The 72,089-nt window shown below is 31.6% G+C and overlaps 5 protein-coding genes and 1 pseudogene across 5 annotated transcripts in view; 3 read left to right on the top strand and 3 right to left on the bottom strand.

Annotated features, from left to right (window-relative positions):
• The first annotated feature begins 2,391 nt into the window (after window positions 1-2,391).
• Window positions 2,392-3,739, top strand: LOC114753289 (putative transcription factor bHLH086; annotated as a pseudogene).
• A 15,523-nt stretch (window positions 3,740-19,262) lies between these two features.
• LOC114753292 (U-box domain-containing protein 4) lies at window positions 19,263-22,827 on the top strand. Its single transcript, XM_028941966.1, has 2 exons — window positions 19,263-19,648; window positions 21,570-22,827. The coding sequence occupies exons 1-2, from the start codon at window positions 19,326-19,328 to the stop codon at window positions 22,423-22,425; spliced, it is 1,179 nt and encodes a 392-aa protein (XP_028797799.1). The 5' UTR covers window positions 19,263-19,325; the 3' UTR covers window positions 22,426-22,827.
• Window positions 22,828-31,459: 8,632 nt separating this feature from the next.
• On the bottom strand, window positions 31,460-33,628 carry LOC114753294 (uncharacterized protein At1g66480-like). Its single transcript, XM_028941969.1, has 2 exons — window positions 32,839-33,628; window positions 31,460-31,798 (listed from the first exon to the last, which is right to left on the bottom strand). The coding sequence occupies exons 1-2, from the start codon at window positions 33,442-33,444 to the stop codon at window positions 31,736-31,738; spliced, it is 669 nt and encodes a 222-aa protein (XP_028797802.1). The 5' UTR covers window positions 33,445-33,628; the 3' UTR covers window positions 31,460-31,735.
• A 12,601-nt stretch (window positions 33,629-46,229) lies between these two features.
• Window positions 46,230-47,956, bottom strand: LOC114753293 (transcription factor MYB8). Its single transcript, XM_028941967.1, has 3 exons — window positions 47,716-47,956; window positions 47,232-47,361; window positions 46,230-46,978 (listed from the first exon to the last, which is right to left on the bottom strand). Exons 1-3 carry the CDS (start codon window positions 47,912-47,914, stop codon window positions 46,582-46,584), a joined length of 726 nt encoding a protein of 241 aa, XP_028797800.1. The 5' UTR covers window positions 47,915-47,956; the 3' UTR covers window positions 46,230-46,581.
• Window positions 47,957-55,817: 7,861 nt separating this feature from the next.
• On the bottom strand, window positions 55,818-60,014 carry LOC114753295 (stress response protein NST1-like). Its single transcript, XM_028941970.1, has 2 exons — window positions 58,415-60,014; window positions 55,818-56,148 (listed from the first exon to the last, which is right to left on the bottom strand). Exon 1 carries the CDS (start codon window positions 59,940-59,942, stop codon window positions 58,761-58,763), a length of 1,182 nt encoding a protein of 393 aa, XP_028797803.1. The 5' UTR covers window positions 59,943-60,014; the 3' UTR covers window positions 55,818-56,148; window positions 58,415-58,760.
• An 11,213-nt stretch (window positions 60,015-71,227) lies between these two features.
• Window positions 71,228-72,089, top strand: part of LOC114753291 (pyridoxal kinase-like) — a gene marked incomplete at its 3' end in the record, with an annotated part of 3,739 nt that continues 2,877 nt past the window's right edge. The window contains exons 1-3 of the mRNA XM_028941965.1: window positions 71,228-71,423; window positions 71,531-71,633; window positions 71,803-71,980. Coding sequence (XP_028797798.1) covers window positions 71,566-71,633; window positions 71,803-71,980 — 246 coding nt within the window. The remainder of the gene's footprint in view (window positions 71,424-71,530; window positions 71,634-71,802; window positions 71,981-72,089) is intronic.

Genomic DNA, 72,089 nt, shown 5'->3' with positions numbered 1-72,089 from the left:
ACCCATCTTCTGTAATCTATATACTTTTGATGAATGAGGTGGCCGTTACATTATTTGAAAATAAAGAATGTCATACTACTCATAATTTGCATATAATAGTTTATACTTAATGTTACTAATAATATTGATGACAAAATCTGTTTTTTAATAATGCAATTTCATTCTTATCTTAAGTGGCATTAAATTTAATTTAAATCTGTGGGTGTGTGTAACATTTATTTCTGTACGCATGGATATCATTTTGTTGAAAGCAATCTTATTTGAGATATTATTGGACAGATAGACATTAATGTGAGTACATCTCCTAACAGGGATTCGGACATTGGTTTGCTATGTTGTGAGGGAAAATTAGCCCCTTCCAAGCATGTGTAACATTATATTAATAAAACTCAATAAATTATTTAATTTTAATAAATGTAATATAATCACCCAAAAATACTCATATAATATTAGATTATATATTATTTTATAAGTTAAATAAATTAATTTTAAAAAATAATAAATATGAAAGATGAAATGGATTAAGATTTTACATTCCGTATTAAAACTAACTAGCTCCAATAAGGCCGGGAATCCCCTGATTACTAGCATGAATATTTAGATGAAGAGATCTTGAGCTGAGCTAAAGATTGAAGTTTTCTTTCGTTTTTGGTTTTGCCATTGAAATTGAAGTTTACTTATTTAAAATTTTGATTGTTGGGCATGAAAATAAAATGGAAATGAGAATGTTAAGAGAATGTGAAAGAATTAATCACGGTTGGGCGGAGAAGATTGTAAGGAGGCACAATGAAGATAGAAAACAAGAAGCAAAACTGAACATAAAATGTGCCATGCATTGCATTCAATTTGAAATGGTTTATATATGAATATATATATAGAAAATTAAAAAAAACTACCCCAAATCAACCGTAGTTGTACCAACTCTCATTTGATTACGTTAACATTTCCTAAGACTTGAGATAGAGGAATGAGAATCATCTTGAGTTTGCCTACTTAGATTTTTTTTTTAAAAAAAAATCGTCATGAATAATCATGCGACTTCCTGAACAAGTTAGTTGACCATCTTCAGATCCTAATGAGAAGTAGACAGAGCGGCACCAATGACAATATGACATGCTGCTGAACAAAATCGGTCAATCTTAATGTGTTTAGGGTGCTGATGAAGGACTCACTATAAGCAATTTGGACTTATATTACCATTAGTGCATTTGCTCCAGTTTACAGATATTAATGATATTAGTTAAATTAGTTATTTATAACAATGTATATTGTCTTTTTTAAAATACCTTTCATAATTATGTGCATTATAACTATTATTTAATGGAAACCCCCTTACTATGTGCAATCAATAAGAATATTTTAAGGAAAGAATGAAATTTAAGAGGCAGATTTATATCTTATATTTAAAACCAAAACAAACTCATTATCTAATTCCTATATTTAGGATGGGAGATAAAATCACAGTAGAAGGCAACGGGGAAGGTTTGTGGTATAAAAATGATATTCATATTTTTATTTGAATAATAGTAAAATAACATAAATAAAATTGAATGACGATAATCAATGAAAGGAGATGGAGAACTTGTGTGAGGGGCTAAATGAAGAAGAAGCATATCAGAACAACTTGGATGATATAGGGGGTCACAGAGGATTTAGAAATTGGAATTAAGCTCGTATATGCATATATATACACCTACACATACGTACATAAATACGTAGCCAACGTTTAAAATATCTTTTGCTTTCATATCCAAAAAAAACATACATATAGATTTCAGTGAGCAATCAAATTGAAGGAGACAAAACCCTTCATGTCAATCAGTGTCACATAAACTTGTTCCTTAAAACTAGTTGAGAGACAGCTGCACAGAATGTACCATTTGATAAAATAAATTCAGAGTCTAAGTCCACGTGCTTAGGTATTAGAATTAGAATCCAAACGAAGCATGTAAGAAGCCACACCACCACCCCGAAGTTTGATCATCAAAGCGAGACTTGAAAACCTCAAAATGGGAATCAAAAGAGACGTGGGTTTTGCGAATGATACGGCGGCCCTTTTGCTCTTTTAATTTTATCTGCTCTTCTGCTTCTTCACTCTCTGCCAGCTAACAATCCCAATGAGACCTCCATTAATTAATGATTCTGCAAATTGATAAAACCAACTCTAGTATTTTACTATTAGATTTTGATTTCTTGTTCCCATTAGTTTATTGGATTTCTTCCATAAAGTTGAACTTTTTTTAGTTGTCTTAACCTCATCTTCCTTATTTAGAAATTAGAATTGAGTTGAACTCTTAAGCATCTACAAATAGCCCTGCTTTACTAGCTCTCTCTCATGCATACATATTTCAAACCCCTTCAAAGCTTTTCTTTTGAATTGTGTTTCTGACAATGTCGCTTGAGTACCACAACTCTGTACGCGGTGAAGAACATGCGTTTAGCAACGATTCTGCCATAACCCAATATTCTCCTTCTCCTCCTATGAGTGGGACTGGAAATGGGTTTGTTTATAAGGCCACAAGCAATGATCCAGAGGAAACAAAATCTCTCATCAACTTCAAAGCCAATGGTGGGTACAGTGCTGTCATTAATGGTGGTGAATCTTTGCTTAGCTTTCAGCAGAAAGAGTACTGTTTGTGGGAGAATAGTGGCTTTCATCAGTGGAATCAGATCAGTCACAGAAGCAGCATTCAGACCCATCAAGACTGATTCAGGATTTTAATTGCATTCAAACTGCTAGTGGCTATGGAGGACCAAAAGAGCAGCAGCAGCAAGGTGAGAGTTCATCATATGTGGTGGCTATACTCTGAACCAAATGTTCCTTCTGATGGTAGCCTTCAGGATTCTTCACCAAGAGCAAAAGAAGCATCCTTCCATAAGCGCCCTTCAATGGTATTTCTTCCAGAAAAGAAAAAAACTGCATTTTCTGTGTTTGAATTATCCTGACAGAGAACACTAATTAGATGTTACAAATGATGAATTCTGAGATCAATTTTTCTGTTTTTCCAGGGAGAGAGCGCGCAAGCCTCAAAGAAGCAATGCACTGCTAGTGGTGCTGCAAGTAAAACACCAAAACCAACAAAGTCAAACCCATCTAAGGATCCTCAGAGTGTAGCAGCCAAGGTTTGCTTGTCTTCTAAGCCAAATTAACTATGTTTCATCTGTACAACGATTTTTTGATTACAGATTAAGCAAAGTTAAAATATGTGTGGTTCATGGTAGATAGAATGTTTGTCTTGCAGAACAGAAGAGAGAGGATAAGCGAGCGACTCAAGATACTTCAAGAACTAGTTCCTAATGGCTCCAAGGTTGGTATTTTCTTTTTCTTTTCAACTTCTCCGAGATGCTTTCTTCATTCGCTCCTTTTCTTGCAGAAATACTTGGAACTTTGCATTAATTTTGTAATAATGAACAATATTAACAGGTTGATTTGGTGACCATGCTGGAGAAAGCCATTAGTTATGTGAAGTTTCTTCAATTGCAAGTGAAGGTGGGAGTTAAACACTCTCTTTCATCTTCTTCTGTTTAGTTTTGCAGTTCCTTCAAAATATCTTTCTGTGTGACACTGACTTGGTAAATTTGTTTCTGGGTGGTGCAGGTACTGGCAACTGATGAATTTTGGCCAGTCCAAGGAGGAAAAGCACCTGATATTTCTCAAGTAAAAGAAGCCATTGATGCCATTCTTTCTCGTCCCAGAAAGACAGAAACTCAACCTCCAAGCACCAGAAATGATCATTAAGATCAGATCATGCAGATGCTAGCTATGTCTTCAAGATCGTTAATCCATGTCTGACTAAGAAAAGCCTCTATCCAGAGAAAAGTTGGTCGTTCTGAAGGGCATTTTTGGGAATTCAGAATGAATGGCCTTTCCCTAATACCTTATTAATTACTTATCTAAATATTAAGATGTAGCAGTGAAAATTTTAACTTCATGTATTTTCCTAGTAGCATGTACTGGGCCTGCAACTTATATAATCCCAGTTTTATTGTTCACAGAATATCTTCAATTATATCTTCTTTGTCTTTGCTCTCTCTGTAATCTCTGTGATTAACAACTTTTGTTAGATCGAAGTATCTGACTTCTCTGGCGAAGACAATCTAGCACATGGGTATTTATACATATGCATGCACAGCTAAGCTGATATAAATAACAAAATTATCGGAATGAAGTATGAACACAAATTAATGATACGATACAAAATGACATTGTTCTTTGACTTTTTTTTTTCAAACTGATTATTAATATCAAGCTGTTAATAGCAAATTTCATCTGTCAAGGTGGGTCTCAAGCCGTTAACATATATATTCAAGGAATAATATGTACTGTCATATCAATTAAGTAGCAGATATGTTAAAAATCATTTCTTGTAAGAAGTTCAAAGGGTCTTATTGGTCTTTTCATTAAAAAAAAGGGAAAAAAAAAACTGCATCTTGGGTTATATATGTGTAGTATATACTTGGTTTGAAGTTGAAAGGGCAAAGAATCTCTCCTTTTAATACAGTGTCTAACATATAGCTGGTGTGTGTGCGAGAGAGAAAGGTTAAGAGAATCTAATAATTAAGTTATGTTAATTAAGCTAGACTTTATTTATTTGCTTTAGAGTAGGAGTTTCCATGCATGTCAGATGATTAAGCTTATGGATTATATAATCAATTAGTAGTATTAATAATTAACACTCAATAATTGGTGTGGTTTGACTTTTTCCTCCGACACATTACAAACGAATTAAAACAAGTGTACGTGTTCACAGATTAACAAAGTGTGATTTCAGAATCCTAACATTACCCCCAACACACACACACATACACACACAAAGTTCATTAATATTTTCTCCTCATCGTCAACCCTAAGTATAAACTGACCAAAGATTCTAAAACTGATAATAAACCCATCTCACCTTAAATTGCATTGGTTCAAAAGTTTTGTCTAACCGATTGTTTTGGTTTGGTTTGGTTGGTTCTATTCGGTTTTTAACCCAAATAGAACTAATCAGAACCCTTGAACTTTGTTTCCAGTCGCTTTTCCACAAAACTATAAGTTGTCTAGCCAAATATAATACTCCTCTGCTCCTTAATGTAAAAATGTAGTTGAGTAGTTAATATTAGTTCTATATATAAGATTTATTTCATATATTGATCACACACACCGTGCCAACATGTTCTTCAAAATTAATCACACAAAATGAAAAATAAAAACCAAATATACAAAATGAATATTATTGCTGAAGAATAGTCATCAAGCTAAACTCAAATAATGTAGAAAAGCCCAGCAATGAAGAATTAGCAGTATAAGAATTAACGCTAATTAATGATCCATTAAGATTAGAGTGAACAAGTTTGGATGAGTACAAACACACGTACACATGCATGTACGTACGTTGCATGTAGAAGCTAAGTAGTAGAACCAGATGTGAATAATAATCAAGTACCGGTTAAGTTCCATGCATCTACGCTTGCAATATTAATTGATAATATGACAAGTTTTCTAGGCAAAAGTGTGTGTTTGTATTATTATATATATATGAAATATATTACCTCCAATCCTAATTATAAGAGCCAGTTAATTAATTTGAGAAAATTAAGAAAGTAAATTGAGTTAGTTATTTGTTCTAAATAAATGTTGTCTTTCCTAAAATATCCTTGCTAATTAAGTGTATGACTAGAATTTTTATTATTAGAAGGGCTACTTTGAAAAAAAAGTATAAATATGAGAGACAAAGTGGATTGGGATCTTATATTTAGGACCAAAATAAAAATCAAACAGGATCTTATATTAAGGACCGGAGGTAGTAGAATTGAGCATGCTTCATGCTTGCATGTGTGTGTATGGGTGTCCGTACATGCATGCATGGCGTTCCTTTTGTGAACCGAATTGTTCAAGAGAATATCATCATATTCATCGAAGGCAGATCGATCTAGCTAACCCCTTAATTTAATATCTCTATTCAATATAATGATATATATTATATAGTGCCTCTTCTTGTTATTTTTTATTTTGATATTATTGTGTGTGTGTGGGGACCATTAATCACGTGTGAGTTTTAATTAGGATCACATGGCTTTGCCTCATCACATGCCCAATCCCACAAAAATCGCTGCTTGTCCTTCCTACAAACACACATACATATAAATATGTATATGTATATTTATATCTATACATTCCCCATGAATATTGCTGTTCCCATATTTATTATGTGTATATTTTCTTTTAATTTGCTGATGTGATGTGAATTTTTTATATTGAAATCATATTCCCTCCCATTTATTCCAGAACATATTGAAATCAGGTTTATTTAATTGTATAGTACATCATTTTCTCTGTCGTCGTCTCTTCCAAGTTATTTTATATTTTGATATCCATGCGACAGTATGTTATAGGTCTTGAGATACCTGTAATTTGGTTGGTTACAAATTTGAATCGATTTTCCTTGTATAATTATGGGTTAATTAATCTGCAAGTCCTTATAGTTTCAACGAATTTTGAATCAGGTCCTTATAGTTTTTTTTCTTTTTATCAGGTCCTTATACTTTTATCTTTTTTTAATTAGGTCCTGTATTTATTTTTCTTTTAATTAAGTCCTTATAATTTCATTAAATTTTAATCAGGTCCATGTAGTTTTAATTTTTATTTATTAATTAAATATAAGCTTAATTAAATAGATTAATACTGAAATATAAAATATTAATAATTAAATTAAATTAATAATTATGTAATAAAAAGTAATAGAATTAATTAATTCAGAAAATTTTTTAGAACAATTAATTTTTTGCTGAAAAAATTAAAATCATTATAATAATTCAATATCTTTAGAATATTATTGTTTATAAACTAATATTAAATAATATATACTATTTTATGTTATATAATAGTACTATTAGAATTTATAAAATAAAGAATAAAAATTCAGGGACTTAATTAAAAATAAGGTGAACTTATAAGGACTTGATAAAAAGAAAAATAAATACAAGGACCTAATTAAAAACAGGTGAAAGTATAAGGACCTGATAAAAAGAAAAAAAACTATAAGGACTTGATTCAAAATTAGTTGAAACTATAAGGAGCTGTGGATTAATTATCCCTATAATTATTAAATAAATGTTCTAAATATATATAATTTGAATTGTTTTTACTTTAGTTAATTAATTGTTATCTTTTCAAAAGAAGACGTACGCTATTTCAGTCTACTCTCATTTTTGTATGAACTTACGTGCGTGCGTGGATCGAATTCCTCGTACGTCTAAGTGACCTTATTCATCTACTTAAAAAAAAAAAAAAAAAACACCTTTCTATACAGTAAGTTTGTGCATTGTGTGTGAGAGATTAAACATGCGCAATAAAACCTCATTCTTATGTTTCCTTCAATGCTCTCAATTATTGAAACCTAAGTCTTCCAAAACCACATTCTCTCAAATTGAAATATCCACATCACAATGACAAATTTGGCATAATTTTCTTATAAAATTTCAATAATTGTTCAGATATTACACACACACACACACACACACACACACACACATATATATATATATAAAAAGCAAGCTTATCCTCCCTTTCTTTCCCAGATTCAAATCTCTGACATTCAAGCGATATTGTGATTTTTATTAGCAGATGACACGTAATGAACAACAACAATGTATCCCTACATCGATTTAATAAATATATATAGTGATATAACGTTGACAAATAAAACTCCCAATTAGGAATTGATATGTGTAAGAGACATCTGTAAGAATCAATCATCTTCTTGATTAGTTAGTGACACACATATCAATATATGGAGATCGAGCTGTTCAAAGTCCAACAAAAGAGGATATTCATTCATTTCATGAGAAAAATCATATAATAATTGAAAACTCATGTGAGACTTAATTTAATGAGACCATTAGTTAATTAATTAAGGAATGGCAGGGTGTAATATCCCTAGAAAACACAAATATTATTGTGACCATAAACGGAATAAAACTGAGAAAAAAAAATGTGTGCAGATATTGTGCTGCGTCTCTGTACAACATGGGAGACAGTCTGGCACAGAGAAATAAACCTTTCTTGCTCATTATTAACTACTATAATTTATATATATATATATATATATATATATATATATATATATATATAAAAGAGTAAGTTGGGCATTGTTTCATATTATATAGCAGATCTCGAGTTTAAAACGACATCGTATCATGATGAGGGCTCAGGCCCCCCATCCAGATCAAAAGCAAAATTTGGCCCACTTGATGACAAAACAAGATCAAACCGTGGCTCAGTTTAGGCATAATTTGCGGGGTGTTTGGAGTTTCTGGAACGCAACTTTTTAAAAAAATGTTTTTAAATAAGTAAAGATAAAACTCTTCTCACATATTAATTTTAAACTCAAAAAAATTATTTCTAAAAATCATAGTTTAGTTTTCATCCAAACAATCCATTTCAAATGGAGAATCTACATGGTTTTTCAAGGGGGAAAAAATTATACCCGTCGCTTCTTAATATATGATCTAATTATTGAGTTGATTTTGATCTAAATACAGACCTATTTTTTATATTTATTAATTTTTTTAAATCACCTCGATGGATTTCCCTCAACCATAATCAAGTAGAAGAGGAAGAGAGAATATTGAAAAAGATGATTATGGTGTTTTAGGAAAAACATGTCATATTTCTTATAATTAACCAACTTACCTAACTTTTTTAATCTAATTATATTAGTTAAATAGATTTTATATTAAGAACATGAGGAGTACCATTTAATGCAATTTGCTCTCAAATAGTTATTGACCACTCAAAATATACGTGTCTCAAAGATTTAGTATAATATATACTACTTCTAGTCCTTAATATAAGGACTAATGGACTAACTTAAGTAAATTAAAAAAATTAATTAAGTTAATTATTTGTAATAAATAGATGTTATCTTCTTTAAAATATTTTTGGTAATCATGTGTATTAGCTAAAATTATCATTTAATGAAATGTTTAACATGTACAACTACTACAAGGATTATCCTGAGGAAAAAAATATAAATATGAGAAACAAAGTGGATTGAGATCTTATTTTAGAACTAAATTAAAAATCAAATTAGCTCTCATATTAAGAACTGAAAATAGTATAAAATAAATATTCATTGAAGGAAATTAAATAGGCAATATTATTTTCATCCTCACACTTAGCTATGCCATATATAGTGACAAGTGTTTTGTTTTGTTGCCTGAGCTGTCTCGCAACTCAAACTGTCTAAAACGAAATAACGAATTAAATACCAACGAACCACTTTGGTGATCAAATCTAACTTTGAAACGCTCCATTTATATACTTAATTATATGTACATACTTTTGTTTGCATTATAATTTAATTACACGTGTGGCGTGAGTAGGATGGGCGTAAGAGGAAGCAATTTGTGAGAGCCATTAGAGGCAGAGCCACGTGTGCTTATGTTACTTCTAATCATTGGTTGAATAATGATGCAACTTCAGCCTCGTCTATATACGTGTGTGTGTGTGTGTGAGATTTGTGATGAATTATCCAATTGAGCATGTTACGTATTTTTCACAACAAATCTTTGATGTGTACCATTTTTGTTTCCCTTAGTGGATAAGCTATTTATAACATAATGTTCAAACAAAAATAATGTATGAAAATCCATTGAGTTGGAATTATAGGTTTAGTAAAATTTGTGTGCGAAAAACAAAGTCCATATATTTATGTAGTTGATTTAATTATATACGTGTCTTGTCAAGGATCGATAGTTTTGATGTCAAGATCAATCATTTAGTGATATTGTATAATAATTCATCATCAGCTAATTTTTCCCAACATTAATTAATTTGAAAAAACCACACACATTTATTAATTATTTCCCATATATACAGCTTCCTCTCCTGATCACATATATACACTCATCAACTTGCAAGTTATTAATAGGCATCTCTCAAGTTTTTTTTTTAGTAGCTTTTTATGTTTATTCCATGCATGGATACTGATCGAGTTTAGCACATTTGGGATGGTGTTAGAACTCACAAAGTTTTAGAAATCAGTTGGAACCAAAAAAAAAAAAAAACTAATTAGATAAAAAAAAACATATCCAAACATAAATCACATTGAACTCTTATCCAAACCTTTTCAATTCGTAATAGTTTATAAAATAAATTGTATTATTTTGTAAGGCATAAATAACATATATAATATTTATTTTAAGTCGTGTACAATTACACAATACTCCATTAAGAACGCGTCTAAGTGGCTTGAAATGGATAAGGTGCTCCATAATTTGAATCTGTATTTATTATGATTCCTGAAAAAAAATCCCTATCATCATACATGTTCATGGAGGCAGTTATAACAAGAGCCTCTCGCGTGGTACTTAATTAACATGCCATTTCATTTCAACGTCCCCGTTGTGATTTGATGTGGACATGACATGAGGAGGAACTCACACTAGAGGGAAAAGTCGATTTTAAAAAAAAATTAAAATTTTTTAATTAAAAAAAACAGCAAAATTGCTTCAATTTTAAAGTGGTATTGGGCAAAAGGTCCTTTGCTTCCAAAGTCATGTTAGACGTTATTTTTAAACCTAAATTGATGTTTTTTTTTTTTTCTGTTTTTTGGGGTTGGAAAAGGGAGTTAATAGTTGTAGTTGGATGGGCGGCTGAGGATAAGAATGAAGTTAATAAAGGGGAAATGAAAGAACAAGGAGAGGCAGACGGACGATAAAAAGGGGAAGAGAGGAGGGAATAGATTAGAGCCACATGAATGATGAATGAATGAAGAGCGAATCAATTAATTAGAAGGAGCGTGATGGATTTGACTCCTGTGGTTTCTGCCTTTACTCTCTCTCGCAATGGACCCTTCCTTTCTATAATCCTTCCATGGCTTCTTTTAGGATTAAACAAGCTGCCCGCATCTCAAAACACTCATCCTCTTATCTTTAATATAAAACTTATTTAACTAATTTGATTAAATTAAAAAAAAAAGATAAATTAGTTAATTATAAGAAATATGACATGTTTTTCCTAAAACAATATGGTTATCTTCCTTAATATCCTCTCTTCCTCTTCTACTTGATTGTGATTGAGGGAGTATCTATAGGACTAATTTAAAAAAAATTGATAAATATGATAAATAGTTTTATACTTAGGACCAACATCAAGTCAATAATTAAGTCCTATATTAAGGACTGGAAGAGTATCTTCGGTCGTTAATATAAAACCTTCTTTGAACTTTATTTTGGCTTTAAATATAAAATCCTAATCCACCTTGCATCTTATATTTATTTATTTTTTTCAAAAATAGTTCTTTTAATAATGACAGTTCTAATTAATAAACTTGATTAGTAAAGATATTTTAAGAAAGACAGCACATATTTATTATAAATAACTAACTTAACTTATTTTTTTAATATATTTAAATTAGTCAATTAGTTTTTATATTTTAAAAAAAAAAAACAACCGGACTTCGTTTGTTTGGATCTGCCAAAGAAACAAACAGCAAACATATGGGCTGATAAACTTTACAGCACAGGCTGCGGGCACGCCTACGAGCTACTCAGGTCTGCCCGTATAATTATAAACATATATTTTAAAATTTGTTTTTCGAGTTAAAAAAAAAAAAACCAAAGTAATACTGTGTGAAACAGGACCCTCCACCTTCTCTATGCAAGATGGCTACTTTGTGATTAGGCGAATGCAGCAAGGGCTTTAAAATCTGTTTTTGAACACGTTTGGACTGTGCTTCAAAATCTTTCCTCTTTTTCTAATTATTAGGTTAATATTTCAACAATTAGAGTTTAAATCTTTTTAAAAAATTAAAATCTCAACTATTAAAATATTTTAATTTAATTATTAGGGAAAAAAGAAGAACAAGAAGAAAGACGATGGGAAAGGAGATTCCAAACCGTACCCTAGTCCCATGAATTGCGCCTGCATCATTCCAGTGATGCCACGTACGCTTACATGGACCAATATGAGCAAAATCACTCGTTCTCTCGGGGATCCGTATCCTCCTGATAGACACTTGTCAATAATTCAATTTTGAGCACACTAAAATAATTGAAGAAATCTGGTCACAAAATAATAATTGAAGAAAACTTTTTTGCTTGTTTTTCAATTTGTGAGTAGTAAAATTCGAACTTGATAAACTCCCTTTGTTCTGGCCAAGAGCCACTTCAAGGAAATTTGGCTAACGTTATTTAATTGCTTTTTACCTAATGTTTGACTATGATGAGACGGTATATTAAATTTTAAAATCACCATCCTGGGATTGGGAAATTAACGATTTTCTGGTCAAAAAATGGATTAAAATTAAGTTTAATTTTATTGGAAACGGGAATGGAAATATCCGGGGGACAAAATAGGTATTAGGCCGGTGGTGGGCCAAGGTGGAAAGGAGGGAGTGAGTGAGTGAGGGCAGCCCCACGAGATTCGTGTGATGCGATCGCGACCCAGTAGATGCCCCCCTGTTGCCTCGGGCCCACATTTACCTGCTCTTCCTTTTCAGCCATTAATGCTTTGCCACGTGGCCCGTCGACTTCAAATTTCTCAACATTTTTGCCTGCCATATCAGAAATTCTTCTAAGTTCTGCCCTTCATCGTGTCACCTACATTATTGAATAATAATTATGCGAATATGTGATTATATCTCTTTTTTTCCTTCAAATGCAATCCACTTATTGTTTCTATATGATATACTTAGGAAGTTACACACACTTTTGCCACGTAAAACAAAAGATTTTATACACACTTTATATGCAGATTTTTTCCCGTACTCCTATAATTTTATTTATACTACACTTTTAACATACTCCTCTGGTCCTTAATATAAGACCCAATTCTTGAGTTGGTTTTGGTCCTAAATATAAGACTCATTTATCATATTTATCAATTTTATCTAAATTACCCCTATGAATACTCTCTCAACCATAATCAAGTAGAAGAGGGAGAGGGGGTAGTAAGAAAGATGATTATGGTGTTTTAGGAAAAATGTGTCACTTTTCTTACAATTAACTACCTTACCTAACTTCCTTAATCTAATCAAATTAGTTAAATGGGTCTTATATTAAGGATCGGAGGAGTAGTTTATTATAAATAAGAAAATCATTGGCAAAGAATTATAAAAAAAAAACTTAAATCTTATTAATTTTATCAAGCCAAAATGTGACTTTTTTTTTCACACGCATTGGAATGATAAGAAATCGTCCGGTTATTATTTTGCTTGGAAATCTCAAGAAACCTCTGCACATCTCCGTATTTTTAATATTTTCAACAATGCTAAGCATCAAGCATTTTTTATCTTGAAGTCTTGATTTAAGACTTTTTCATAAAATCAGTAAAATAATTTAATTTTTTTGTGCCCCTTAATTCACCAGAAGCTTCAGATTCTGCCCCCAAAAAAAAAATCTGTTTAGGTGCAATGCTAGGGACATACCCTAACTTTTTCGTGAATTTACTTTTCCAAACACCGTTTTTTTCCCAGATGAGACCCTCACAAGTAGTTTTGCTTCTCCAACAAAGATTAAACCTAATTAACTTAATTAAAAAACAATGTTAATAATAAAATTTAAAAACAAAACGTGAGGGAAGTGGTGGCATGCATACACGTGAGAGAGTAAAGTAGTTGGAAAAAAAAAAAGAAAGAAGGAAAGATGAAAGTTCTGGGAAATAAATGGCTTGAGGCAGAAGGAAGGAACTTATCCAATCAAATTAGGAAGCTTTATTGCGTTTGCCTTTGGGAGAGAAATAATGAGATAATAATAAGAACAACAATTAAAGAAAAATAAGGGAATTAAAAATGGCTTTTTCATGGGTTACAAGACTTGTACTCTACGGACTCACATGTGGCAAAAGTACATGGTGATTATACCGACTCTAAGAAATCTATATTCCTCCCAATCCAATCATCATCCCTTTCCCCCCTCTTTATTATCAATTTTTATTATTTTTTTAAGCACATTCTTTTTCTGATAATGCTGCTTCATCTACTCTGATCCGTACCTCAAAATGGCTCTATATATATATATATATATATATATATAAATATATATATTTGTTCAGAAAATTACACCCAACCATTTAAACTGTTTTCCGTTGAGAAATAATGAAAAATCTTACCTTATTTTTAAAGATTAAAATCATTGCCCAATTTCTCTTTGACTAGATGGAATTCAACATCTTTTAAACAAAATTTCGAATTTGATATAAAAAAATTCAAATGAACTATTAAAGAATATTTTTTAAAAAATACTTTTGTCTGTGATACACCGGGAATTTTTGTTTTTTAATAATCAATCTATTTTTCTATATTTGAATATTTAGATGTAATTATTTTGCCTATATTGTTTATTTACTTTTGGATTTTTTTGGTAGTTAGGGTTAAAACAGCGAGGCAGGTGATTGATCATTTAGTTATTGATTAGTATGCAAAAGTGGCCTAATCAGCTTTTGCCTTGACAACGCAAAGACGTACATAAAGAAAAAGGAGGCAACCACAAAGAAAAAGAAATTATATGGCTTTGTCAGTTAGTTAGATGTATCCATAAAACTTTTAAAATATTAAAATCAATTATGTCATGATGAAAAATCGAATGCCAATTTTAATGTATACCACACAATCTTGAAAAAGATGTGCAAGGCTGATGAGATGTGAAATTGTTAGTGACTCATTTTTAGACTTCCTACAGTTACAATGTACGGGAGCCACTTAATCGTAATAAGAATGAAAGGGAAAAATTGAAGAAAGAATAAAAAAATAATTTTTTTAAAAATAAAGTATGCGTTTGTCCCCTTGAGACAAATTTGGTTTTAGTTATTCTTAAATATTTAAAATATGATTAAAAAAATTCTGGCTTGACTAAAACTGATTTCAAGTCATAAATAATGCTAAATTAAATATGCACCAAGTTTGAAAATATCATAAAGAAATATTCTTTGTTAATTATAAACAAATACAAAATCAAACAAGGTAAATTAATATTATAAACTTTAAATAATTAACCTACGTGTAAAGAAAAAAACTGTTAAAATTAGTTGAAAACAATATGTACTTACTATCTCCTGATCTTAATGTAACAATTAGTTGGGGTCTAAAAGCTGGATATGGTCATAAATATAATATCTGAATTCATTTCATTTCTCATCTTTCTCTAAGATATCCCTATTAATTGTGAAGGGTTTACATCAATGAATAATTCTACTTATCCAATGCACATAATAAAAAATGATAGTTTAAGAAGATCTATTTACATTGGTGATAAATAACTGATTTAATTAATTTACTTGACATCCTCAAATTAGTTATCCAAAACTTATATTAAGGACAATAAATGGTGAGAAATATAATTTCGTTTTTAAATTTGCTCTTGTAATAAGTAAGAAAAAAGATTAAAAAAATATATGAAAAAATATAATAAAAGGAAGCGTGACAAACGAGAGAGAATAAAAAAAAATTGATGGCAAAATTAGAAGAAGAAAAATATATACATACATTAAATATTGAAACAAATCCAAATTAAACTTATAAATTAGACTGCTATACTCCTTCCTAAATTTAAAGTTTATAAATGGAACAGGAGGGAGTAATTTTATTAGTTTTTAATGAATATCGAAATCTCTTGCATTTAACTTATTAAATTAAAGGAAAAAAATACAAATTTAAGAGGGAGGGAGAGTGACTCAAGTGCACTACCTTTTGTTATCTTTTTCTCTGTGAATCTCCTAAGCTTTATTACTTTGTTTTGCTTTTTTTTTAATTATATATTTCTTAAGTTTCTCAGTATTTCTTTTTTTTAAAAAAGAAAAAAAATGATCCGAAGATCAGAGTTGCTTTTAATTTAAGAGATAAAAGCAAAAAGATCCATGACTGCTGGATCCATATAATTGGAGCACCACCATGCTCATCAACATAAATATAATCTGTGATTATTATTAATTTCTGGGTAAAAGTTATGCCTTTAACTTTCTCCTGCTTCACAACGGACAGAAATTTAAAGAAAAAGCAAAGGCTAACAAAACATACCCAAATATGTGACTCATACAACTTTGTTTAATGGCTTCATGATTTCATCACACCATTTTTCACAATATAATTCGTCCGCACTATTTTTTTGTCCATCCCCCCCCCCTTAAAGTCACAGGCACTTAATTTCTTTTCAGTTTAATTAATCCCTGAGAGGCCGATGAACAGGACTGAATATAAATTTTTACAAGGGACTAAAAATTCGTAGGGTTGCATCATTTTATCACCACGTTGGATCTCTTTGAGGTAATTAAGAAACAGTAATAAAGCATTGTGTAATATTCATACGAATTATAGTCAATATCTTATCATTAAAAGGTAGAATTTCATAAACATAGCCTGCCTTCACCTGCATGTTTTGCTTGTATAAGTTTTTTTTAAAATTATTTTTAATTATAGTCTTCATAGGAGAAAACGAGAGAAGGAAAGGGATTTAAATCCTCTTAAAATTCTCCAACTAATACTTAATTAACCGAATAATCAATGGAGGTAACCACTACACATATTTTGCAAAGATAAAATATTCACACACCATCTCTGCTCTTGATATAAGAAATAGAGAACTAATTTGAAAATATTAAGAAAATTAGTTAAATTGGTTATAATAATATCATAAATATGTGTTAATCTTTTCATTAAATTATCATATTCAATATGTGCATTGAAACTACCCATTGTGAGAACCCCCTTACAAGAATCCTCTTATAATCAATAAAGATATTTTGAGAAAAAAATGAGAAATATAATGAATTAAAATCTTATATTTAAAATTAAATTAAATTCCTAACTAGTTCTTCTATTATGGATCAAAAGTGCTATTACGAATCTAAGATATTTCACAATATCCAACAATTAATTATGATAGACTTTATCACAATATCCGCAATATCTCGACTAATGAGGTAACGTATGATTTGAATTTAAACACATTAAATCAAATCATATATTTGTAACATCGAATAATAAATTAAATGCTGATTTAAATATGATTTGGATTATATCTCAACACATTAAATCAAATACTATATTTATGATCTTTAGATTATTCGAATAATATATTTAATTCAACAAATATCCTTATTAAAGGGTTTGCCCCATCAAGCGTGAATCCAAAATCTAATAGTTACTTCAAGCACCAGTTATTTCTCCATCTCAACATCCCATTTTCTAATACTATCATTACCCCCTTGATACAAAATATAATGTGCTTCATTATAGTTATATCACAGCAAATACAATTCGTCTTCATGATTAAATAGGGTAGAGACAACGAAATATTTAATATTTTCTAAATAAAAGAAAGAAAGATGCATTTAATTTAACACCAACAAATTGGTAATATACAAATTCAAAAATATTTTTCAAATTATATGCGAAAAAAGTTTTAAATTTCAAATATGAATATCGAAAAATTACCTGCCAAAATATTATTAAAATGTGCTTGCAAGCCCTAATCACATGCTTAGGATTTGTTTGGATTAGGAGTGAACAATTGTGATTTCATATAACTATGATTGTGATATTTATAAGTAACCCTAATTAAAAATGATGTTGGTTAATTTTTATTTTTGTTTGGATAATTTTTCTTATGAGTGACTTTGAGAATGTTGATTGTGTTTGATTTTTGTTTATTAAAATCACTTATAGATATATAATTACCAAAAAGCAACAAGGATAGATAGGAAAAATATAATTTAATATAATTCTTATTAGCATTGATTATCATTAATTTTAATTTAATTATTATCAATAAGGGTAGATAGGAAAAATTCTTCTTGTTGAACCTCTATTGGGATTTTTCAATAGCAAAAACAACTCCTACTCAATGATAGCCAAAAAAAAAAAAGCTCATGCTCAAATATATGATGGGGACTAAAATCACAACTAATTGGGATTCAAAAAAAAAAGGCCAAACGAGATAAATTGATTTCAGAATCACTTATTTTGGCTTAAATGTTATACTCAGTAACCCACATCTGTAATAGCGGTTTTACCACTAAAATATGAATGTTTTGCAGAGGTAACAGCCATTTGATCAATTTAATAGTAAACTCACCCAAAACTTTTTTTTTAAAAAAAATCTATCAGACTAAATTCGAAATATTATTTAAAAGGTATTTAACAAATACCATTTGATAAGGATGAAACTTTTTATTTAAAAATGATGAACTATTTCAGCAACCACACTCATGAAAGGGCAGACGATTTTGCGGGCACCAAACATATTCCATGCTTTATGATTTTATGTCATCATGGTAATAGTTGAATTCCCCTGCAAAGGACAGATACAATTTACCCATTATTTTTCTTAACCATGAGTCATAGGAAAAAACTTAGACACATTCCTAGAATTCAATATATATATTATTATAATATCAATTCAATTCCCGTCTCAAGTTGGAATTTTTGACCATATATACCAAGAATATAACCTCTCGCATCAAATTGAATCTGTTTGACAAAAATTAGGGTAGATATTTTGCAATTATAATTTTGAAGTACCTTGGGACTAATACTCAAAAAATCTTAGTTACGTAACGTTAATTTTTGACTACAGTATCTTGTCCTCCACCCTTTTCCTCTTCCCCTCCCTCGAACAAACACTTGTCAATATGGGCCCAACCTTAAGAGCCGACTCTTTTAAAAGGGGTCCGGCTTAAAAATGATTTTTTTTAAAAGAAAGAAATTGATCAAAATTTCCTTTAAAAAATTAATTGTTTTAAGGGATTGAAATTTGTTCAAGAATAGCTTATCTTTAACTATATGCAAAGTGAAAGAAAAATTAATGAAGCCAAATTAAATTAATTTAACATGATGTATTTCATATAATCAATGTAGTGCACAAAAAAGTAGCTGATTAATATATATGATCAATATATGATATAAAATTTATAAAAAATTATATTATATATGGGTAAAATTATGAATAATAAAATTTATTGTTGAAACTTCACAACACTCATGCGGTCTAATTTAACTTTTTAAAAAAATAAAAAAAGGGTCTAATGAGGACTTCTTATCTTACCGAACAACCAGAACCAACACCTACTACTGCTGCTACCACTCTCTTCTTCTTTCTCATATTATTTTTGTGATGTAATATTATTAATATATTATAATTATAATTTGTCATCCTTTCTCTCTCAAATGTAACCTTTCGTTTTGCCCTTATAACCACACCACAGTCCGCCACCACCCATATCAACTGTTGCGTAACGCCTTTCCCAAACACCCCCCTTTTGGCCTTTTCTCTCTCACTCCCTCTCTTAAATCCCTCTCTGATATTTCCTCTCTCTAGACTCCTCCTTTTCTCACGCTCGCTCGATGGACATTTCTTCTTCTTCTTCTTCTCCCTCCTCTTCTTCCTCCTCCTCCGGCGCTCTCAGTCCTGACGCTACCCTTGATGCCGACACTCCCCGAACCCCTCTTGCTGTCCGGCGAGCCCTCCAGCTACTACAATCTGACGACCCCGATTTCAAGCTCCAAGCCGCTCGCGATATTCGCCGCCTCACCAAAACCTCCCAGCGTTGTCGCCGCCAGCTCTCTCAGGCTGTCGGTCCACTCGTTTCCATGCTCCGACTCGACTCGTCTGAGTCCCACGAACCTGCTCTTCTCGCTTTGCTCAACCTTGCCGTCAAAGACGAAAAGTATGCCCTCTTCCGTTCTTTCCTTGACAGAATCAGCTGATTTAGTTCCCAATTAACTTGTTCCTTTGAAACTGGATTTCAAAAATTTGTGATTATTGTGGGTGGGGTTTTTCTTATTTTTATTTTTATGTGTGTTTATGCAATTTGATGGCCCTATTCGTAATTTACTCTCTTTCTCATCGTTTGAAGTGCTTTATCTGCTTTCCCTGATTTAAGAAATCGTGCCTTTTATTTTATGAGGCGCGATGCATTGGAGTCGTGCAGGTGGGGGTTCGATAAAAAAAATAAAATAAAATAATGCGAATTCGGGGAATATAATTGTAGAATATGGTAGAATATTATAGTTTCTGTAATCTTTACGGTTCCCTATATCTCTTTTAATCTTCTCTTTCCGTTTGTCCTTTTTCCAGCTTCTATTTGCATCTGATTGGTTGGTGTGCTAATTAAAATAAAATTTCGTATATTGGAACTGGGATGGTTCGATATACTCTTTTCCACCAGCTAGCTAGATATTAATTTTTTGACGGGAACGATGGGTTTGAATAAAATTCACTTGAAATTAACTTTTATTTCTCATGGTTTAGAATGTTCGGGGGACTTTACCCCCCGGTAGATTGGATTGCTGAAAAGTTTTGGATGGAATACCCCGTGATTAATTAAAAGCATCAATCATTTATTTGTTATTGGAACCCTTTTGTGGGGAACCGGTGGTTTCCGGAATGACAATTGAGTTGCTTTACGGTTATCTCTGATGGGTTAGAGGCAAGCATATCCTGTCACAAGAAAGAATTGGATGCCTTGCAAATGAAGTTTATCCGATCGGAGTCCCTTGTTCACTTTGGTTCACATGTGTACTCCCTTTTCCTTTCCATCTTTCCTTTTCCCTTGTTTCTCTGGTCTTCATCTTTAAGTTATGCTGATATCATTTGTTGGTGATAGTTGAATTTCACCTTCTAGAAAATGGGGGAAAAAGGTTTTTCCCCCAGTTGCCTTAGCAACTGTTGCCTTAGCAACTGTTGCCTTTTATTTTGTGCCAAGATACTATTTGCTAGAACCTGAAAGCTTGAAGCTTCGGTAATAAAATCAGTAGAAAATTGTATGCTGGATTCTAAATAATGAATGATGTCTTGTTTTTCAGATGATTGGATGATGTTTTGATATATTTTGAAAGAAAGGTATTTGACACGCTTTAATGATTTATAGAAGAATACTGACATTTATCATATTTTTTCACTTTTACTTTATTTATGATTATCATGGTGACAATTATGGGTCGGCTTTCACATTTGCTATGTAACTCCAGCTGATTGTCTTTGATGAGTCTTCTTATATCTACGTTTCTGTGTGGCGTTTAATCATTGAATCTCTTTTCTTCTCCTTTTTTCCTTGGAATTTCTTATTTTTGCTTTTGCTTTGATGTGATTCAATCATGACTGAAATTTCTTGATGCACTTGATAGGGATGATATTTCTAGGGTGTACCTGTACCTTGTACTGTTTCTTCTAAGGTCGCTGCTTCGGTGGCTTGACAATTGAGCAAGAATCACCACATATCACGTTTTCTAGCTTAAATAGTTACATATAGCCCTTTTACTTGTTTTCCTTTTGTCACATCACTGTTCTTTCCTCAAAAACATGGTTTGGTATCGTGTCGCTTGTGATAGAAGATAACGTAACTGACTAGAGGAAGTCTAATTGGCAGACAATCATGACTCTGATTTGATTGCTTTTGGCTGGCGTTTTTTATGAATTAACTTTACTGTCGTAGGTTTTCTGCTCCCCCGCGCCACCTTTTTCCTGGGTAGAAATATGCTGTTGTCTTTATTCTTTGCATTTTTTGTGTGCGATTTTCTGCTGGAAATGTTTAGGCAGTAGTTATTATTCGGCCATATTCATCACTCAACCTGATCTTAATATTGCAGGAACAAAATCAGCATTGTGGAAGCTGGTGCTTTAGAACCAATAATTTCTTTCCTGAAGTCACAAAATACAAACCTACAAGAGTGCGCCACGGCATCTTTGCTCACTTTATCCGCCTCTGCAACCAATAAACCAATCATTTGTGCTTCTGGAGCCATTCCTCTTCTCGTGGAGATCCTCAGAGATGGAAGCCCACAAGCTAAAGCTGATGCAGTAATGGCTCTTTCCAATTTATCCACCCGCACTGACAATCTCAGGGCCATTCTTGAAACAAATCCGATCCCTTTCATAGTTGATCTTCTCAAAACCTGTAAAAAATCTTCAAAAACAGCCGAGAAATGCTGTGCTTTGATAGAATCCTTGGTGGGTTTTGACGAGGGGAGGACTGCCTTGACATCCGAAGAAGGCGCAGTTCTTGCAGTTGTTGAAGTTCTTGAAAATGGCAATCTCCAGAGCAGGGAGCACGCAGTTGGAGCGTTGTTAACAATGTGCGAAAGTGATCGATGTAAATACAGGGAACCGATTCTTAGAGAAGGTGTAATTCCAGGACTTCTGGAGCTCACGGTTCAGGGAACACCCAAGTCTCAGTTAAAAGCCCGCAACCTTTTGCAGTTACTGAGAGAATCTCCTTATCCCAGATCCGAAATTCAACCGGACACTCTTGAGAACATAGTATGCAATATTATATCCCAGATTGATGGGGATGATCAGTCTGGTAAAGCAAAGAAGATGCTAGCTGAGATGGTCCAAGTCAGCATGGAACAGAGTCTGAGACATTTGCAGCAAAGGGCTCTTGTGTTCACCCCCACAAGTGATCGGCCTATTGCTAAATGTGCTTCTGAAGTATCTTCAAAATGATAGTTTGGGGCTGTCAACTATGTATCTTGTTCTTCTTTTATTTCCACGCGGTGTCTCCTATTCGGCTGTTGTGAGACATATTCTCCATAGCAGCAGCAGCAGCAGAAGAAGAAGAAGCGAGAAAATAATGCAAAGTAAAGCATGCCAGTCCAGGCCATGTTAGGTATCGAGTGACTGGTAGTTGTCAATAAACAGAGAAATTGTAAGAGCGGAAAAACATCATTTTGTTGTTGGGTTTGTAAAGAAGCTGTTGTGTATAAAATGATATACGGGTATTCCTTCTTTGCCCCGTTTGTCCAATGAAAAATCCAAACAGGATCGGTCAAGAACAGCTAGTAAACGAATGACGAATTAAAATCAATGAAGTGGCTTGAATTAGTTGGCCTTTTTACAGTATTTAAATTACATTTCACGCATGTATATGTATTATTACTTTTTTTTTTTAATTTGGTTCTAAATATAAGATTTTAATTCGTCTTGTTTCTTGTATTTTTTTTTAAAGTAGTTTTTTTAGTAGTTGGATATGTTAAAAGTTTTATTAAATAGTAGTTTTAGTTAATACACATAATTAGTAATAATATTTTAAAAAGATAATGTATATTTATTGTAAATAATTAACTCAAGTAAATTTTTTTAATTTACTTAAATTGGTCAACTAGTTTTTATATTAAAGATTGGAAGCAGTATAAAATAAGTACATGTACTACAGATGTTATGTTATAGTATTTTTCTGATTTTTAATATAAGAGTTAGATAATTAATTTATAAATATTAAAAAAAATAGTTAAATTAGTTGTGTATATTAAAAACTTTTACTAACACAGATGAAACTCATTCTATAATATCCTTCTAGAGGTTGGGTTTTATGCAGTTCATCCTTAGTGGAAGCCAAGCCCAATTAAAAACCTTTACCAACACAAATGAAGCTTGTTAATAAACTTTCTGTGGTCTGGAACTAATTAGTTGCGGTTGACAAAAGTACACTTCTCATCTTCTTTTGTGCCAAAAAGAAAAATACGCCTCCCAATCGTATATGGCTGCCTCTGATGTAAAGTTGTGTGTGTTGTATCACCCAACAAAAAAAAAAAAAAGTTGTGTGTGTTGTCCTCTGGTGTGAGCCTTCGGGTCCCTTTATGTTCTGTGTGCATTTAATATTATTCGACATGTAATAATGTGATTTTTTTAAAATGTGATATTATTAAATAGAATGAGACAAAAGAATAAGAAACACATTTCTCTCGTTTACAACAATATTCTTTTCCAAACCATATATCTAATTTGTTCATCCATCACATTTAGTCTCCTTAGTTTACATTACATAGACCTAAATTATTTGTTTATATTTTTTTTATCTCATAGTTCATACAAAATTTAGTGCTTAATAAACATAACAATGATGTGATGATTTCGAGTTATTTATTTCATTCAAAGTCGTTAATTATTTCACCATCGCGTGTGCTGAAGGTTAATTATTTAATTACTTTATATAATATTAAGAATCCGAGGAATATTCTATTATTTTTATTACGTACCATTTGACAATATATATTTTCTTTTTCCATATATAATTTACATTGGGAGACATACAGATTAACGAGGAAGAAAGGAATGCACAAAAGGAGCGAAAGAGATGAAGCCAAAGCTAACAACTTAAAGCACAAAAATAAATATGAGGGACCATATCATGAAAAAGACTATTATCTGGATGTGTTTCACCAAAGTAATTAATCTCTTGTCTATTTATTTTGCTTTAATTATATAAATTGATAACATTTTTTCATTTTTAATCAATGTAAATGACTAATATGATAAACTAACTCCAGTCCTTAATATATAATATCTCGTTTGATTTTTATTTTGGTCCCAATTATAAGTCTTAAATCTACTTTGTCTCTTATATTTATGTATCTTTTTCTAAAATACTCCATCTAATAATGTAATTCTAACTAATAAACTTAATTGACAATGATATTTTAGGTAAGACAACACCTATTTATTACAAATAACTAACTTAACTTATTTTCTTAATCTTCTCAAATTAGTCAACTAGCTCTTATAATTAGGATCAGAGATAATAATAATTTAATTATTGGTAGTACCACAAGCTTTCGCTATATAGGTTCTCTCATTTTCACTATATATGGTTGGCACAAATATTTTGTAATATAAAGGATGAGAAAAACAATTAAGTTAAATACAAATTATTCTCTGATGAATGAATTCTCTGATGAATTTCATTTCATGCTAACAAGTCCCAAGAGATTTAATATTTTTATATATGTCAAACTTTTATATTTATAAGTTAGTTTATATCATTTATAAGTCAATTTTATAAATTAATGTTTCCAATTCAAGCTTTCATATTTACAGTAAAGCTGCATCATTTGCATCTCAAATTTATATATCTTAAATTTATGGAAATTTATCAGTATTAAATAAAATTAGAAGGATCTATCTGTATTTAATTTGTTTACTTTGAACGCATGGGTAATTTTTCCATAATTTTACGTCAAAATTATGCATAGAAAATTGACAAAAGAAAATTACATTGTATTTCTACCCCACCAGAGAATATCACAGAATCATCCCGAATCAAATAAAAGATGAATCAATTCATCAAGAAGCTGGTACCAAGAAATAAATAACGACGCACAAGACCAAATAATAATGGATATTGAAAAAAAGTACACCATATATAGACAAAATTAAATAAATCAAAACGATATATATTAAGAACGAAACAAAGATGAAGAAGTTAAATATCTGAGCTATACTTTGCCCTCACCAATTATTTTAGTATAGCATCTCATCATCATTCAGATTCATGATGAAGCCACACAAACTACCAAAGCGACCAAACTAGCAGCCAAAGCCAGCAACCCCACCTGTGTGTTTGGAGCAGAAGAATTATAATTCCCCCAGTTATACGGCTGAGTCTGGTACGGCACATTCCCCGGTTCGCCACCGGTCACATAGATGAACCTCGGTGCTGGCGGCGGAGGCGATTGATCGCAATTGCCGGAGGAAAGATAGGTGAGAGATGGTGGTGGTGGTGAAGGAGGAGGCGGAGAGGGAATAGGAAGCTCCTGGCCACCGCCACCACCACTACTGCCGCCGCCATTGCTGCCACATGGGCTTTTACAAGGACATGAACCACACTTCATTTCAGAGTCATCCGCTGGTGGTGGAGCAGCCGCCGGAGGGGAGTCGTCACTGATGCAAAATGGACACGAAATGAAGAAAAGCAACAAAAGTGTAATGAATTTGTGAGGGTATATCATTTTGTGTGTGAGAAAGAACAGGGACTTGGAAGTTAAGTGGGTCTGGGACAAACGAAAGAGAAGTTGTGTGTGTGTGTGTTTTAAGTTGTTGGAAATAATGTAGGGGACGTTGTGAGGGGCTGTTTCAATATCTGAGTTTTGTGAAACCTCAGAACCAGAATGTTTAAGGATCCATCCATAGGGACAAGCACAAGTCTCTATTAATATGTATCTTTACTTGTGGTGGCAAGTAAGAATATTTGCTTTTTCCCATTCTGAGTTATACTCTCTGTGTCTTTCTCACAATATGAGCTGTCTCTTTTTCTCCCCCTCTTTTCTTGTCCTCCTCATCTTTCATGCATAGGGTAAGTAAGGTTATTAATCGTATAATAATAATAATAATAATCTTGTAAAGTTTCTTCATTAAAAAAAAGTGTTTTAGAGGTTTAAAATATAAGCCACTACTCTTTATGGCATATCAAATAAAATTTTCCCCGGAAATAGTGTATATATGTTAATTAAAGCATGGGAGAAAAATTTGGAGTCACACACACACACACACACACACCATATTTCCCATTCTTCGCCCAGCAAAAGGATGCTTAAGTAATATTTAGTGTCAGTTGGGTCAAATGAGCTCGATGGGTGGCTTATATTATGTTTGAGACAATGAAATGGGAAGTATACAAATGTGAGAGACTTTATGTTGAAATATTTAGAGAGAGAGAGAGAGTGTGTGGGGGAGGGAAAGTTGAATGAAGGAGCTAAGAGGAGGGAGAGGGGCATAAATTGTTGCTTGGCTCAGTGAAACATGGGAATAGAATGCCTCCTTCACTTTGAATAAAGTGAAGAGTTGGATATATTCCTCCTTAGTTTTAAGATATATATGTGTGTGTGTGCAGACATAGAGAGAGAGAGAGAGTTGAATCCATCTCATCAGGACATAATAATTACACACATGAAGCTTCCATTTGAAGTGCCTCTTTTCCAAATGTTGAAAATAAAAATATTCTCTTTCTGGCACTGTAATGAAACTACCAACTTTCTTGAGGGCATCCCATATATATATATATATATATATGTATATATATAAAATTAAAACCTATAATATAATATGCTGTGGATGTGGGAAAATGATCAATAGTTTATTGCATCTGCGGGAACCAATAGAAGAAAACTCAAATGTTTGAATTTAAATTGCGAATAGTCCGCAAATGTATAATCCAATACAGTCCTCTTCTTCTTATTCTACGTTAAGCTCGCGAATTAAGAAAGGAATCATATACCCTCCAGCCTCCACTAATCCTATTTTGTTAATTGCTATCTTTTTTTTTTTTGTGGGGGAAAAAAGTGTATACTTTTTCTTTCGGCAGCGCGCATGCAATCGGCCTCCTTCTCACATCTTCAAGAGGGAAAGTGAGTATTTTTAAGAGTATACAAATTCAATAATTTAAATTTTAACCATGCATGAAAGTTCAAAAATGTATTTACAAGTGACCTAACGAAAAAATTATACTACCTCCGATACTAAATATAAAATCTAGCTTGGGGCATTTAGGATCGGAGGTAGTATTTTGATAATAGAAAGTGAGAATTTATTTCGTGTTGACATGAAACTTGCAGCTGGCAAATGTGGAATGATTTTATTATGAGCTATTAAGGACTTGTTTAAAATAGTTTATACGTAATTTTTCAATTATAATTTACAAAATATGAGATAAGTATATAAGAAGAGTTTTATTCGGTTTATATAAACGTACCTATCGATAGTGAATCCAAACAAGCTCTGATACATTTGGATTTAGTCGGCAGAGAGAGAGAGAGAGAGAGAGAGAGAGAGATTGGTTTTGAGAATAAGAGTCGAAATGTAAGTAAAGGTAGAAGGAATAATATCATTCGCTTGAAGAGCATGAGGAAAAAGCAAGGGACTATGAATGATCGAATTCATGTAAGAGAAACTTCCGGAATATGTACGAAGACAATAGCTACAACATCAGACCTTAGTAGTGATTATGGGCCAAAGCCCTACTAAGAGGTGATCCCAAGTTTAATCTTGAAGGCCTCATTTAGGCCCCTTTCTAATAGTACTACTGCTACTGATAATAATCCAAGAGAAAATTGCATGACAATAATCTTCGACAAAGCAGCAATGTTGTTGGGATTTTGTAACCCAACTGACACTGAATACCTTCTTTAAAACTTCTTTTATTGTGAGGTTTTGAGTTCGACTTAACAGAAGATATATATACATATATATATATATGATGATTGTGTGAGTTATTAGATATTACCTGTCATAAATATACTTGCTTAATTTTTCCAACACATGCTCTTTCTTTCTTTTTTTTGGTTATCTTTCAATTAGTGGAAGGAACTCACAGGCCTATCATACTCATAGAAAGTTGAAGTCGTAATTTCTTGCTTAAGTCAACACTTAAAGGAGTATTTGATGTTAGTTGAGGCTGACATGGCACATTATTTCTATATGACTGTATGATCTACACTGTAATATCAACCATACATGTCGAGGTTAATTAAATGCATACCTTACTTTTTCTCATCATTTAATTAACTAAAGGGTAGCGTTGGAATGAGATGGATGCATGTGATTGGATTGGCAGGACCTGGGATAAAGCCAGCAGCCAAATGCTTCAAAATGGGGGAATAGTGACAAAATATTTAATGAAGCATGTTGACTAAGATGCAAGAAACCAAAATATTTCTCCCAATCACATTCACATCTCCTTCTCAAATTACTTCAAGCCATATAATAAAGTCTTCATACAAACACACAAACACATATTTATATAATGGCTCTGATCACAATACATATTCGTTTTGATTTGTTGTGGATTCTCTCATTCACGGGTTCAACTTCTCCTGCAAATGGGACCCTCCCTGTCCTGAGTTTCAGTTTTCTATTTGATGAATTCAAACTCGCAAACTTTGCCATTAATCAACTGCGTTCCCTACAATAACACTTCATTCCTTCCTGGCTTCATCAATAATAATACCACTATTATTATATAATTAATTGAGCTTTAATCATATTATATACATACCCAAATCAAACATTCTTGATCTCATAATATTCCCTATTAATCATCAACCTTCACGTGCTGCTTCTTCTTCCCCCTTTCCTTTCCTCTGTTTCCTTATTTTTCACGTATTCCTCTGATCTTATTTATAAGTCACTTTGAATATTTTTCATACAAACAAAAAAAGCCTTAAACTTTATTAACTCTCATTTATAATTAATAACTTTTTAATTTTATTCTTATTTAATATACATTATATCTTATTTAAATATAGTCAACACAATATTAAATAAAAGGTAAAATTATACATTTATATAAAAAAAATTTCTTTGTCGTATAAATAAGACTAAAAAATTACTTCCTTCTTTACATTATAAATAAGACTAGAGGAGTATTGCTTAAGTGATATGGCTGCTGAATTTTTATTCCCCCGCCAATGCTCTGCCTCCTTTCTACTTCCCCACGCCTTACATTTATTAGCTATTCTATTCTAATTTACATCTCAAATGAATCAATAATGCTATAGACAATAAAATTGAATAAAGGCCACAAGAAGCATAAGAAGAGAGTCATATACAGAGTTGAAGTACATGAACGAGTAATCAAATTCTCTCGAACTTTCATGTTCGTGTAGAAATTAAAAATATTTATTCTCTTTTACATTAGTTCCTTATTTTACTAAACATGCCACAAAAAATTATTTGCATTTGGTTTGAGTTTCACAAAAATAACTTGCATACAACTCAAGCTTTCAAGAAGACGTGTGTATATATTACCTCCAGTTGTTAATATAAGATTTAATTAACTAATTTAGGAAGATTAAAAAAGTAAGTTAAGTTAGTTATTTGTAATAAATAGATGCTGTCTTTCCTAATATGCCCTTATTAATCATATATGTTTGAATTACAAATTGATAATATTAATAACTCCTTAAATATGCAACCACTATAAGGATTATTTAAGAGAAAAATAGATAGATATTGGAGATAAAATGGATTGGAGTATTATATTTATGATCAAATTAAAATTCAAACTAGCTTTTATATTAAAGACGGGAAGTAATACTAAAAAACTATAATTAATTGAACAGCAACTATTAACTAACAAGACAGGAGAATCTAAGTACATCTAAGTATGATTAATTGAACAGCAACATATAATTAATTTATAACTAATGGAGCATTAATTTAATAAGACCTAACCCTTAACTTCCAAAAGACATATAGTCAAGGATGATTTGAGATGAAGGTGATGTAATTTTCAGTGAGAAGCCTGACCTACTTAAACTTTGAAGCTTCACTGTTAATCAAACACGAAAGGGTTTAGTCGCCTTCCAGATTATAGCAGAAGCAACCGTTAAATTATCTTCTTCTGTCCATCGCATCGATCTTTACAAATATTATATACTATTACTGAGATGCTATTTCAGTTTCTCTGTGTGGACTCGTCTCTGTCTTTCTTTGCTTAGAAGTTCCTCTTCCCCTTACAACAACTTCTCGTTAAACAACAATTTTTAAAAGCTTTCATGCACACAAATCAAACCATATTTTACCAGGGTTAATAGTTTAATATCGTCCCGAAAGTCTTAAAAAAAAAAAAAAAAGTATTCATGAATGGAAGACTTGTTTGGCATGTTGGGCAATATTCCCTTAACCGTTAAAAAAATATAAATAAGGTAATAAGTTAGCTTTTTAATGGTAAATGTAATGTCTTAACCGTTAGAGTGACATTACGTTTTTTTTTTTTTTAAACATTACCCAAGTAATATCAAGACAAAAAAATATTTTTGAATCCTACATTTCTTTTGCGAATACTTTCAGGATAAAAATATGACCTTTAACCTTGTTTTATTGTAATTAGAATAGATGTTGTGTAACTTATTATTATTATTATTATTATTATTATTATTATTGGGCAACGGATGTTGTGTAGCTTATTAGTATTGTGACTAATTATGCCTTTTATATATTAGATTCATGTGTAAAGTAGCCAAATCTATGACCAATGGCTCCAACATTTACCAACTAAAAGGACCCCAACGGCCAAACCCCAAAGGGCCTTTGCCCAAAATGTCAGAGAGAAGTTTGATTATGTTAGGATTTTGAGGAGGGAGATTGGTCAACATCTACTTCATTGTACATATTGACAAATTCGGAGTTTGATGCACCTAAATATCTATTGCCCCAACCATTACCCATGTGCCCATGTTCCTCCCACTGAAGCAGTTTCATTCGCCTAGGTTTATCTTCATTTGGTGATGTCTCCATGTTTTTATGTCCTTTTATTGCACTCAAATTCATCCCCTGCTTCTTCCTTATTTCCTCTGTTTTCACCACCATCATTGTTTTCTAAGAGCTTGATGACACAAGAATAGGCTTCATAACTCAAAACATCCATCATCAAAGTCCTTTTAAATTATCCACTAACAAAATCCTAATATTAGCCGATATTAATCGTGGGACTTACTTGTAGTAGATCAGTTCCTCTTCATAAGTTACAAACAGAGCAACTTATTCCTTAAATTATATATTCATTCTGATCCCTTTTATAAGGCATATATTGGGAAGGATAACTGATCGTTTTTACAAGTCACTTAAATCAGGGTATTTATCATATTTTTTCCCAGAGTTAAACAATATTTAAATTATTCATACAAAATATTTACACCATATTATATAGTGTTGAAATTTTCAAAGAAAACAAGAGAAAGAATGATTCCGCAGCTGGAGATATTAGTTGGAAATCAAGATTGCAGCTTCAAATAACTCTGATCTATTTCTAATTACTCACAGGGTTCTGTTACAAGCAATCTCAAGCCGCCGTGAAGCCACGCTTGATTTGAATTCTTAAGCTAGCTAGCTAGCACTATATATATATATATATATATATATATATAGATCTAAACGTGTATAATACAGTGTGCTCTGAAAAACGGGAATAAGCTACAAGATTTCAGAACAAAAATTCAATTGCTTCCGAAAGCTCCAAAACAGAGAGAAGCTGAACCAATTACTATTGAGAAGCTGCTTCTACGCGTATTTCTCCTTCTTCCATTGGCCTGAAACTCACTCGTTTCTGCAAAAAAAACCCATTTAGATTCAGTCCTATTATGGAAAAGAAGTTTACCAATTCAAATGCAAAGTCCGAGATGTTTTGATTTTGGGACGAATTATTCATGTGGGCATCCTTAATAAATTAGCAAAGAAGCACAAGGCACCGACTTGAAAATTTCGACAGAGTCTAACATTTGACCTTTTGCTTTTCCACTTCCCAGAGGAAACAGAAACAGACAACGCACGAATCCAAGAAGACATAAACAAATTGATCCGTCAATCACTACAACGTACGTTAGCTTCTTGTACTGGCCTTTTCCTTTTCATTCTTATTCGAAAAATCAGAAAATGTCAAAAGTCTTGCATTCAAATTTTGTGCCTTCATTTGTGCTTTTTAATGTAAATGATTCTATTGAAGAGTCAAACTACAAAACCCTTATTAAAATAACACACTGCTTTAAATCCGGAATGAGAAAACGGCCATGTCGGCCTCTGCCTTCCTAAACATCACAAAGTATACGCTTTATACACCTTAACATGCGTGCGTCTTGTATTTAAATCAAAAGCCAATCAACAAATTATCAAACCCAAAACTACAATTTTGTTTTGGTCTTTACCTTTTTTTTTCTTTAATTTTATTTAATCTTTCATATCGTTATTCTTTCATTCAATCAGTTATTCATGATAATTGATTAATTTGATTAATCAAATAAAATAATATCCTTATATTAATATAACATGTTCAGAGATGTGATAACATCTCACCAAATTGTTTATAAATTAAAATTATAAATAATGTCTTCCGTCAATTAATAATTGTGTGTGTATCTATAATGGTTTTAGTTTGTTGGGGTTTATTACATTAAAATGAAATTAATTTTGGAAAAGATAGAGTAAAATGTTTTTTTATCAGTAGAGAATCAAATCAAGAAATAATTTTGGGAGAAATAAAATTAAAAACTCAAAGATGTGCTCTTTCTTGAGAAAAAATTGAGATTTCATTTTTGCGCCATTGAAAAATGAGACTTTGTTGGATGGGGATAGCAAGAGATAATTACATACCCCTCGTGGCTTTTGAGCCTCTTTTATGGCCCCCAGCTCAGGCTGGGCTTCGACGGCGGCGCCACTGGCTCCGGCTGCGTTATTGGCCATATACAATTTGATGATCTTTTCGGCGACCTGAGCTCCGTCGGGGCTCTCCTCCATGAGCTTCTCCAGCTGGGACTTGGGAAGCCTCATTTTAACTCTCAAGGGCTCGCCGTCGGGCCCAGGCACCCTCAATCGGCCGGCCGACGGCGGCTGCTTATTGTTCGCGAACGTGATATCGGAGACGGATCGCTTGGAGAGCATCAAGAAGTCAAGCCTGTCCTTAGCATTCATGCCCCGAATCCCACTGGATCGGACCCTCCTGGATAGCTGAGGCTCCGTCGGAGGCTGAACCTTGGGAAGCTCCACGAGGAAGTAGATTCTCCTGGGCTTTAACTCCTGGTAGGGCTCCAACGGTTTTGCCCGAACTCCGAAATGCTTAACCGCCTCCGAATCCAACAACACATGACCCGGGTGCTCCTTGACGACGTCGTCCACCCTCGCCGGCGTCTTCAACTTGAACGTCTCTCCGTCTACTTTCAACACCTTCGCTTTCCTACTCCGTCCAACGGCGTTACCCATCTCCCTCTTTCTCTCTCTCTGAAGAAGTTAGTTTCTCTGTGTTGTGTGCGTTTCTTTCTGAGGAACGAACGGAGGCTGCGGGGTATTTATACGGCCATGTGTGTGAGCTGATATGGAAAGTTGAAGAAATCAAAATTTGATTTTATGGGATTTGAGTCTTGTTTGTGCGTGTTTGTGTGTGAAATATGGAAATATGGTGGAGATTCCATTGAATAAAGACGAGGATTATTATGAGGTTGAAGTGAGATTAAAAAGGGGACAAATTTTTCGTTTGGTAGGGTTATGCAAATTTAAAAGCACGAATTAAAAACACTTAAATGTATGCATGTGGGGTAGGCCTCCTAGCTAACCTTTCCCAACATGAGAAAATTGAAAAAAATAAAAATTAGTGCGTTAGATAGCTTTCACATCCTATTCCCTTTCCTTCTCAATCATTTCTTAGGTGAAATAACTCTGTTACCATTTTCAATTCATCTAATTTTTTTTATTATTAATTAAGATATTGGGGTTTCTGCTCATTTCACGCCACAACATCTGGTTTAAGGTTTACACTGTGGAGGATCTTTTTTTTGCCCTTTTTTATTTCACTGGCTGGGTTTATAGATATGCATGATTTATTCATAAAGCATGTGCACATGGATTCGACGAATGATTAATGCTGAATGGGGAAAAGGTGGTGTGAAAAGGGATTCAGTGTTGAGAGGAGAACCGACGTAAAAAGTAGTGGTGACTGCTGAGTTACACGACAAATCTCATGATTCAACTTCATTGCTCTCTCTTTTTAAATAAGATCTTGCATTCAAATCCTGTGCATAAAGAAAATTGTTGTGCAAAAAACTTTAAGCTTGTTTGTTTCTGTTTTTTATTTATATATTTTGTTTTCTAAATATAAAAATTAGTTATGATATTTGTTTTGATCTTGAATATAAAATTATATTATACTTTATTTCTTCAATTTTTAATTTTTCTCAAACTATTCTTACTAATTATATAAGAGGGTTTTCATTAATAAGGCAATAATCAAAGAGATATTTTAGAGAATTAAACACATATTTATTATAAATAACTAACTTAACTAATTTTTTAATATCTATAAATTAGTTATCTAACTTTTATATATTTAGAAATAGAAAGAATATAAGATACGGCATGACTACTTAATTTTAGCATCAGTTGAAATTCAATATAATTTTAAAGACGTCATAAAGTCAACGGCTTTATAACCTAATAGCAGAAGGGTTTAATCTCTCATAATATAATAAACTAAGATCTAAATTTTTGTAGAGAACACTCAAAGTATTTGGATCAATATTTACAGCCTCCAAGTCATGAATTGATAAGGCGGGGGCGTGCATGAAGGAGTACGGAGGGAAAAGGCTGATTAGGAAACAGTTGGAAGAAGAGGATAAGAACGTAAGAAAGAAGGGTGGAGGGCGGGTGCTACGTACGTTTTCCACCAAGTTCATCAGCTTTAACAAAAGGATGTAACGTCAATGTCGGAGAGTTGATTATACCTTGCCTCACATGCATTTGGCTCTGTCCAATATTGACTTTTCCTTTGACGTTAATATGCATCTGTGATTCCATTTATTTTATCTGTTCATCACTCTTATCTCCCTTGCTTGGTTATTAATTGCCTATTTTCGTCTACTAGTCGTATAATGTTATAAATGAAATCAAACTCGTGATCTTCTAATTATATGAAAGTTTTTGTTTCATTAAATTACAAGATCATTGACAATTAATGTTCTTAAGCCTGAGTTCATAAGCATGATGTAACACACATCTTCTTATTTATAAAAAAAAGTTTTCATGTGATTAAGTTACAAAATTATTATTTATTAGCAATTTTTGAAAAATACTTAAGAAAGTTTCTTATATCCATTATGTCGAATTCTCTAATCACCCATGGTTATTTGTTTGATTATGTTTCATTTGAGATTACAATTATATGATAATATTTCAAAAACAGAAGATATGATTATATATAATTGGAGAACTTGACGTAATAAATATAAAAAACTTATTGTCAGTCTGTTTTATCTTTTCTTTTGTTTTGGAAGCTTATGTAATGTGCCGATGATGTTTAAGATCAATACGTGTAAGTGTGGTTAAGAATTCAGGGCAGAGATTAGTGGATTAAAAATTTCTCCTAATCAATATTTTACACTGCTTATTAACAATTGAAATTCTCATTCATGTCTTTTAAGCCAATCGTTGATACTTACTTACGCAGTGAATTGAAAGAGATTGGAAGTAGATGTATAAGCGAGCATATAATACTGTGCTACTCCTTCCATTTTGAAATATTTTTCGGGTTTTTGCGCACTCTCTCATTAATTTAATAGAGCAGCTCTATTTTGAACACTTTTTCTTTGTTAAATAAAGGGAAATAGATGAAGGTCAAAATAGGGGGAAAGAATTTGTTGAAATTTTAAAATAGCAATTAATTATAAAAATGTATGGCTTTATTGATCACAGAAACAGTAGCAAAAACGAGGTGTGATGCCTTTACTATAGTTTGGAATCCTGTCAAAAGTAGTCAAAGGCTCTCTGAATTGTGATCATCTTCTCATTTCATTTAAAAAAAAAAAAGTTCTGTTACCAAAAAAAAGAAGTTCGCTCTGCACCTTAAAACTGGCAAAAGATCGATGAACTACTCATATGATCTTAGGCTAATAAATCCTTTAATTTTTTTGGCCAGAATATGCTAATAAATCTGATTAATAATAAATTATAGTTTAGTAGAACGCAGAGGAGTGCTTTTTTATATTAAATAGGATTATTCAGCCCAAGTGATCTTAAAGCACCTCATGATTTATCCAACATCTTAAATTATTTGTTCTTATATGTCCAATACCTTAAAATTGCTCCTAAAAATATTTTAAAGAAAAAAGAGCTCTAAAAAGTTAATATTTTAAAGGCAAATTATACAATAAAATAGTTTAAGATATTAAATAAATTACAAAAGATTTTAGAATGATGAATGTATATAAAAAAATATTTTATAGTACTCGATGAAGCTGGAACCTATTAAATGTGACACTTTACAATACAATTTCAAGTGTAGCTAGTCTAGGTAGCTACATTAATTTTCTTCCAAACAACTAGGATAAGAAGATTAAACGGGTGCAAGCGAATTAAATAAGACCGTTGGATAATTGATGGGAGATTGGACAAAGTCGTTGGATTAAGAAGACAGAAACGGACCAATACAAAGTTCTGAATTTTAATGCATACACGTCTCCTTTGAAGAAATCGATTTTGGCGACTCCACCCTACCAAAATAAACACATGCTTATTTATTAAATTAAATTTATAAATTAAGGGGAAATTATACTTCTATCTAAAAATTCAAACTCTTCAAAACCATAACTATATTTAATAATAATTAAAATAAATGTTAAACTAAGCAATAACAACTAGTCCAAGTGGTTAGATGTACGCAGCTTCTTTATCAAGTTAAAGTCTCAAGTTATGGAGACAATTTTTGAAAACTAGTTGGTGTACCAAAAATTACTACCATCAAAGCTAGACATGGGCTCTCTACATTATATGAAATGTACGTTATGAAGCGGCACATAACTTATTATGAGTAGAGCATTTTGTTGCATATTTATGTTTTAAAGATAATTAATTCCTTCCATCCTTAGTATATTACTTTAAATACAAAACTCATTTCACATTATTAACTTCTCATATTAAATTATATTATTCGGTTAAAAGGGTCTTGTAAAAGTATATTTTTTCAAAAAATTAATGTAAAATTTTAAAGATATAATAAGCCTTTTGATATAAATTTTTTTTTTTAAAAAAATATTTGATCAGTTGACACACTTATATTAGTAGAAGCCTCACTAAACATAACAAAAGTCAACTTAAGTAACCTATTCTTAATTTCTAATTAAGTGCTAAATCAAATTACAATATTGACAGCCATTCTAGTAATCAATTCCATCTTTTTGGCCGACCCCATGTTCCGTTATGATAAGCATATCACTCGAGTGCAAATTACAAATAAATTGCCACCGTCTGTGTTTTTTCTTATTATTATTTCTTAAAAAAGTGAAACGAGCAGAAGATTTTATATATGTACATTAAACTGAATTGATTAAGAGAATGTCTTCAGATAATTAATTAATTAATTAATTAAGAAAATCCCAGTCATGATGACCATCGCTCTCTAGTCTCTATCCACAAATGATGAAGTATAGATCATAATTAAGTTCTGCAAAACAATTCATCACGTTTAATGTAGCACGATTTTTTGTTGGGTCAAATGTAGCACGATATTTAGAGAATGATTATCATACCGGACATCATTCTGGTTTCTGGTTTCTATCAGAGATGCAATATTCTTGAGTGTCTGCTCAGATCAGTTTGGTTTTGAATCTTTGAAATTGTAAAATAAGTAGGGTTAAGATGCAATCTAGACCCTGATATTATTTCTCAGTTACAATTTTGTTGTTGGTTTTTTTAGTGGTATAATTTTAATCCTGATTTTATTTTTCAGGTGCAATCTTGCCTCTAATTTTTTTTAAAAGTAATTTTATCCCTAATATTTGGGTGTAACTTTGCTCTTCAGGGGCAAAATTGTAACAAAAAAATAGGGTCAAAATTGTACCACTAAAAAGATCATGGACAAATTTGCACCTAAAAAATAAAATTATGGTCAAAACTTCACCTTAACCAAAGTAAGTATATTCTTTTCACAAGTGATTAATTAAACTAATAATGAAAGTTGCATTAATTAGGTGAAGCTTGTTATTATAACGTCCATTTTTCAAAATTTGTGTGAGTTTTGGTACGTAGGTGAAGTCTTTATTTGCACCGAAATCACTTTGTAAGAAAGTCAAAGATGTCACCAAAAACACTTCCAATGAGTTCAAATGGTTCTATTCTACCAACCCCAAAATGTCAACGCTGTAACTCGCTTTTAAAACGCTTACCTATGGAGATGGTTTTTTTTTGGGGGGGGGGGGGACTTCAAACATGCATTTCTATGAATTCATCTTTACAGTTAATTTAACTTTTGCAATTAGCTGCAATGTCTAAATTAATTGCGTCCACACATGGGTGAATGATAGAAAAAAACGTACTTATCTATAAATGGACTATATGTCAATGCATTTATACATATATATTTTCTGATCGAGTACTGGATGCACCATTAGAATGTTAGATATACTTAAAAAATAAGATCAGAGTACTGGATGCACCTTTACGCATTATGTTATTATAGAATAAGAAATGCTAGCTTAATCACGGGGATAACCATTTGTGCTTTTTTTTTTTTTTTGCCCCAAAGAAAACATTGGAAGACCGACAGAACCATCTTCTTGTTTGTTGCTGCCGTTTGATTATTTCATTATCCTGGATTTTCTTTCATATTCACATGCATTTTCTGATCCTAACTACTACTATTTTCTGGGAAAATGCAAAAGGACAGTATGAAGTCAGAAGATTCCCGTGTGTTGTGTGTGCGTGAGGCTAACGACTCCCTGCATATTTAAAAATTCGAATAAAAACAAATTGTAAGTAGCACATTCGACAATGGAAATTACGATTTAAGACCTAAAAATTCTTTTTAAATTAGACATGTCTGGATAAAATACTTCTAAGTTGTTGAATAGTTAGTGAATAATCAGCTCAATGATAACATTTTTATGCATAATAAAGTTACATGGGAAAAATATAAAATGAATTATCACTAAAGAGTGTCAAAATATATCAATGAATTGAAATGCTAAGAATAACATTTTGAAAGTATATTTGTTTATCTCATAATACGTAAAAACTTGTGACCGACAATCTACCCAAAAAAAGGTCTATAGAGAGTTTAATTACAAATACTATTCTGTATTCATTATAATATTTTGAAAATTTTCATAGTACTTTTAGTTGTTCTATATATCCGATCAAAAGTAATATATTGCATGTTACCGCGTTTTCATTTATTTATTATATTTTACCAAACCACTGTAAAAAATATAGGAAAAATTTCATAAGTATGTCGACACCTTCAAACTAAAATTAGAAGTAATTTGAGGCTAACTTAGTAAGACTGAAATCAAATGTAATTAGATGATCTCAGTTCAATCTCTTTTAGGCTAAAAATAAAAGGAAATATCAAACAAATGGTGATGAAAGAAGAGAAACAATGACAGCGTAAGGTTTAAGAAAGAAAAAAAGACTTAAGGAGAAAATTACTGAAGAAATAGTATAAGATAAAAAATAGTAAAAATAAAAGTAAGGTAGATGGGAAAAAGGACAATAAGTGACAAAAAAAAATATCTCAACACTTTGAAGTTACAATTTAAATAAACATTTTCATGTTCAAATTCAATAAATTTAATGGGTTTAACATTATCAAATGTGTTCGAAATTATGTCGCTAAATTAATTATGGACAAATTTTGTAACTAATTTGATTTTTTTTAAAAGTATCAAACTCTTGACAATTAGCCATTTAACAATTCCAAAATCAAGTGACATTAATGCATGATGAATTGAGATCAATTGACCAGCGTTGCTTAATTCGCTTGGATAATACCCATACCATATATAAGTTTTGGTGACACAGAAGAAAGCTACCAAATTAAAGAAAAACTTTGACAGTGTGTAAATGTGTAATATACTAGCAACATTTATAGTTTTGTGTCACGCTCAAACTAACTTTTACTTTAATTATAATTATCTTAGTAATCAATATTATTATCTTACACTCTATCTTAATTCTACCTCCCTCATGTATTAATTCCCTCTTATATATATAGTTTATATCACCTTCCCTCGTCTTAAGTTACCTTCATTAGCAAGGCTAACTTCATTCAAATCACTGAAATTAGGCTTTAACTTGAAACTAGAGATCTTGGGTTTCACTAAATGTGGGCATGTAAACTAAGATTTGAATAATGGAATATATTTTTTTAAAATAAGATTTGAACATTTGTTTATTTCAAATGATGAAAAAAATAAAGTAGGATAAAAAAAATTGATATTTCACCTTGAAAATGCAAAAATTAGAATTGAAAAAAAATATAGTTTCTATATCTTATCTGGACAGTTTAAAATAAGATGTAGATTATGGCGTCCTCAAGCCCAATATTAGAACCACACAAATTCGGATTAATTAGCACCCATGAGGATGCAAGAACCTAATGCATAAATCATTGTCATTTACATTATTGAATCACGCAGAATTAAAAATTTTCCTAACGTAATTATCGGGCTATTTATAGGTTTTACGAAAGTTACTGATTAAGTCAACAGAGATAAATCAAAATATATTGCTTGTTAGACCAGTTTAATTAAACAACTTGTCATGCAATTAATTGCTTATATATATCAGACTTGTTATGATAATTGTTTGATTTTTTGAGAACATATTCTAGAAGTAGACTAAACAAAATTAATTGGATTCAAACTCTTCTTATTTTATACACACACATGGTGAATAAATGACTATATATATAAAATGTGCACATTTCATGATTTAAGGCAACCGTTAATATATTCTTTTTTGTATAAAACTTCTGTTTCACGAAATTATTACCTTCTTAATTAATGGGAACAATTTTTTTTTTGGGGAATAATTCATTATATATAGATTGCGTTGTTACTAGTTATATACTACCTTCCATCCTAATTATAAGAGCCTGTTGACTAATTTGAGGAGATTAAGAAAGTAAGTTAAGTTAGTCATTTGTCCTAAATAGGTGTTGTCTTTCCTAAAATATCCTTACTAATCAAATGTATTGACTAGAACTATCATTGTTAGAAGGGCTACTTTGAAAAAAATGTATAAATATCAGAGACAAAGTAGATTGGGGTTATATATTTAGGACCAAAATAAAAGTCAAACAGGATCTTATAGTAAGGACGGTAGTATATTATATGAGCTAGTCATATACCAATTATTAAATCAATGGTATATATCTGGAGGAGAAAATTTCCACTTTTCAAACAATATTTTTTTTGGAAAATGTACAGATGTATATCAGTAATCAAATTGCATGCATCATTCATAACTTTAATTTGTAGAATAATTTGTAATGCAATCAAGCTTGGAATACACTAATTAATCCTCTCAAATACGTAAACGACTCTTTGTCATACATCATTTGGAAAAAAAAGTTTTACTTTCCTATCTTATTAGTCAAAATTCCAAATCACGTCAATTCTTGCACAAAGTCTTCTTTGACAAAAGCAAACATATATAATCTCTTGTCGTTTTGATTACTTACTTATTTCTGGTTTTTTTTTTAAAAAAAGTTTTACTTTCCTATCTTATTAGTCAAAAAATTTAAATTCAAATTATCAATTTGGTTCAGCATGTGTTTTGTTCATTAAACAACTCATTTGCCCAGGAAAAAAAACAGAAAATATTCAAAGCAACTCAAACAAAATAACAATGAAATATCTTACTCATCTGGTTCTAAATATAAAACCCACTTTGTAGTGTAAATACTTATATTTGGGACCAGAGGAGTACTAATTAATACTACTTTCGATCCTTAATATAAGATCTAATTGACTAATTTGAGTAGATTAAAAAAATGAGTTAAATCAGTTATTTATAATAAATAGATGTTATCTTTCCTAAAATACCCTTGTTAATCATATATATTAGTTTAAATATTATTTGATAAAACATTTAACATATACAACTGCTATAAGGACTATCTTTAAAAAAAGGGATAAATATAAAGATAAAGTGAATTAAGGTTTTATATTTGGAACCAAATGAAATGTCAAACTAGCTCTTATATTAAGAATCAAAATAGTATATATAGATTTCAACTCAATTACGTTGTTAATTTTTTTGGGATTTCTAAACACTACACCAATAAAGTATTATCTTTGGCCTAATTAATGACGGCTTATAAGTAATTTTTCTTGCAATAAATAATAATTTGAGGTTACAATCACAAACTTTGAAACGAAATTAAATGACGTGCCTGTAATGAGCCCGTCACGCATCCATGCTGAATTATTTTGAATGGTAGTTGTCCCAACACGTGATGCGTGGGACGGATGAATAATGTAAAAACTTAAAAAAAAAGTATCTGGGAAAATTGTTTCTAGATAACCAAAGTTTAAACAATTCTAGTTAATTAAAATTTGTACAAATCATAATAATTCTCACTATTTAATTAGTACTTGATTATACTCAATATAATTATGCAGGAAAAACTAAAGTTAAATAGAAAATTTTGCTGCGTTTTCAGTAAATTATTACCTGAAATTTAAATATTATAATTTTGAAATATACTGTGATGGTAACTTTTTTAATAATCTAAGGGCAGGGTTTTTCTTTTAAAAAAAATAATTTGATACTGATTTTATTGCTATTTAAAAATAATTAATAACTGTTCATATCTTTTGACTTAATTTTTCAAAAGTTTGGATGATTAGATATAGAAGATCTCTGATGGGGTAATGACGAATTTGTCAATGGATTAGGTCATTATACAAGTGGATTAGGGATAATTCAGCAGTAGTATATAATTATGTTACTGATGATGTGATGCTACGGATTAGAAGGGAAAACCAGAGGATTAATTAATTTAATCCAACGAACTTGACAGCTTTAATTCATAATTAGACTAATTAATTCAAACATTAATGACTATAAGAAGATCATATCATCCCCATCGATCTATCATCAATGACACTTTTGGGGGAAAAAAGAAAAGAACTCACACAGAAACAGTACTCTGAGTAATTTTTGGGCCGAAAACAAGACACAGTACCTATGATGGGCTCGGTTGGCCCAAGAAACTTGTCCAGCGTTTTGGTCCGTCTGGCCCGGAAGGCCCAAATCCACAATAATTACCAAAACGGGCAACTTGGGGTGTTTGAATAAATCTAAACTAAAATTTAAAGAATAGCTTCTTGAAAAAAAAAAAAAAAGTGATTTTGAGAATAGATTTTGAAAGAATAACTTCTGAGAAAAAAATAGTTTTGATGAAATGAGAGTGTTTGGATAGTTATTATTAGAAATACTTTTTTTATGTGTAAATTATCAAAAAAATACATAAGTTAATATGATAATTACATAGAAGATAAGCTTTAATTTATATTTTTATTTGAAGTAATAAATTTGCTAATAATTTTTTTGCCAACATAATAAATGATATATGAAAAATATAATTAATTAATTTTTAGTATGTGTATGTATATTTGAAAAATATAAAATTAAATATGTTTTTAGAAAAATGAATATTTTAAAGGTTATAAACGTGAGATGCCATGATATAATGATTATTGTAAAATATGAAACAACGTAAATTAGTTTTGAAATTTAGAATTCCTCCATACTCACCCATGCACTTGTTTGTCCACGTGTTATTAGGTCACCATTGATGTCTTGTAACTTTGGAATTTCAATCCCATCCTTCCGACACCTATAATAATTACTCCAAGCATTAGCTTTTAGCTCTTAGAAGCGAAATTTTTTTTGACCTTTTTCAAAACCACGGTGGTTCAAACCACCAAATCATGGTTTTCCAAAAATTTGGGGTTTTTGGATAGTTTTAAATGATTAGAAAACAATAATAGAGCTCCAATATTTGCAAATATATATGGCCTATCTCTAAGATTCGAACAAACAAGTAAAAGAGTAGGCCAAAAAAAGAAGTAAAAGAGAAAAAACGAGAAATGGAAAGTATGGCAAGATTAAATAATGATGAGAGTTTTCTTGCATTTTCCATTTTGTTATTTCTTCCTATCTTGTGCTTTATTCTTCGATCTCATTGAATAGTCAGCTCAAGAGAGAAACGAGCAAAGTAGGAGGACCCCTCAGGTTGACTGACTTCACCACTCTCTCCCTCCCCCTCCCCCTCCCCCCTCCTTTTTGCTATGCCTATGAATTACTTTTCATTACTCAAATATGAGTTAATTACAGGTTGGTGTTAGAAGAGGGGTATTTTTAATCAAATTTAGTGAGGGTCATTTAGTCTTCACAATTTATTCCAAAAACATCTTATAAGTTAAAATGGAGGAAGCGTTTTCCCAAGGACGTCTCTCTTACTTCAACTAACGAGGTCAAACATCGTTTTCATGTATAAGAAATATTAATCTAAGTTTTAGAGACACACACACACACACTGTCTCTCTTATTATGAGCTTTATGTTTGGCACAAAATTTTAAATGAGTTGCGCCATTTATGACTTGCGAATAATACAACTTTCAATAGATTTCATAATACATATTGACATACTACCACTGATTATTACTCTTCCGGTCCTCAATATAAGATCCAATTTTTAAATGAGTCTTATATTAAAGACCGGAGGAGTACTATAAAAGTTAGTCGGTAATTTAATTTAATTCTAAATATAAAACCTCAATCTATTTTATCTTATATATTTATCTATTTTACTCTCAAGTAATATCTATAAAGAATACACATGTTAAGGAGTTTTTACAAAAAGATTGTTTTAACACACACGATTGATGAAAGTATTTAGAGAAGATCACATCCATATATTATAAATAACTTTTTTAATATCCGCAAACTAATTATTCAGTTCTTTTTTTTTTTTCCACCAGTTCTATATTAAGCTTTAGGTGGTATCACATAACCACGTCATTAGATAAGGATAAATTCATAATGCTCATCTCCTCAGGTCCCACTTTGATTAGGGTCTTGGGATGCATGCCAAGGGTCCAAAAAATCCAAGTATTATACTACCTCCGGTCCTTAATATAAGACTCCGTTTGACTTTTATTTTGGTCCTAAATATAAGACCCCAATCCACTTTGTCTCTTATAGTTATCCATTTTTTTTCAAGATAGTCCTTTAATAATGATAATTGTAGATAACAAACTTGATTAGTAAGGATATTTTAGGAAAAATAACACCTATTCATTACAAATAACTAACTTAACTAAGTTCCTTAATCTCTCCAAATTAGTCAACTGGGTCTTATAATTAGGACCGGAGGTAGTATGATTTTAGGTAACTCTCAAATATTTTTATAACACTCTTTGACTTCACAAGAAACCTGTTTTATCATTTGGCTAGGCTAACGTATGAATTAGGTTATCCATATACATCACATGTGAAGAGAAAGGGACTGTTCGGACCATACACTCTACAAAAGCTAGACTTTTTCATGTTAATTAAGAGCTAACCTTCCTATCCAGGCCACTTATCATATACTAGCGTTGGACAAATTAAATATGATATTAAGGATTGGAGGTAGTATTTTTTTTTTCATTGGAAGGGATAGGCACATGTGACGGATGACCTCATATTCACAAGGGAGCTTACATGCTATTAAATTACAAAGCTATTGCGGTCTGTTTATCATAGGTCCTTTATATATGTTAAAATAATGAATCCAAATAAGCCAAACTTTCTTGTCATATTCTATTTCCGGTCCTTAATATAAGAGTTAGTTAACTGATTTGAGTATATTAAAAAAATTAGTTAAATTAGTTATTTGGAATAAATAGGTATTGTCTTTTCTAAAATATCATTACTAATCATGTGTATTAGCTAGAATTACTATTTGACAAAATCTTTAACATATGTAATTATTATAAGGACTAACTTGGAAAAAATAGATAAATATAAAAAACAAAGTAGACCACAATATTATATTTAAAATTAAATTAAATGTCAAATTAGCTCTCATGTCAACAGCCAGAGTTAGTATATATCTATTCATTCATTACAAGGAAACTAGTAACCACTTTTGCGTGCTCAGTAATGTTCATGATCTTCTTCTGATTTACAAAAGTTTAGACAAAATTAGAGTTAGGACATACAGATCTCAAAATTTTAAGAGCATTTATAATGATATCTACAGAGTACCATGAATAAGGCATTCCCTTTAACAACGAAACCCATCAACCGACACTTTTTAAGACATCAATATATCATTATCATTGATTGGATCAATCTTTGTTGACTTCCCCACCTAATTCACTTGACAAAACTAACAAACAAGCATCTAAATTTACAAAATACAGGATCTGAATTTTTGCACTCAACTTTCACAGACACAGACACACAAAATAACAATAAAGGTCTATCTATATATTTGAACTTTCAATTACAATTTACAAACTAAACATGACATTAATAATTCCAAGAGTTATATATATATATATATATATATATAACTAGTTAAATAGAGGAAGGGTTGGAGCTGATTGGCTCTGATCCATGTCCTTAGCAGTATTATTGTTGTGGGATGACTCAGCAGAGTTTGGGTTCGGTGTGCCAGAAGGAAAAGCAATAGTGAGGTCAAGATTCAAGTTGTTGGAAGAATTAGGTTTTTCCTTGAAGGAGTCGGCGGATGTTGCAGCAGCAGAAGAAACAGGTAGGGCATCATCATCTTTATCAACATCAGTACGAGGACGATGAAGAAGAGGAAAGCATTGGTGATGAAGATGAAAAAGCTTATGGTTATCAGGATCTATCCCCATCTTTATCAGCTTCCTGCGGATGTGAGAATTCCAGTAGTTCTTTACCTCATTATCTGTTCTCCCAGGCAACCTTCCAGCTATCAGGGACCACCTAACAGTATATAGTACACAAAAGCTATTAGGAACTTGTTTCTTTAAACTCATATGGACCCACATCTAGTTATATGTGTATGCCAACTAATTAACAGTGATGTATTTGTCAGGAAAATTACTCTTATGGGTAAGATAAGTAAATATGGTAAGATACATATACCAAATGAAATTTATGTTTAATATTAATTTAAGATTTTGTATCGGATTAGAGACTTGTGTGTATTTTTGTAAGTGTGTGTGTGTGTGTGTACCGGTTGCCGAGGAGGGCATGGAGCTTGATGATGAGGTCTTCTTCGTCTTGGGCAAAGTTTCCCCGTTTGATATCTGGCTTCAGATAATTTATCCATCTCAACCTGCAACTCTTTCCACAACGATGCAGCCCTGAGATGAATATTACAGGGAAATTAAATATATATATATATATAGTGATGATTCCTTTGATTTCTCAGTACATAACATGGTGTGTGTTTGTGTAGTAGAATAAGTTCTGAGATTTTAAGGCCAGTATATTAGCAGTTCTTAGATTAGATATCCCCAGAAAAGGAGCTAACTTGAAATATTGTTTCTTTAAAAGGATCTCTCTCTCTCTCTCTCTCTCTCTCTCTCTCACAGAGTCGAAACCCGCAGGGAGAAATGAAACTTGAGCCATATATAATGCAGAGAAAAAAGAGTGAATGAAAAAATTTGAGAGAAGATGGAGAAAACAAAAGGAAAAAGTATCATATGAGGTGAAACCTGCAGCTTTGGGAAGGGAACGCCAGCAACCTTCGCCATGGGTTTGGATGTAATCGATGAGCTTTTGGTCTTCTTGTTTAGACCAAGCTCCTTTGTTGGTGTCTTCTTTGTCACAGCAAGGCTTTCTCATTCCTAATTTTCTATATCTGCAGTTAGCTAGCAACAAGCTTCTCTCTCCCCCTCTCTGTGTTTTTGGCATTCAAGATGTAAACAAAAATCCAGAAAACTATGGCTGTGGCTTTAGAGGGAGAGAGAGAGAGAGAAGGGCATAAGAGGAGGGTAGATATATGCATGTCGGGAAGGGCTTAGAGGGGGTTGGTTGACTTGGACCGGTGGGTTAGCCCGCGTGGGTGCATGCATGGCTTACTCACTGTTCTGGATTTTTTTTTTCAAACTTATTCAAACAAATAATACATTATTCTTCAAATTATATATAATTAGGGTTGTTTTATATCAGGATTATTTGAATAAAGATATCTAGAATATGCCTTAAGTTAATTAAGATTTAATTGGATTTTCTCATTATTAATTATCTTTTTCAGAATTATTATTTATTTTCAATAAAACTAATATGAATAACTCGTCTAAATTATCTGATTATTTTAATCTTTGAAAAATTAGATTAATTAAGGCTTGAGTGATTATTATTTTTCTCCCTCTTTCTCTTCCCCTCCTCCCTCCTTATTTTACATCAGGTTGTGTTGTGACACAAAATGGATTCCTTGTACTTATATATTCATATAACAAAATGTAATTCATAGGCATAGCAATCTATATTTTTTAATCCGTATACTCATATTTTCCCTATTCTTTAATATCTGTCGTGGTATTATATGTAATTATTTCATGATTTTATAATTTTAAAATATTTTGATATTGCAGTGAATGATAAATGAGAAAAAAATTATAATTTATAATGAATTATATGTCGTGGATAAACTCAAGTGAGTAAAATTCAATATCGGAAATTAAAGGATAAGGTGGGCTCTGTACTGCTTGCTTACTGTCAAGTAAATGTCATTTTCAATTTGTGATCTGCCTTTGAGAAAGTGCTTTCATGACATTGAACTTTAGTTACTGGTCAATTTCCATGATTCAATTTCAGGAATAAGAAGGGCTCACAAATTATTTTTCAACGATAAGGGAATGTTAGTTAATTGTAAGTTTTTACGCAAAATTTTGGAGTAAATTAAATTGAGGAAATAATATAATGCTTATTAATATATACTCAGGGCTAAGGTGTATGTATATCGCACTAATTTATACCTTTTGAATGATCTGATCATTTATCAAACTTCATAAAAAATATACTCTTTCAGTCCTTAATATAAGACCCATTTAACTAATTTGATTAGATTAAGGAAGTTAGGTAAGTTAGTTGATTATAAGAAAAGTGACACATTTTCCCTAAAATACCATAGTCATCTTTCTTAATACCCCTCATTTCTCTTATACTTAATTATGGTTGAAGGAGTATCCATAGGGGTAATTTAGAGAAAATTGATAAATATGAGAAATGGGTCTTATATTTAGGACCAAGACTAACTCAAGAATTGGGTCCTATATTAAGGACCGGAGGAGTATATTATTTCTGATTTTGTTGATCTGAGAATAAAGTTGGATTTTCATGTTATGTGGGGTATTTATATAATTCTAGAGCTAACAGGAACTTTCCTCTAATAACTTCACCAAACTTTGACTAGGAAATAACTCTTATACAATTTAATTAATTACAATTACTCAAATGTTATTTTCAAGTCCCATTTTATGATATGCTACTTCCGGTCCTTAATATAAAAGTAAAAATTTGGGAAGATTAAGTAAGTTACTAAATTACTTAATTATAGTATATGTTACGTATTCTTTCTAAAATACTTATATATATTATTATATTATATATCAATTTATAAGTGAGACAAATTAGTTTGAATAAAAATGATAAATATTAATATTTTAAAGTAATTTAGTAACTTTTTTAATCTCCCAAATTAGTGAACTAGTCTTGTATTAAGAACATGAACCAGTAAATTATAATGTCCAATTTTAGAAAGTTCTTCATCATCACCTTGGGAGCAATTAGGAAATATCCAGCTTTCTAAGTTTGCTATGTGGTTTACAGCCAATAAAATTTATAGATGGTGATAGATTATTATAGAACAGAGAAGCATAGGTTCAGATATGTATGAGGATACGTCGAAATCTCATTTCCTTAAATTTTTTTCTGGGTATAGGAAAATGATGTTCCGTTGTTTTGTGATCCTAAATTAATGTATGAAAATATCAGAAACAGATAGAAAGGGAAACTTGATATCAGAACCAGCAGTTTCCATCCACCAGCTAGTTGTATCTAAGGATAACAAGTTTTATCCTTTCATAATATATGAACAGGTTCATTTTCTTTTTCCTTTTTTCCCACTCCCTCATATCATTTGAAATACATAAGAACTATCCACTTGGAAAAACCAACGCATGAACTACATACAACAATAATAATAATAACATATCTTACTCTCCTTATGCTATATCAATAATAACCAAATATCTAAATAAATTATTAACTAAAAAGATCACATTTAATAACTTTATTAAATGCTCTCTCCGGTCTTCTTTTACATTTTTTCAGAAGACTTTAAACTGTTTGATATACCATCTTCATTGGGGCATCCAATATCAACCTTTTTTTATATAATATCTAAAACACCTCCAACGATTTTTCTTTTCAACCATTTTTCAAACTGCACGCAATAAAAGGTTAAAAAAAAAAAAGACGTTCGAAGATGCAGAATGCTCCATATTATTAGCGTTCCAAATCCATCCTACTTGGTGTGTAGCCTAAACCAGATTATTGTTATGGACATTTGAGTCTAGTCCCATGCCTCTTTTAATGCCTTTTTTTTTTTAATTTATTTTTGGATAAAGATGCATCCAGCACCTGGTCTTCTTTGTGATACATGTATCCTGATTTTTTTTTTTATACATCCAGCATCTTAATCTTAATTTCAGTACATCTAATACCTTAAAGATTAAAATGCTAGATATAACTAAAAAAAAAAAATATACGTGTTAAATGTACTAAAAAATAAGATTGTCGTACTAGATGTATTATTAAAAAAAATTAGGATTGAGCTCACAGTTTATAGACTAAAAAAAAGATATTTCAAAGTGATCTTGACGTCCAATATTGAGAACCGTGTATATTTATGGGTTCTATATATACATGGATGAACGTGCCCTTTTCTGATTTTACAGATGTTTCGAAAAGATGAAAGATGGCAGCAGAGTAACTGGTCAGCTCCTCTTTTCTTTTACAATTTCCCATGTCACTGTCTTTTTCTCTTTCTCACATTCTCTATCAGATAATCTTACCATCCAGGACGAACACTTTCTTCTTCTGTGGCTTGACCTCTTCTATATTAAGTAAAACGATTATCAATTATTATCAAGTTATTAATTTCACCTGTTCCAAAGTGCCCAGTCTTGATCCTGATGTACGTATAGACATCGATACGTTGCAGAAAAAGTACTGAAAATGGACATGAGCAGTGTTTTTGTGTGTGTGTGTGTGTCTGAGTTCGTAACATGTTACTTTCTTCTGATCTCAAACCAGCTTTTTGACATCAGAAAAGGATGAAATTGAATCCCTCATGGAATTTTTCAGATGACTTATACTATAAACATTTGCCATTGCAGTTACCGAAACTGAGGAAGCACCTGGCTGAGAATCTAACAGACCCTCAAGTATCATTTCATTTCCTAATTCCAGAAATTTATAAATTATTGTGTGTTCAAGATAACTATCATGTTGGTATGGCCATAAGCATGCGGGAAAAAAACAGTTCATTTCTGATTATTTTGTGATGTTAGTGTATCATATATAAAGGCTTAAATGAAGATTATCTTATTTCCTCCATGAAGATCTGGATGACTCAGACCACGTAGTTGGTATTTTATTATTATTTTTTAAAATATGATAATTTGAAATTTAAAATATAAATCCTGCATCTAATATAAAGCGACTAATCTATAAATACTTTTGTAATTACAAGACTTGTCCTTACGTCGATGAATTATAAAAATCTAAATCATTTAGAATTTTTTTCTAGAAAAATATGATAATTTAAATTATAATTAGAATATAAAAATAATGTCATCTAAATCAAACGTAAGTAGTTCAAATTAATAAAATATACTACCTCTAGTTCTTAATATAAAAGTTGGTTTGACTTTCAGCTTGGTCCTGAATATAAGATCCTCAATTCACTTTGTCTCTCATATTGATTTTTTTTTTTCAAAGTAGTCCTTATAGTGGTTGCACATGTTAAATATTTCATCAAATAGTAGTTCTAACTAATACACTTGATTAGTAAGGATATTTTAAGAGAGGCAACTAATTTATCTAATTTTTTCAATCTACTCAAATTAGTCAACTAGCTTATATATTATAGACAAGAGGTAGTACATACTTAATTTACACGTCTTTATATTGGACCATAAAAAATAATTTGCACGTCATTATAGATGTGCACGAAATCTCAGCTATTATTGTGAGGAAAGTTAGCTCTGGCGAACCGCTATTCAAATAGCATAAGGCGTTAAACGGAAAGATCTAACAATTAATGTGGGTTGCTTAATATAAAATCTAGTTTGTTGGAGGGTGCAAGTGTGATCTTACAGTAAAGATTAGTGGTAATATTTTAGTAACTGACTGATTATAATTTTTATTGACTATTACCTCCTGTTGTAATTATAAGACCTTATTTGTAGACTACAAACGATATTTTATAATTAGGACCGGAGGTGGTATTTATTAACAATAATAATGAATCTTTTTTTTAAAAAAAAGTTGATTATTTGACATTGTTATATTAAAATTTGTGTCACTTTTGACTTTTCCAAAATATTTATATTTTAACCGCGATATTAAGTATAGGAAACAAAAACAATAAAAAGATTATGAAATTAGTAAGAACAAATTAATCATGGGCATTAAAACTATATCCCTTAATGAAAATTTCCTAACATATGTAATTACCATATATAAGGATTACTTATGAGCAAAATGAATAAATGTTGAGATAAAGTGGAATCAGATGATCTTATGCTATCTCCAATTTTTAATATAAAAACTAATTAACTAATTTGAATAGGTTAAGAAAATTAGTTAAATTAGTTATTTGTATAAATATGAGTTGATTTTTCTAAAACATCATTTTTAATCATGATTACTCTTAGATGGAAATCCTTTGACGTGCGTAATCAATAAGAGTATTTTCGAGAATGAATTACAAATTTAAAAAAACAAAGTAAATTAAAATTTTATATTTAATTAGGACCAAATTTAATTTATAATTAGTTTTTATATTAAGTATCAGAATAATATTTAAAACTAAATAGAACTTCCAGCTAGCTAATAAAAGATAGTTCTTTTGAGCAGCTTGCTATAGGGATACAACAATCTTAATGCATACAGTGAAACGAACCACGCAGTTTCAGGGGGAATGGTTGGTCATATACAGATATTTCATATCATATAACTAACAGTTTTGCTTCGCTTTATGTATCCTTTCACGCTTATCCACCCAAACATATATATCTGTTGATATGGCGTGAGACGAAGAAATTTAGGGAATGGCCAGTGGGGAGGATCATCCGATGAACACGAATGAGCCTTACATTTCCTGACAAGAACATGAACTGCTCCGTACAGTACGTGAAAGGGACAATTCAACCACACAGATGAACATTTAATTCAATTTTTCTGTTTCATTTTTTTAATATTGGACCAATTATATATCGATACTTGCTGATCTTATCTCATAAGTTCCTATGTAGGATGAAGGAACCAATAGTAAAGCCAAATAGCTCCCATATAAAACACACTCAACACTCTTTTCACTTTAAATGTGCGTAAAATAGATGTGACAGTACATTTGTGGAGCCCCTGACAGACACAAACTTGGTTTTTCTGGAAAAAAAAAGAAGAAGAAAAAATTGATTTATTTTGGCTATGTTATGTTTTTTTGGCAACATTTTCCACCACTTAAAAAAAAATACTATTACTTCCTATCCTTAATATAAAGATTAGTTAAAAGAGTTAAATTTACTCCTAAATATATCTATCCTATTTCTTAAATTTGTAATTTTTTAAAAAATCTTTATTGATTATAAGGAGTTCTAACTAAGCGATAATTTCGATACAGATGATTAAAAAAATAATTTAAAAAAATTAACATATATTTATTATAAATAACTAATTTAAATAAGTTATTTAATATTATTAAATTAGTTATTTGGCTGTGATATCATATTCCTAGTAAAAAAAAATATTACTTTGTGCCAACCCTTACAAGCAATGAGATAATTATTCAACCAGTGCCTCTGGCGCTTCAATTTTTACTCTATGGTGTTGTGCGTAGCACATAAAGGTGTTAACATTTTTACCTTCATGATGTGATATGAGCTGATAAATATCAATATTCAAATATAAAATATTTGACAAATTGTACCATGTACAGGTCATAAATATTACAAATTTATAATTTATTTTTCAAACTTTGTAAAATGTGAGAAAAAAGCTTCATGGCATAATAAACTTATTTGTCCCAATTTTTATGGGTTTAGTTGTCGTTTCGATCAACACTAATATAAAAACACATAATATATAATTTATAAGGAATAATATTATATACTACCTCCGGTCCTAATTATAAGAGCTTGTTGACTAATTTGAGGAGATTAAGGAAAGAAGTTAAGTTAGTTATTTGTAATAAATATGTGTTGTTTTTCTTAAAATATCCTTGTTAATTAAGTATATTAGCTAGAACTATTATTGTTAGAAGGACTATCTTGGAAAAAATAAATAAATATTAGAGACAAAGTCGACTGGGGTCTTATATTTAGGATCAAAATAAAAGTCAAACGAGGTCTTATATTAAGGACCGGAGTAGTATAATAATTTATAAATAGTATGGCTCATTTGCATAATTTAGACATATCTAGTTTATTGTGTTTTCTGAAATTAGAATTAAATTCGCCATGAAGTGGTTTAGACGTGGTTAAGCGGGTTTTTGACTTTTTCAAACAAATTCGTTACCTATCAATTGAAAAAGAATAATAGATCGTTAGCAAAAAAAAAAAAAATGATAAATCTAATTTGGATTTTTTTTAAAAAAAAAGATCCATTGCTATCCCCACACGTATGTAGAGAGAGAGAGAGTTGGAGGTGTGCTTCAACACATCCTTTTTAAAGATCTTGTTAATAAAGCTAGATTATTTCTTCGTAGAGATTGGGATGGTAGTTGATCATAGTCATAGAATAGATAACAACGCGGTTGATCACCTGACCAAGTTAGCTCATAAAATAGAAAAAAAAAAAAATTTATTGCGTCTTTGATCATATTTCATCATAAGTTGATGAATGAAGACCCGACTGGACAATGATTTTGTTTCCCTTTTGTGATTAATTGATATTCAGTCCTCATTTAAAAGAGAGGGAGAGAGAAAAAGAGGGAGTCTAAATAGGTTGAATTTAGGTGGAATTTTAGCCTACCCAATTTGTTCAAAAACTACAGAAAGTCTGAAACCCAAGATGGGTTTGGCATTAGATTTGACCAAGTTTTTTAATTTTCTTTTAATCAACATGTCAACATTTAACCACGAGTTGGATTTTAAAAAAAAAATTAGTTTCCAATCTTCATCGTAACAAGTATTCATATTTAGCATCCGATAATATTTCAAAAAAATTATGTTTAATAAGAAAATACCTATATCTAGCAAAAAAAAAACATGTCAATATTTATAATCAACCTATCATATTTATACTAATAAAAATTATTTTATACAGTGTATGTAAGAAATAATAACCTGATAGAAAATTCAAAAAGACATAGAGGAAAAAAATATTCCATCAGAAAAGAGAAGAAAATAACAATAACATCAGAGAGAGATGCACGAAGCTCAATATAAGCCTCATTGATGACTTGTGAACAATACATCTTATATATGAAATCGAATACATAGTATAAAATTTATTAAAAAAAGGTAGCTGCTTGTAGATTTAACATTTTATATCAATATTTTAATCAATATGATAAAAGTATAACTTCCTAGAAAGGTCAAAATTTTCATACAAAACTAGCGTGAATCCTACACATTTGACATTTACACAGAACACAAAATGAACTATACCATTCACAATAGTTTTGTAAATAATTCAACTTTCTACACTTTATTGCAATTTTATAAAAATATTGATATTGTATCACCAAACAAAAATTGATATTGACTGATATTAGAGATGAGACTGAATCATGCTAGCTTGTAGGGTTACCTTAGAATGTGATCCGATTCTCCAATTTTTAAATCCAGCTTTCATCTATTATCACGTCCATTACACACACCCCTTTACATGGCCGCGATAATGGGGTCAACATGCTGCAATAGTGCAATGTTAGAAGAAACTCATCTCTCCTCTATGACTTCTCTAAATCACAAAATTCTGGTTAAAAAAATTATATAAATAGGATAATTTCCAAAATGCCACAAGATTAACAGTCCAAAGCATATAATGGCTAATTATCAAACTAAAATAAAAGAAAAGTAAACCACTTAACATATGCCTATACTTTTTTTAATTTTTAATTTGGTACTCTTAATCGAATAATTCAATTTTGCTCTATTACTATTGTTAACCCCTGTACAAGGGTAACAGTACTAACAGATCATAGTTACAGGCGTTAGCGGTATTAACAAAGCAAAGTTAAACAATTTAATCAAGGAAAAAAAAAGGTATAAATATCAAATTAGAAATTGAGAGCAAGTATACATACCTGCAAAGTCGTTTTCTCTAGAAAGAATATACAAGTAATGAAAAAACTAATGACCGAATCAAATTTTGGTACTTCTCAACAAAATGTATAGTACTGATCCCAAGTATACTTTTTGGTAACTAAGCGTTACCTCACAGCAATCTTCCCAGTCTTCAACCTTCATTTGTTCATGTTTCTTCCCCTCTCAAACCCCTCAAGCTCCCTCTTCTCTGTCCTTTTGTGAGTAAAATAACAGTCCAAAGCTTCAAAATATAATATGAGAAGAGAAAAATAAATGCCATTAATTAATAATAAATATTCACCACCCACAAATATTAGTCCATCAAAGCATGCAACTCATATCTCATAAAGATGTATATTCAAATCTTGGTGTCAATATGAGGAGCTCGTTAATAGACAATCTAGAACGTTCCTGTATATCCTAATTATTTGTGGGGAAATATCAAGAACCACCGACTTACTGCACTTCAATACTAGAAAAAACAGTGAACACTCAATTCTACACATGTTGTTCTGTCCCGGGGGGGGGGGCCTACATCGTGTTGGGTAGCAGTCTGGATAGATAACTCCTCTAATTTCACTGCAGTCTTGGATCATTCAACTGCTTACATTCGTAGCCTAAAAGCTTCAGTAAACGAACTTAAACAATGAGATCAACATCAAAAGGTTCCCTGAATATCACTGTAGGAGCTTTCCTTAGACATAACTGCGTATGCTGTACAAGCTCAGAGAAAGCTGATATTATAGAGCTCAACACAAGAAGTCAAGAAGGTCAAATTATCAGATAGCTTCAGTTTGCCTGGCTGTCTATTGTATGACACATGTTTGCACAATCACAGATCACGATCCTGAATGTAATTTATCCATAACAACAGCACTTCTATTGCCCAAACTCTATTATTACTATAAGCAATATCTGCCACACCGCCACAAGCGATGGAATCAAAATGTCAATCACGAAATACCTACATTTTGATAATCTGCCAAACAAAACAGACGCTTTGGGAATTAAAGAACTATTGCAGGTCCCAAGTGCGTGTGAAGTTCCATTTCCCTAATTTCATAGCTTCCTAGCAACATCACTAGCAAAATTCCAAGATAAATCGTTCAAAAGTGGCTTCCCTAGCAGCATATACAAGATGCCCAAACTAACAATATACCATAACAAGGTCAGGGGAGCATAATATCGTCCTACCAGCTAACAGAATCGTCTCACAGTGACAATCTTCTTTTTTATCCACAAAACCAAAGGCAAAAAGATTGCCACTCCCGTTGTGGTTAGTTATCACTCGAGTGTTGCCATGTCCTATAATACAACTCAACAAAAAAAAGCATGCCAAATTTTTCCCCAGCATTAATTCTAAAGTCAAGCTCCAACTTGTATACCAACTTGTATACCCTAGATGTTTGGCCTAATTCGATGAAAGACAAATATCTCATGCATTTCATCATACTTCTGAACAATTCGTTATTTTTACAAGCTTCACATCAATGCACACGTCCGAGAATTATCAAAGAGCTAATATAAAGGAAGAAAACCACTTCCAATAATTACAAGGACAAACAAGACAATCAGCTCCCCTGCAAAGTTTCATTTCAACTAAAGGGTCTCAACAATTATGCTGAAACATTTACAAAGCATGGTGGCAGAACAATCGCGGTACCGTTCTCATCAGTGAAACATAACAGGGCAACATAAATCCAGACAACGTATGCATTTCACAGACACTAGCCAGACATCTCAATAAAACAGTGAATCGTAAAAAAGAGGTAGCTTCTTCATTCAAATTGCATGGTTATTAATAAATTGTTCTTTTGGCAAGTTTTCCATTAATTAAATAATGTATTAAAAAATAAAAATTGTGACATACTCATGAACCTCAAGCTTGGGTCGTTCTTCTTTGGAGCCATTTGTGATTTAAGCCTGGATATGATCAACCTTTCCCTTACACTGCCCCATAACTGAAGACATCCTTCCAAGAAAATAGTAAACCGTGATACACTTGTGAAAGATCAGTCCAGGCAGCTAGCAAGTTGGATCACCCCTTAAAACGTAAAGGCAAAGCTGAAATTGAATGAATCTGGAAAGATTATTCCCATTTCCCACATTAAGTAACTGCGTTCACAAGAATCCGTCTTTCCAGATCTTGGAAAGATCAGTTGCCCCGACCTATATACATAGTGCGTATGAAGAGTTCATACTTAAAAAGGTACAGTTTACATAAATTCTGAAGGCGAATTGGCATCAGGTTTAACATTTTCACCCAATCCGTCTGTATGCTGCAAATTCTGCAATACTTGAGGAGGCAAGGCCCCCAATCCACCACCTAATGCATCACTTGCTGAACCAAAAAATTGACAAATAAGTCGAGCCGTGATTCCAAGAATCTGCATTTGGTTCTGACACGCATCAGCATGCATCTGCATCATCTGCTTTTCATGTTCAACTTGCAAAGCTACCATCCTCTCCCTCCACTCCATCTCCTCTTCCTCCATCTTCTCCTCCATCCTCTTCCTCCATTTTCGCTCTTCGTTCAGTTCTCGTTCTAACCTTACCCTTTTCTCAAACTCCTTTCGTGCCCAGGTCAATTGTCTCTCTTCCAATTCCAATTCTCTATTCTCCAACCATTCCTCCCTCTCACTCCTTCGTTTCTCCTTTCTGAACTCAGCTTCTTTCCTCTTGGCTTCCCTCTCCAACTCTACCTTCTCTTTTCGAAACTCCCTTTCCCTTCTCCTCTCCTCTCTCTTCATCATCGCATCCCTCAATTCCAAAACCTGTGCACCTATGGAACCCAATCTCCTGTACACACCAAAACCCCTCTTCAGCATCTTCACCGGAGGAAGACCCACTTCAGCAATTTCCTTCTCACCCCGAAACTCACCCTCACTTCCCACACCTTCTTCACCCACGTCATCCACATCAGTATTATCATCATCACCAGCACCTTCCGCCTCATCTTCTTCCTCCTCTGAATCATAGGCATCGATCCCGAAATCTAAATCTCCGCAATCCCCAAAAACGTCAATATTATCGGTCATCCGTTTCCCCCTAGGATCAAGCTCCACATCGCCGAAAACCTCCTTGTATTTCAGGAAATTCTCCCAGTGGTTCTCTCCGTCTTTCCAATTGAACTCGTCCTTGGAGACTCGGATTTTCTGCTTGACGCCCAAGTACTGATGGCGCATGTTCTGGACCTTGATGGATACGTCGCGCCATGACCACTTGAAAGGGAAGGTGCCAGGGTCTTGAAGATGGTGGACGGAGTTGACATGATCAGCAACGGGCTTGAACTTCTTCTCGCGGGTCCTGAGCTTAGCTAAGGCACCTGAGTTGAGCAGCTCCGAGTATTTCGAGAGCAGAGTCTGCTCTTCGAGTTCGGACCATTTCTTTCGCTTCATTGCTGAGTGAGTGAGGGAACGACGATTTAGGTGGCGATGCGTGTCCCTCTGTCTGATGTCTGCCTCAAATCGAAGACTTCAAGAAGGCTGAAGGGCCTGCTTGAACGGGAAAATCACAAATTAGGACCACATAAAGATGTTAATGATAATCAATCCCAGAATTTTTTTAAAAAAAAAATTCAGAAAGGACTTTTTTATATGGATTTTCTTTTTTGAAAAGTTAGTGAATAAAAATGCTTTTTCGACCATCAAAAGTTAATCTAATTGATAAAAAATCAACTCATAATTCATAAAATCATAAGTTTGAATTTCATTGTCAATGTGATTTTATTAGTGGACGATTTGTAAGTATTTCTATAACTCTTCTGAGCTTGAAAGCACATTCTAACTCTAATGAACTCCCAATACTTAATTCATTTAAATTTTGGATGCAAGGGTCTAAGGTTCTTGAATTATCAAAAAATTTTGTTTTTGGTTAGAAATTTTTTACTAAATTATTATCTTTTGGTGTATTATTAAAAAAAAAAAACTAACTTTAGATATATTGAATAAATGTCAGAAAATCCCCCCATTCTCCAACACAATCCTTCCGTGTTTAATTTAAGTTTCTCCCAATTTTTTTTTTCATAGTCTTAAGCAAGTTAACCATAAATCTCTATTATGGAACCATTTTGATTTTTGTCTTCCTATTTTTGAAAAGGATAACATGTTTCTTAGCTTGTATTGAGATTTGAGAACCATTTTTAACCGCGTTTTTTCAATTAAAAACATTAAACCAATGTTTGGTAATGTTGGCCAATCTCCTTGCTCCTTAAGTTTGCATTCCTTTCCCAAAATATGACAGTGGAAATATATTTGATAGCTAGTGTTTTTTCATCATAGATGTTAGTAAGAATTTACACAGAAATATCTTTATTAAAAGAAAAAAGAATGTACAAAGAAATATGGCCGGTTGTTATGCTGATCCTCGCCTGGGCTTCTTCTAAGCCTGTCTTTTTGGGTTTTGCTGTTAGTGGTTTTTTTAATTCTTGTTTGGGTTGTTTGTTTATTTTGGTTCTAGTTGGACTCTGGCTTCTCAGTTGGGCTCTCATCTAGGCCCCACTTGAGAAGCTTTCTATGTAGCGTTTTCTCTTTTGATCATATGCTGTACAACTCCCCGCGATTGCACATGATTATTACCATTTTATCAAAGTATATTTTTTTAATATATAAAAATTAGTGGTATTAAATTTTAGATAATAAATATTATTTCATTTTTACATAAATAAGTATTAGGAAAAATTAGGGAAAAAAAGAAAAATCCTCTATTAAAAAACCGTGAAGAATGATATGAATTAGAGTATTCCCGGGGGTATTCTATATGTGTCCATAATTTTCATAATAATAATTTTTTACGTATAGAAAATTATCAATTTTTTACTGATAAAATTTTTAATGAGGATTTTTTAAAATTTCCCCTAATATGATTACATGAACACATAATGATAGTAGTTTTTTTTTTGCCATCTATAGTGAATATATAGAATTTTTGTTTTTATTATTGTAGTATTTTGCTAATTTTTTATTTATTATAAAAGGTTAATATAATTTTTATCCCTCAAGTTTGTTCTCATCATTATGGTTTTGATCCTTCAAATTTTAAATAATAGGTATTGGTCCCTTAAGGAGTAAAATAGTCCAAATTTTTATTAGATTATAAGGATTAATACTTTAAATGAAAAGAAATTTAAGAAACCAAAATATATGGTTTGAAACTTAAGGGACTAAAACCAAAATATCAACAAACTTGAAAGATCAGAATTTGTACTAATTCTATCATAAAAGAAAATTAATACAGATTCTATCCTAATGTTACTCCCTACCAAACATAGTTTTAAAGTCTTAATTCCACTTTTACTACTTATCTCAATCACAATCTCATCCCAGTTTCAATCCATCAAAATTCATTGCCTCGTATCTTCGTATCTATTAGTGATGTACACATCAAAAATCCAAATTTCCTCTCTGTTGTTAGACAATCCTCACAAATAACTTAAATCTTTAATACGTGTTTCTGATTAAGCTTTCGGAGTAATTTTAGTTTGATATTGCTGGAAATTTATTGTCATGTATGGGCGAAGATGGTTCACGGTTGATCTTCTTTTGGCAATATTCCATTTTTTTCTATTGTCCATCCTAGACCAACAAATTTACTGATAAGTGACATCTCACCCTAAATCTTACTACTTCTGATTCTTAATATAAGATTTTCTTTGATTTTTATTTTGATCTTACATATAAGACCTCAATTCACTTTGTCTATACATTCATTTTTTTCTAAGATAGTTATTCTAGTAATAGTAGTTCTAGCAACAAACTCGATTAGCAAAGATATTTTAGGAAATATAACATATGTTCATTACGAATGACTAACTTAGTTTATTTTCTTAATCTACTCAAATTAGTCAACTAGCTCTTATATTTAGGACCGGAGGTAGTATTTTAAAACGAATAAATATGTTTAATTTTTTTAATTAAACTACATAAAAGCTTCACTGATTCACCGGCGGCTCCAAAAGCACAAAAAGACATGAACTTATAATTAAATAGATGCAAAGGCAATACAAATTAACATAAAATAATTTTATAATTGGTTGCTCAACCAGCTTTTCAGTTGCATGCGTGATTTATGATGTCAATGAGTTTTGGGCTTCATATAATAATACAGCAACAATAATACAAAATTAATCGTGTTTATAATAGAATATATAATTGTTTGCAAAAAGTTAACTCTAAAGCCTGCGTGGTTTTTATAAATGTGAAATGATGTAAATACTTTTAGGTAAAGATGTAATTTTAGTACTGGTCTTATTTCTATGGTGCACTCAATACTCTAATTTTTTAAACATATAATTTTACTTAAATTGCACCAAAATAGAAAGACTGCAGGTAAAATTGTACCAATTAAAAATCAGAGTGATAGATGTACTTGAAAAATAAAATTAAGGATAAAATTATATCTTTACCTTATATTTTTTTGCCTGAGTCGTAAAAATTATACGTGTGAGGACATGAGCGTAAATTACTCTGGATGAAATAAAACAATTCTGTTTGATATCATGCAAGAGAATTGGGATCACAATTCTTTTTGTGCGTCTGATTAGACGGAAATAATGTGAAAATAAAATGGAAAAATGATCAAATGACCATAATATCTCCGTCCATAATGCTAGGAAATTAGTTATTACTATTGACTGTTTATATCCTGAACTCAATCCCGAAAAAGGATAATACTACCTCCGGTCCTAATTATAAGAGCCAGTTGACTAATTTGATGAGATTAAGAAAGTAAGTTGAGTTAGTTATTTGTCCTATATAGGTGTTGTCTTTCCTAAAATATCCTTACTAATCAAGTATATTGACTAAGACTACTATTATTAGAAAGGCTACTTTAAAAAAAATGTATAAATATGAGAGACAAAATCGATTGGGGTCTTATATTTAGGATCAAAATAAAAGTCAAACAGGGTCTTATATTAAGTACCGGAGGTAGTAATATCTCTAATACAAAGATGAATGAAAATCTATCATTATCGTTTTTTAATTAGTGAAAAACATTTTTCTGATACTTAATAAGATGATGAGCTTTTAGATAAACTAGATTGTGCTTCCCCGTGCGATGCACGGGAAGCTGGTCAATATAGAAGTTATAATAATATATTTCTACTTTTATTGTCTATTTTCTTAAAGTTAATTTTAATTTCCTGTGACCATACTTATTGTATTGAAACTTGAAAGAGAAGTGACTAAACAAATAGGATTTAGTTTATTAAATTCAATTATTAAAAAAAGTAAAATGAAATGTACAGGAAGCTTCTTCCATCAAGATGTAAATATTAATTACAAACATTCAGAATTTATTCATAAAGACCATAATCTATTTCTAAACATTGTAAAAAATAATTAAAAAACTTCTACACATATTAAGATAACAATACTTTCTCTATATAACCTAAAGCAAACATAAAAATAAAGTCCTCTCTACTTTTTCTAATTGTACTTAGATTAGATGAAGAAGCTTATCTTTAAGACAAGCATATCTTTGATAAGGTTGGTCTGTGTGAAATTCCATAAATCATGACACCTAAACTTAAATATGAATAAGCTTCCTCGCTTACTAAAAAACCAAATAAAAGAATAACGATTTGCTAAAACGCAGGACATGGTAAGGCTTTTGTTTTGAGACAAAAAATCAAGAACCCACAGATTGCTTTGCATACACAAAACACAAATACACCAAGTACAAGCAGAGTCAGTAATATGGGTTGAACTCGCGGGCTCAACCTGCCAAAAAGTGGGGGTTGGATTGATGAAAATCATGTTTGTTTTAAAACAGATCTTTTGAATCCATAACCGCTAAGACCGAACTTGTAGCGGGCTAACCCGCAAGGTTGGTGGGCCGAGCCGTTTTATTTTATTTTTTAATTTTTTTTTTCTTCCCTCAAATATCATTATGTTTACTCCTTTAGTCCTTTATCTCATTCTTATTATTTAAAATTATCATAATGTAATATATCTTTTACTTTGTATTATGAATTTTACTTGTGGCAAAATTAGTTGAGCAAAAAAAAGGTGATTCTACTTATGAAGCTTAACCAAATAATTTCATATCTTCATATTATTCTTCGAACTATATCAATATTAAATGGTGGCTCATGGTTGAGCACTTGATAGTGATTTGTAACATTATGTTTGTATTATTATTAATTTAGATTTGTTATATTTTAATTTGGGATGTATATTTAATCATTTGGAATGATGTATCATGTATGCTTATAGTAGTATTTTGGAATGTTTAGACCTTTAGATTTCATATTTTATTTATAATAATTTATATATATTATTTTAGATGTTTAAGAATTAGAATAAATTTTATTAAAAGAAAACAAAAGACACAAAAAATTTTTTAAAAAAAAGAAGTAGCGAGTTGGCGGGTCTAACCTGCCAACCCACCCTGACGGGTAGGGTTAGAAAAATATCAATCGGTCAAAAGTAAGTCTTTTTAGGATAGGTTCATCGGCCTTTGAGCCCACCACGGGCCAACCCATAACCGGCGAGCTAGCATATATTATCGGCTCTAAATACAAGTTAAGCAAAAATTATTTGCATTGTGATTCAAGTCTTGGGCACAACTGGAAGTCGTTGCAAAACTTCGGTTTGCTGGAATGCACTGTTTGAGGCCGAATTGGAGATTATGGGCGTGTACTTGTAAAATTACACTGTCATTCTGCGTCGTAAAATTCCACTGCTGGTTCGTTTTTTCTTTTTTTTGACTCTCTCTTCAAAGATAACTAATAAATAGAAACATAAACTTTATAGAAGGTGACTTATAAATCAGTATGGAGGGAGCGAATTTCTTCCGGCTTGTATATACACTTTGACTTGCCCACAGCATTTCATGTACAAAAAATTCAATATTATAAACAATAACCTCAAAGGTATAATTCTATGACACAAACTTATGCTCAGTGAAAACCTAATTTAAATTTTAACTCTACTACATAAGAATGAGAAGGGGAACAATTTTAACCTCAAAGTCTATAGAGGCCAGCTGCCATAGTTTCTTTGCTTGCTCAGGGAAGAAGGTAGTGAACAAATATGCACCAGCACACTCAGACAGGCAAATAAAAATCATCAGAAGCATCAAGAAAACATATTAAACGAGCAAGTAAAACATAGAAATGAGAACAGTTTCCGTGCCAGCTATCATTCTGAAAAGCCACGGTCAAAAGCTGAAACTATGGCCTTGTTTGTTTTTATTTTTTGTTTTCCTGTCTTAAAACAATTTTATAAAATTGTTTTTCAGAACAAGTTTTGAAAATAAAAAATAAAAGAATTTTTTTGGATAATAATTTTAAAAAAACATGTTTTAAAAAAATTCATAGAAAACCACACTTGGTAAGTGATAGTTGTGGTTGGCAATAATAAGTGGTGGATAGTAGGTGAAAAGAGAAAATTTTTTTTTAAAACTTTTCAAAACAAAAAATAAAAAACACAAAAACAAAAATAGGAAAACATGTAAAAGTTATTTTGGTTTTTAAAAATATGTTACTGTTTTTTGTTTTTTAAAACAATCAACTAAAAATAACTTACCAAACAAGTTTTTTTGTTTTTCTATTTTTAAAAATAAAAAATTATTTCCAAAACAAGAAACCAAACAAGTCCTGTATTTCACAAAATGGCATGTTAACACATCTACCAATAAAACAAACAAAAATGAAGTCATCATTCTGAAAAGCCATGGTCAAAAGCTGAAACAATATATCACCAAAGTGGAGTTGGTTGGGAGAAGAAAATCCACGGCAACATTAAAGCAACGACAATAAAGTGTATCAAAAAAAAAAAAAAGGCAACAACAATATATAAGAGATCACCAAGTGAGTACATTTCTAGCAGCTCAGATGTTCAAAAATTTCCTTAAGCTAAAATCTCTCCCTCTCTCTCTCTCACACACACACAATGCAACAAAGAATTCAATAGGCTGAAGAAAGATACATAAGAAAATAACCCGGAAGAACACATGGCAGGACAAAATGGCAACATGGAGGAATAATAGCAATAGCCAAGACATAGTAACAATGTTATGAGGTAACGTGTAGATACATACACGAAATAGTTGCAAGGTATGTCTACTTAATCACAATAAAAGATATACTAAATGACAAATCATAAAACAAATAAAATTACTCCCACAAAGAAAGGTACTTCTACTGCAGATGGTGATCAAACACACCTAAAGCTATTGATGTTAAGAAGAAGATAATTAACCTTGTTTGATTCTCTTCAACTTTGATACAATCTTCTATTTATTTTTCAAATTCTTGGGCTGATTTGAACACGGCCTTCATCCATGATAATTGTAATAAAGAAGAAGTTAAAAAAAAAGGATCTGGGAGAAGACTGTTATATTGTATATGCAACTATAAGAGAAGACTGTAAAAAAATTAGCTACAAGACTTTCAAAAAGGGAAACGCAACTTGTTTGCTAAAAGATGAAACTTATAGGGGAATGTTCTAATCAACTCTGCACGAACCAATAGAAACAATTTTGCAGTCGAGAAAGCTGCCTATTTAAATGACAAAAACGAAAAAGAAAAATAAAAGATGACAAAGCAAAGAAAGGTATGTTAAATGACAGAAATGCTTAGGGCATATCAGATTCTCTTTAAAGACTAATGCCTCTCCATTTGTGCACTGCCCATGTGACTTTTTGTGGTTTTCTTCAATGGGATTTATCTTACACAAAAAAGGCAAGTTATACTTAAAATCTGCTTAAAACTTGTAGACCCCAACAGCATGAATCTAATAAAAAGCAGTCCAACCTTTTAAATTGTGATGTTCTTATTTAGGATATTATATACACCACGTCTCAAATAGCATGAGACTTGGGGCTTGCTAGATTTCTAGGCTCCTAAATTGAAAAGTTACATTCTATCAAAAGAATTATATCAAAACAAATAAAGAAAAGAAAAGTTACAGAAATCATAAATACCTTTGTCTATTTCTTTGCTGTCTTCTCTTTTACTTCATTAATCATCCCATATCCAATTTTGTTTATGACAACATTAGAGCATATTTACTGCAAAGTAATTATGAAATGTACACTCAGTTGATATAGTTTCATTCTAAGTCTATTTATAAGACCACCTATTAGAAACATTTTATATTGAATCTTGACCTCAGCTTCAACAGAAACAAAGTGAGATGCAAAAAAAAGGAAGAAAAAACAGAAAGGGAAAGGGAGAAGCAGGACCCTCATCTATAAATATCATACAAAAGTAAAACATCAAATGAACATATGACAGGTAAATAGCTTCTAAACCTCCATTGGACGTATTTGAACAACTATATTCCGTCATCAGTAGGAAAATTACCTTTGGGGAACCCCGAAGGATCATGTCAACCCTTTGGTTCTTCCAACGTGAACCTCCAAAACCTGGGAATGTCCAAAACATGTTAATGTAAGCTAAACGCACAAATTAGTTTTAAATGAATCGCAGAATGAAAATAAACATCAGTGGATACAAGATTACCTGGAAACAACTCTCCCATGAGCATAACCTAATCATGCACAACCTTCCAAAATGCTTGAATGGTGTGTTAATTATATAGGGTCCGTTTGGCATGGCTTTTGAGGGGCTTAAAAATAGCTTATTTGTAGTGTAAGCCCGATTGGAAAAATCATGCTGTTTGGTTGGGCTTAAAAAAAAGAGGAGTTTATGAAATTTAAGCCGGCAAACGTACGTTGTCTCTCAAGCTGAATTTTATAGCTTATTGAAGAGCTTATTTTCTACCAGAGCTTATTTTCTCTCACTTCTGCTATATTCCCTATTTACTTCTTTTTTTTTTTTATCAAGCTTTCATCACCTATGACCCCTCTCAGATTAACGTAAAGGCTCATTACTTTGCCGCCCAAGGAGCTTCATTTTTAAAATATTTTTTTTGATTTTAAAATTTTAAATTTTAAATCACCTGTTAAATTTCACTTCTTCATATTAAATTAATTTAAATTCATTATATTATACAAATTTTTTTATCATGTTTCGTTATTTATTAAAACTCATACTCATTTTGGTCATTTTACAACCAGATTTCCTTTTACTCAACCATAATCCAAACAACTTTTTATCAATCTTACTTTTGCAAACTAGCTTTTTTAAACTCCAATCCAAACACAATTCAGCTTATTCAATTTAGCTTTTACCCAACTTCACTTATCCATAAGCTACTTTTTAATAAGTTACTTTTCCAATCGCTAATCCAAACGGGCACATAGATGTTTCAAAGTTGAGGATGAAATGAAATTTGAATTTGAATTTCAAATTTTAGCGCAAGGATTCAGGGAGGATTTTGATATCTCATACAGAACTGTGGGCTTCTTCACTCTGCGGTTGATTCTGACACTTTGCCTCTTGCATGTTTCTCTGTAATTTCTTTTCACTGCGCCATTTGAAGGCTGTCGTGAAAATGAAAACCTGGGTAATGTGAACCCCGAAGGATCATTTAGGGTTTTTTGGGTAATGTTGCGTTTTTTTTAATCATGTGACCCAAAGTTTTAAGCCATATGATGCCTTTTATAACAGGCCTCAACTACAATACATTTGGGGAAAAAAAAAAAAAGCTAGTGTGCAGCCCAATACATCCTATTGCATCTAATTCTGAATCAGTTAACACGAAGCCAGAGGAAGAAGGTTTTTTTTTTTTTTTTATTAATATGGCTTGTGAACAGTAATCTGAGTCTAAAGCTAGTGCTAAGCCATTTTTAAATATGGCTTGGTGGAAGAGTTTTTATAGATATATTGAATTTTAAAATGACCAATTTGAACTCCTTGGAATATAAAGTCACATCTACCCTTCCGAATTTCCCAACATAAAGCTGCAACAAAGGATCGATGCTTGACAATGGTATCTTAAATGGACTTGGATTCTCTCCACTTCCTTCCATCCTCTTCCCCTCCACTACCCTTCTTTTCTCTTCACAATCATTGGATTAAAATTCCAATGGTCCAAATTTAACATCTTATAAAAATAATATTATTAAAAAAATAAAAAATAAATTTAAACTGTTAAAATTTGGTCTAAACAGTTTGCAATTGTAATAAAAAAATTAAAAAAAATTTGCTCTATAATAACAGTCTGTAGTTATAAACTGTTCAGATTAGATTTTAACAGTTTAAATTTATTTATCTATTTTTTATCATAATATTTATCTTTATAAAATGTTATAAAATATTAAATTTGGACTATTGGAATTTTGATCCAATGGTTGTGAAGAGAAAAAGATGGTAGTGGAGGGGAAGAGGATGGGAAGGGTAGTGGAGAGAATCTGATTCCATCTTAAATTTGAACTTTTTTGCCAAACATACGTTCATGGTATGATACTTGTACATTGAATTCCCGATAACAAAATCTCATTCTAGGTGTGCTTGGATTAGCGATAAGAGAAGTTATTTTTTTTTCAATTTGACTTTTACAAAAATGAGATTAGGTAAAAGTCAGGTAGTGTAATGTGATTTATATTTGGGTTGGCTTTTGTAAAAAAGATCAGTTTAAGAAGTTAAAATTTGTTTAGATGATTAATAAAAAAATAAATTTAGATGTAAAATGATTGAAAAGGATGTAAACTTTATTGAATGGTACATATTTATATTATATGTTTATAATATGATAATTGTCAGAGAAAAATTAAAATTAAAATTAAAAATAACAATAGTTATTTTTTAAAGAATAATAAATTTATTTTTTAAAAATGATTTTATTATTCAAAAAATAATTTTTTAATATTAAAAACTAATTGGCTGGATTTTAAAAAAAAAAGAACTCACATCATGCATTCTCTCTCATCCCTGACTCGTGGGCCTCACCTATCAAAATGTCTGGTGGAGAAGCTTTTTTTGACCAGCAGCAACGAAGAAACTAAAAGCAGGAGCTTTTGAGAAAAAGTTCGTTTTTAGTATAAGTCTATCTTCACGGCGAATCCAAACATTTTTTTTAAATAAAAAAGTTATTTTTTCAGTTTTTTCCAGCGGAAAAGTCAATTTAGAGGCTTTTATCGTGATCCCAAACACACGTCTATCATTCACGAGCAGGAAAAAAGATCTCGTTTCATTATAAGGATGCGGGAATTCCCAATCTCCAAACTCAGGTTCCCCTTTTACCGACCAAAAGTATTTGTACCCTCGTCTTCCTCCTCCTTTTTTTTTTAAAGTAAACTTGTTTAAAAAATCCACCATTAAAAAATTTATTGTCCTTTCACCAAAAAAAATTTATTGTCCACAGATAAATAAGAACCTAGATAGTTGTAACTATTTTTTAATTATATACATCACATCTGTAGCTATATAAATGAAACATATAAAATTAAAGGCAAGTTATACATAATTAAAAAAGAGTTAGAAAATAGATTAAAAGGGTGTTTGGATATCTTGAAAAGTGCTTCTTAGAAGTATTTTTTACAAATCTAGATAAACTTCTCCATATATTTACTTCGTAGACTGTAAAATCACTTCTGAAATCATGATTTGGTTTCTATTCAAATACTCCTAAAGTTTGACGTCAGCATTAAAATTCCTTCCCAAAGTACCACAAGTTTTGTATCGGAAGATTTTTCAGATTTCCCCTCCCATTTTCCCAAGATCATAGATTTCTCCTTCCATCTCAGTCCTTTCCGTCCCATTTAATAAGCTTCATAGGCAACGATAAAGTCTCTGGGGCGAAGCGAGAGGGACTAGTTGGGTATGGCCCCATAATTCTTTAATTTTTGCTTGCATCAATTCCTCAGAAATTTATATTATAAACTTTGTATTATGCGTGTTTTCTTAATCTCGAGCTTAGTTTTTTAATCTTAGATTCCCCCCTTGCTGACCTTATCTTTTTGTTCTCACTCAAAATCTCAAACCTGCGATGTTGGTCATACAAGAAACCCTGTAATCCACCCATTAGGTACCCTGAAATCCACGCTGCTGATTACGCTGGCGGCTGAAATTGATGGCATTAATTATTATTAACTATTACTTTAATTAATTTCTTAGTTCTTAATAATTTTTCAGAGCTGGAATCAAGCGTACACCACGGTGCTCGTTTAATGTTGACGCAGTCTCTGTTCAGAAGCCGACCCTGGTTCAATTATCCCCGAGAAACTCTCATTTTCCGGTGAGGAACTATCACTTGTGATTTATATTTTTCCTGCCCTGTTTTTCACCTGTTGCTTGGTTCAAAATCGCATTGGAAAGAGCTTGAGCTAGATATGCGAAATGCAATTTGCTTTTTTTTTTTTTTAATTAACTCTTAGCTTTTGTTCTCGTTTATTTCAATCCTGTAGTTTCATTGTTCGAAATTTAAGGGCGAAGAGTTCCAGAAATTCAGACATGGCGCCACCGGTTCTTTCTCTTTCAAGGGCGAAGAATTCCAGAAATTCAGACATGGCGCCGCCGGTTCTTTCTCTTGCTCTTCCGTCGGAGACTGGTCGAGTTCTCAGCATTCAGTCACACACTGTGCAGGTTTTTATTGTCCCATTTCAAATAAGGCCTCCTAATACTTTATGAACATGATATACAGGATTGCTTAATTAATATACATCAAATGTGTTTGTAAGACATTGCCAAGAGT

Source organism: Neltuma alba, unplaced genomic scaffold, assembly GCF_004799145.2.
Source record: "Neltuma alba isolate B1F8T4 unplaced genomic scaffold, ASM479914v2 tig00007834_pilon, whole genome shotgun sequence".
In the NCBI taxonomy this organism is placed as follows: domain Eukaryota; kingdom Viridiplantae; phylum Streptophyta; class Magnoliopsida; order Fabales; family Fabaceae; genus Neltuma; species Neltuma alba.
Note: the sequence above shows the minus strand (reverse complement) of the source record. Positions and strands in the feature narration are given on the sequence as shown.

Bases quoted from the DNA above. Each gene is read 5' to 3' on its own strand.
- LOC114753295 (XM_028941970.1), bottom strand. From the start codon at position 59,942: ATGAAGCGAAAGAAATGGTCCGAACTCGAAGAGCAGACTCTGCTCTCG.
- LOC114753292 (XM_028941966.1), top strand. From the start codon at position 19,326: ATGGACATTTCTTCTTCTTCTTCTTCTCCCTCCTCTTCTTCCTCCTCC. The intron at 19,649-21,569 runs GTATGCCCTCTT...TTAATATTGCAG, and splicing joins CTTGCCGTCAAAGACGAAAA to GAACAAAATCAGCATTGTGG.
- LOC114753294 (XM_028941969.1), bottom strand. From the start codon at position 33,444: ATGGGTAACGCCGTTGGACGGAGTAGGAAAGCGAAGGTGTTGAAAGTA. The intron at 31,799-32,838 runs GTATGTAATTAT...TTTTTTTTGCAG, and splicing joins AGGCTCAAAAGCCACGAGGG to AAACGAGTGAGTTTCAGGCC.
- LOC114753293 (XM_028941967.1), bottom strand. From the start codon at position 47,914: ATGCCAAAAACACAGAGAGGGGGAGAGAGAAGCTTGTTGCTAGCTAAC. The intron at 47,362-47,715 runs GTTTCACCTCAT...TATTCATCTCAG, and splicing joins TTCCCTTCCCAAAGCTGCAG to GGCTGCATCGTTGTGGAAAG. The intron at 46,979-47,231 runs GTACACACACAC...ATATACTGTTAG, and splicing joins CATGCCCTCCTCGGCAACCG to GTGGTCCCTGATAGCTGGAA.